The sequence below is a fragment of the Podarcis erhardii genome (assembly GCF_964252035.2).
Source record: "Podarcis erhardii genome assembly, chromosome: 7".
Lineage (NCBI taxonomy): Eukaryota > Metazoa > Chordata > Lepidosauria > Squamata > Lacertidae > Podarcis > Podarcis erhardii.
The window spans coordinates 41,075,778-41,138,570 of record NC_138511.1 but is presented as its reverse complement, the minus strand read 5'-3'; the positions used below and the strand labels follow the sequence as shown (position 1 = coordinate 41,138,570).

Sequence of the window (62,793 nt, the reverse complement as noted above, 5' to 3'; positions counted from 1 at the left end):
TTTTATAGCATGTCTTCTTTCCCTCTGTGTACCATGGAAATAAAAGAGCCAATCGCTTCAGGTGAGGGCTCCTGCACTTCTTACAGAAATTTCAGGTCGTTCCTTGAAGCTTCTGCTTTTGAAAAGTCAGTCTCTAAGGGCTGCATCCAAGTTAGTTACACTCAAACAAATACATTTAACCCAATGGACTTAACACAATCACTTTCAGTGGGTCTCCTCTGTGTATGACTTAGTCAGATGCAACCTTAGGAATTTATTGGAGCTAGAAAGAAAGAAAAAAAAATGCAAATAATATTTTACCCAGTTGTGCAGTTAGAGGTGTTAAGCATGGCTCTTCTTTCCAGTGTTCTGTTCAGGGTTTTCACAGGCCTCATGATGCTTGAAAAGTATCCTTTAAAAAACAATCCTCTAAAGTTTAAACAATACACTTTACAAATAATTTCCTCCTTTTCTTCCTAATGTCTCAACAAATGAAACTGATTTGTAAAAATGTTACATGGGGAAAAAATGAGAGAGAGAGACATTGCACACACTTTTGTAAATCAAGAAAATATTTAATTAAAAAATAAACAAATAATTGTTTTTTTTTTAAAAAAAATTGGGTTGGATGCAGACCAAGTGATCTGAACTTAGTTCCTGTTGAACTTGATGGGACTTAAGGCATGACTGATTTGACTCATTGTTTTCAACTTTACTGACAATGCAGACCTAGGCGTGTTTGCTTAGAAGCAAGCTCCGCTGTGTTTACTGAGACCTACTCCCAGATATATGTGTATAGGATTGCAGTATTAAGTGCAATATACACACCAAGCTGAGAGGGTGCTGTAACAATGACTTCAAATGGAAGGAGAGAGGCAGGGGGACGGGGACGAAGACCAATTTTTGGCATCATACAGGGTGCCGCTGAAATGTGAACGCCCAAAGTCTGCCGCTGCTTATGTTCTTTATAATATTTGAGAACACACACCCGAGGTAGGTAAGAAGTTTATGGAACCATGCATAGCATGGAGATAGTGGATGGCGGAAAGTTTTTCTTCCTCTCCTAACACTAGAACTCATGGACATCCAATGAAACTGAATGTTGGAAAATTCAGGATAGACCAAATGAAATACTCCTTTATGCGGTATGTAGTTAAACTATGGAACTTGCTCCCACATGTGAAAGAAATGGCCACCAATTTGGAAGGCTTTAAAAAAGGCTACTATCCATGATGGGTATGTTCTACCTCCATGACCAAAGGCAGTGGACTTCTGACTACCAGTTGCTAAGAATCACTCATTAAGACCATACTTTTACTCATTCTTTGTAGTTCTATCTGAGAAAACAGATTTGCACCTTGGAATATGGTGCCACGATGCTTCAACCTTGCTAATGCTGAATCTATTCCTGTGCTAAGTTACAAATCAAACTGGTTTGCTTCTTGTCATGTTATATTTGCTTCCAGGTTTCCAGGCTAAGCTCTCTGCTATTTGTATTATTGTTGAATGAATGTTGGGCAGCTCTGTTATACCCTTCCCTGTCTAGAGCAGCAGAGCAGCAGAAGTAAGTTAGAAAGCTCTAGCCACTCATTTGTGCCCTGGATGACTGAATCACTGGTTCTTGTCACTTGAAGGTCTGCACTGGCAGCCTAGTACTGCTTCACTGTAAACTCCCAACACTTGTTTTGGAACGTTTTCAGTACAAGAACCTAGGCCACTACAAAATCATTGCCACCCGTTAAACCTTACTCAGAGTAAACCTACTGAAATGAATGAACCCAATTTAGTCAATTATTAACTTCAGTGGGTCTGCTCTGAGTAGGTAAAGGACTCCTGGACAGTTAAGTCCAGTCGGCTTTGAGGTACAGCATTTATCTCCGCTTTCAGGCTGAAGGAGCCGGCATGTGTCTGCAGACAGTTTTTCCGGGTCATGTGGCCAGCATGACTGAACCACTTCTGGCACAACGGGACACCGTGATGGAAGCCAGAGTGCACAGAAATGCCATTTACCTTCCCACCGCAGTGGTACCTATTTATCTACTTGCACTGGTGTGCTTCCAAACTGCTAGGTTGGCAGGAGCTGGGGCAAAGCAAAAGGAACTCACCCTGTCACGCACATTCGAACTGCCGACCTTACAATCAGCAAGCCCGAGAGGCTCAGTGGTTTAGACCACAGTGCAACCAGTGCAGCCCAAGTCTCCATGCTGCAGACAAATTATCCTAAATATACAATGCAAAAAATAAGCCTAACTTCCCACTTCCAAATATCTACACAACAGCTGTTGCTTTTTTGTTGGAAGGGTTGGGACGCAACTTAGCTTGCACCAGGGGCTGATGCGTCTGCACTAGAAGGAGTAGCTAGAGAGAGGAACCTCCATGTTTCCTAGACCAGGCTTCCTCAACCTCGGCCCTTCAGATGTTTTTGGCCTACAACTCCCATGATCCCTAGCTAGCAGGACCAGTGGTCAGGGATGATGGGAATTGTAGTCTCAAAACATCTGGAGGGCCGAGGTTGAGGAAGCCTGTTCTAGACTGTCCTCTCTGACTTGTTCTTACCTTCCTTCAGGTGCTTGCCTCATTTCCTGTATCCTGCTTCTCACCTGGGGAGAGGAGAAACAGTTTGTTTCTCTCCTGCTGAGATGCAACAGCAAGCATGGCTCAAGGCACATCTACCTACTTTGGATAAAATGAGGGCTCTTTCCTATCAAGCATGCATTTCCTATAATAAGTGTAGCTTTCTTGCTTTCCTAAATTCAGAGCCTCAGTGTGTTTATATTCAGGGTAAAGTTTGCTCCTCCAGCAGAGATTCAGTGTCAAGTGCTAATGCCACCATCTAGCTGGCTACTGCTAGAAGCAGGATGTTGAGCCATTGGTCTCATTCCAAAGAGCTCCACATAAAATTGACAGAGAAGAAAGGTAACATCTAGTCCAGTCTGCTGCTCAGGGCAGGAACTATAATGCATCAGCAGAACCTTGAAGTGTGCACTAAATGCCCTGCTTGGTGGAGGATACTTTACCCTGGATGTATACACAGTGATGCTTTGAAGATGGAAAATATGGAAGTGTGCTCCTCCAGTAGGGAATCCACATTAAGTTCAACTTCTGATGAGCATTTTAACTCCAAATGCCAACATTTCCCCCTCCATCTGTGAAACAGTCCAAATCCAGCCAAAATTATATTCTTTCTGTTTTTTTATCTACAAAACGTGTTCAAATTGATTAAATAACTTGAAGTGATACATGTAAAAACGAATATAATTATGACAGATACTCCCCCCCCCCCTGTTTTAAAGAAGTAGTTTCAAAAGGGATTTAATCTGCACAAAGTTCATACTAATTGAGCATTTTGGGCAATTATTCCCGTCTTTCTCCAAGATTCAGGATTTTATAATGCCAGAGATTCACTCCTCTTCAGCAACTTCAATGGCAATTCATTTTAAAGGAATATATAACAGCCCTGTGGAAAATAATAAGGGAAAGGTAGCCTTTTTTAAAGGGGCATCCACTGGGAAGATCTCCAACACAAACTTCATTTCATAAATGGGACCTGTGTGTGAACACAGAGGTAGGGATAGATGATTCACTTTTGCATGTCTTCATTCATAAATTTGTCCAATCCCATCTGATCCCATTTGCGACTCTTTCGTTTAAAATGCACAGTAATTTTGCAAAAATGCACCTATAATGCATTCTGGTATGCTTTGAGGTGGGAAATATATCCCAAAAGTCTGGATAAGTGCAAAAGCCAAAGGACAACTGTATTCCAATTCACTTATTTGTCTGGGATGTGCAAACTGTTCCACTTTAAAATGCAAGCTGAACAAAATCCTCAAGCATCCTATTCTTAAACTGGAGTGTTCTCACCATGTACTTACATAGTGGATACTGATTTTTTTAAAACTTTTCATAATTTTCTGTAAGATTAACAGTGCTAACCCCTTGCCAGCCTACTCAGAAATAAGCCCACTGAGTTTAGCAGGTCTCATCACCAGGTATGTGGGTACAAGATTTCAGTCCTCTAATCTTCCAATTTCACCCATCGTGTTTGCTCCTTCTCTGACCCTAAACCTTACTTCACAGACTGTTATATCCTGGAGTATTATTACGATTAACAATAATTATTGATATACTGGAGATACTTCCCAAAAGTTGCAATTTGAAATTACTTGCAGATGATTTAAAAAATGGTACAATTAAAAACAACAACCATCAGCTGCCATTGGCCTACAAAAACAAGAAGAAAGCTTTCTTTTCATAGTTGTTCTAAACTGTTTTTAATATTGTGCTTTAATGCTGTTACCTGTCCAGGGACCTTAGGGTAAAGAGCAGGTTATAATTATTAATTGCTACTACTATTACTACATAATTTTTCTATCCAAGACCCACCCTATTCCTGTGAATGTAATTTGTTTTAACTGTTTTTAATGTTGTTATAACCCATCCTGGGACTTGCTGGTGGTGGGTAATAAATTCAGTGTTGATGCTGCTGACAGTAATAATATTCCAGCAGTAGAATCTCTGGATCTAGTGGTCAACACTTCCCCAATCTTCTCCCCCCTCCTATTTCTTTCAATGGGATCCTTACTGGGGAACTTCTCAATGGATTATGGATGTTATCATTTTGCCTTTCAATTTTAGCTCTCTCTGAGCTGAAATTAACTAGCATGAAATCCTAGTTAAAGACTTCCTCTCCCTTCCCCCTGAACACACCTCCCTCTTCTCCTCTCTGGACCCACCACAGTTCCCAGCCTCTCTGGAGATCTACCTTTCACGAAGCTGTTTCTTCTCAGACCTGATTATTCTGAGCCCAAGGGGAATTTCTCTCGGCTCAGCTTACACCGAAATTATCAATAACTTCGGCAGAGGCAATTAATGGCACAAATGCCTCGCTGTGTGGATCAGGCTTGGCATGTAGCTGGCCATTTCTGCAGGTTGGGATTGTGTGTGGATTTTTCTTTTTTTAGTAAAGCAACATTCATCAAGCGGAAAGAGAAGGAAAGGAAAATACCCCATCTCAAGCCCTAACTGAAATAGTAATAGCAAGAAGTCCGGGGGGAGCGGGGAGGAGGAAATGTCAATGCATACTGGAGAAATTTTTCAAGAAGCAATATGTTTGTTCACCTTCCCCTCCTTCCTAAATAATACCTCTCAATCAGATTCCAGAGAAACTTGACATTGAAGCAACCATCCCTTCTAGGAAGTGTACATGTTTGCAGAGTGGTGGAGTTCAAATCCCCCAATGAAAACTGCAGGTTTATTCTCCTGATTATCATCTAGATCTGTTGGTCCCAGAAACTTGCTTCCTCTCTTCCCTCCCTGAAAGAACACTCTGCTCCAAAGGCCAGTTAACTGGGAGGGGAATGCGAAGCGAGGCAAATGCTGGCCTCTGCCACTAGCTTCCCAGGATGAACATCAAGGCAAAGGGCAGTCCAGCTTGCTCCCTTCTGTTGGCTAGAGAAAGAGCAGGTGCTCCAGCACTTTCGTTCTTCTCTCCTCCCCATCCCTTTTTCCTCATGTATCCTTGTGAGCTGGCAGGCAGGGACTGTCTTATCTTTTAATGTATGTAGGCCACTTAGAAAAAGGGTCATGATTATGATGAAGAAGCATTTAGGTTTGGCCTTTACTTATGTCAGACAATAAAGTGTCAAGCCTGATCTCCTGTACAAGGAAGGAGGAACGATGACACATCTTGAATTGCCTGCCAAGGGGCTTGGTCTGCAGGCTCCAGGTGAGATTTTGCATGGTTACAGATGGCTCAGTGTTGAGTGAACCAGCCAAACCAGAAGATGCCTTGGATGGCAACTATTCCACAGGCCATTGAGCTCAGACTAAACAGGCAGGTCCCCTTTTCATGCAATGCACCTTTGGACAGGGAAGTGAAGATAAGGCCCCATGGTTTCTATAGTGAATGAGTGCACATTCACCCTACCAGGCCTCTGCCCCTGCAAAGACAGAGCCTTCCCCCTGCTTTTTGATCTGGGCTTCCATGTGTATTGAACAGACTCTGCAACAGGTAGACCGCAAGTAGGCAACAGCCCTCTCCGCTCTTGAGCCTGTCCCCAGTAACTGGCTTCCAGTGGTAGGCTGCCCCTGAACATGGAACATTTAAAGCCCTAAACGGCCTCAGCCCTGTATACTTGAAGGAGCATCCCCATCATTGAGCCTGGACACTGAGGTCCAGTTCTGAGGGCCTTCTGGTGGTTCCCTCACTGCAAGAAGTGAAGTTGTAGGGAGCTAGGCAGAGGGCCTTCTTAGTAGTGGCACCCACCCTGTGGAATGCCCTCCCATCAGATATCAAATAGATAAACAATTATATGATTTTCTGAATGCAGCCATGTTTGGGGAAGCTTTCAATGCTTGAAGTTTTGTTGTAGTCTTTTATATTCTGTTGAAAGCTGCCCAGAGTATCTGGGGCAACCCAGTCAGATGGGCAGGGTACAAAAAATAGATCATCATGATCATCATGATCATGATCATCATCATCATCATGGGCTCTCAGCTGTTGCTGTGCAGCCACCAATGGTGTTTTATACACCATTGCATTGAATCCAAGGGCACCCATGAAGCTGTCATGAAGACCAATGTTGACGACAAAGGAATGGGCCACCCAGCCAGCTTCCAAAAACTTTACAGACTCCAATGCAGTCTTGTCCCACCAGGTCTATTCTTATCGCAGCAAGAATCCACATCTCTGCTGGGAATCAGACACCGAGTGTGTCTGGTTATGGTCCGTTTAAGCCACACATGACAGCAGTCACCCTGTTCTTTTGCAAAGACCACGGCAGGGGTAATAGGGGAGGGGGAATATTTATTTCGCACAAGGATTTGCCAACTGGATTCCCTCCACCCCAAGCTGTCTGACAGTCATGAACATTTTTACTGGCTTGTGAATGCATTTCAGGGGGCCTGGTAGCTGCCATTACATACCACATCACGAAGCACTGGATGTTCTCTAGCGTTCATGAGGGAGCCTCCATTCATTTCCCTGGAGGAGGGCAGCTTTTCATAGACTCCTCCTGCACACTTGGTTTTAGTCCCCATCATACCAAAGTGAAGATGGAAGGCATCGTAAATGAAAGAGTTCCTCTTGGGGCACACTAAATTCTACTCAGAGGAGATCCAGGTCACACTATATAGCACTTTTTCGGTCCTGGCCCATTCCACCTTCATAGGCGTGGCTTCCCCCAAAGAATCCTGGGAATTGTGGCTTGTTCTGGGAGCTATAGTGCCCTGAGTGTTAACAGCTCTCAGCACTCTTAACAAACTAGTCTCCAGGATTCTTGAGGAGAAGCTGTTTAAAGAGAACTTTAAATGGATAGCGTGGATGCAACCCCATTGAATGCAATTTAGTTGTATATAAACCTTTACGCTTGCAATTAATTTTGGGGCCAATGCATTAAGAGTGTTGGGCTAGGACTGGGGAGACCCCAGGTATAGACCCACAACTCAGTCATGAAGCACATTGGGAGACCTAGGGGCAGTCACTTTCACTCAGTGTAACCCGCCTCACAGGGATGTTATAAGGATTAAAAAAATGAAGAGAATATCATATGCCACCTGGAATTCCTTGGAGAAAAATCAGGGGGTAAATGTAATTCATAAAGAATAAAACCCAAACATTTTATTTATTTATTTTATTAATTAGACATGTATCGCCATCGTAAGATCTCATGGCGGTTCGCAAGATAAACATTCAAGGTAAAAGGTAAATATAGCTTGGGGCAGGGCCTGGATGAGGCCCTGATGTGTTGATTCAGAATACCACAGCTCTACAAGGTATACACCACAGCCTGCATCAGTCCTTGTTAAAATTCAGAGGGGGGAATCAAGTAGAAATGTTTATGTCAGCAGTGAGACACACTAATCAAGAGGTGCAGATATTTAATTCTTACTGAATTCAAAATCTGGCACAATTTTAGTACTGTATCACATTTTTGGACCCCCCTTTCCGATGTTTCCTTGGAACATTACTCAGACCATAACTCCCTGTTCCCTGCTCTCCCCCCGCCATGCCTACATACCAAACCTCTCAATTAGTATGACTTTTTATGATCAGTTTTATTTGGTTACTTAAATAACATCTAACTTACCTTTCCACCCCAAAGAGTACTGACGGTGGTTACCAGTAAAACAGACCATAAACTATAAAAACCGTAAACATAAAACCAAACAAACTGGGGAATGTAGGGAAAGATAGATGCTTAAAAACCATGCGGAGAGGCAGGGCCTAAGATTTTAATGGATGTTTGATGCGCCAATTGCGCTGCCTGCTGGCCACTCATGGAATTTATGACTGCTAAGAAGTGAGTGACTTTGGAAAACTCTGTAACTTACCAGCTGATCCTATGCAAGTTTATTCGAAAGTGAGCAAACATGCATAGAGTTCTAGTCATAAAGTGTTAAAAAAAGATTTATTTTTTTAAAGGTAAGGACCTGCGTACCTTTATGATGCTGACACTTTTGTAAATGCATTTACAAGGACGTTCCTCAAAATGGGGGCATCTTGGTGAATTTTAGCCAGGCAGACATTTGCTCCTAAATCATACTATGACAATTCATTTAGGTTTCTTTTTTAAAAAAAGTATTTCTGGAGTTTTCCCTCTATTTCCTGGTACTTCATATTTTGAGTCCCCTTGCTGTTTGGAATGGAAATTAATCTTGAAATGCCAAAAATAGCCCCAAGGTATTGGTATATACTCCTTTCTGTGAAAAGCTCTCCAAATCTAATGGTCAGCAAGCAAAGCCACACCTGGAAGAAGCAGGATATAATAATGCTTCCCTGGGGATTTGCAAGGAACCAGGAGTTTATGTACAATAGGAATTGCTGCGCCTGTTTACACGCAGCAGCAAAGAATGACTCCCATATATCAACAACTTGAGTGATTGTTTCCTTTTGGAGATGAAAACTTTGCTTTCTGTAAATGAAACAGTCCAAAGTCATAGAAATCATCTACGAAGGCAACCAGCTCTTAATATAGCAACTGTTAAAATTCTTACCAAAACAAGAGGAAGGTATTTTTCTTTTCTCTTTTGCAAGACTGTGGCACTCCAGTTATTGGTGAGCTCTCATCTGCCCCAGTCAACAAGGGCAATGGTCAAAACTGCACCCACCCTCTGGAATACCTTTCTACATGCTGTTTATAAGGCAGGGACAGTGACAAGCTTTAAGCACCACATGATAACTAACTGGTACAAATTAGTGTGGGAAACAGTTCTCTTAGAAAGACTGACAAACAGATTAAGGACGTGCCGGGGACAAAATAAGAAAAACAATTTTACTTCTGTCTGGTTTGATTTCATAATGTATGCTATGCCAGTGTCCCAGAAAATGAACAACCCCCTCCTCCTGCCATCTGGTTAACTTAGCTGCAATCTCTTTTTAACAATATCTCAACTCCTCTCACATATTATAGCCTTCTTACCTGCAATGCAGTAAGAAACGCAGTTGTCAATGCTGATATCATTTCACAATAGGGAAAAACCACTACCACAACTTTCTGGGAAAACTCAGATACTGGAAAGGCTACTATATCATAGCTACATGGATGTTTTTATTTTATGTTTTGTGTTCTACCAAAACTTTGTATCTCAATGTCCTAAGTCAATATTTTGGATAATGCGTTATCCATGTGCTCTCGTATACAGTGGTACCTCAGTTTACAAACACCCCGGGTTACAAATACTTCGGGTTACAGACTCTGCTAACCTGGAAGTAGTACCTTGGGGTAAGAACTTTACCTCAGGATGAGAACAGAAATTGAGCGCCAGTGGTGTGGTGGCAACGGGAGGCCCCATTAGCTCAAGTGGTACCTCAGGTTAAGAACGGTTTGAGGTTAAGAACGGACATCTGGAATGAATTAAGTTCGTAACCAGAGGTACCACTGTATGCAAGTTATTTCACCATTTTGTTTATTCTATTTATAGGGAAATAAAATTAAAAAGAAAGCAAAAACACACGCCTGCTCTCCACCAGGGACTCCAATTTTACTCAACCCACAGGCTATTAATTGGTCTAATCATTTGCTTAAACAATGTTTCAATTTTATTTTCTATTTTTCTGGCTGATTAGCTATATTTTTATTCCCCACAGAGGTTTCCATAGATTAAACCCCCAGTGCATAGAACAGGAAAGGGATCATCTGACTTGAAAATCACCATGTTTTTTGGAAACCTTGGTCCCCAACCCAAAGAATTACTTAAAGTGGGTGGAGGTGGTATGTGTTTACCACGCTGAAGAAAAATGTTGGTTCCCATCTTCTAAACATCTCCCACTGCATCAGAAATTGCATTTGAAATTTTGCAGAATTTCCAAAGGAGCTTGCAATGTGATATCTGCAGGGTGGCATGGAAAGATGGTGTTACTATTTAAGAAGTGCAGGTTAGAAGCCGCTTTCGATGCATGGAGCTCACACAGGACAGTTCTTTGGATTATTCCAGGGAGGGGTGGCTCTTCAGAGATTGTTCAACTACAACTCCCACCATCCCTGCCCATTAGCTATACAGGTTGGGGCTGATGGGAATTGGAGTCCCAACAACATCTGGAGGGTCACATGTTCCCTATCCTAGGAGTAGGTGGCTCACTCTGAATACAACTTAGTTTAATTACAACTTAAGAGTTAGCTACACTCGTTATTTTGAATGGGCCTCCTCTGTATAGGATGAGAACCCCGGATGCAAGCCATAAGCTCCAGTAGTATAATATGACGAACAGCAGTGGCTCAGAGACACAGCAACTGCTTTACACTCAGAAGGACCCAGGTTTGAGTCTAGGCACCTCTAAGCGGGACTGGAAAAGGAACTTCCTGAAATCCCAGAGAGCTGCTGCCAGTCAGTGTTGATAACATTGAGGTAGATGGACCAATGGTCTGAGTCTGTATAAGGCAGCTTCCTACATTCCTAGTGCTCAAGCTCTTGGGAAAAAAAGAAGGGAAGGGAAGTGAAGAGGCATTTTCCCATTGTGTTGGTTTCTTTCAAACTGTTGCAGGGCATCAATATAATTGCTTTTAGCTTTTGTTTTCCTAAAGCAAAACGGGGGGGGGGGGGGTGTTGCAAAAAAGAGAAGGCAGAACAGGCTGTGGGATTTTGCCCAGAAAGCAACTCTACAACCTTGAAAAGGTTTTCTTTAATGCTTTCTGAAAGGTCTGCCTCTCTTGGGGCATCATAATGGGCTTAAAATATACTTAAGAGTACATCCTGGAGCTATGAAAAATATTTCCAACTCTTGTATTTTCTTTTTCAAAGAAAGAGAACATCGCAATGCTTATTTTGACTTTTTGCCTAAGATTGGCTGCAAAAGAGCTTCTGTTTAGAAAAAAAGGTTCAGCCACAATCCCACCAGTTTTTCAGGAAACAAAGAAACATACAATTAGAGAGGGAGGGGAAATCCAAGAGATTAGTTTTATTCTGTAAAAGGCATTTGTGCACATGCGTTCTAAATGTACTCTTCACATCAACTCTTCCCCACAGAGCATCCTTTCTTAACCTCGTGCTTGCCAGGTTTGACTATGTTTCCCATCAGCCCCAGCTAGCATGGCTGATGGTCAGGGATGATGGGACTTGTAGTCCAGCAACACAAGGTCCCCTATTCCTCATTTTGAAAGCAGCATTCTCTACTGCCTGGAAGAGACAGAAGAATGCCTCTATTCAGAAGGGGCATTCCCCTCTTTCATAAGGGAATGGGGAACCTGCAGCCCTCCAAATATTGTGGGACTCTCACTTCCATCAGCCCCAGCCAGCATGGCCTAATAGTCAGGGATGATGGGAGCTCTAATGCAGTAGCAAGCCACCCCTAGTTGTATTCAAATATCAAGTATTATAATTCATATCTGAATGCAGCGAAATAGTAAATGGATATAAAGGGAGCAACAGCAGAGAGCTGGGCAGGTGTGCATAATTTTGATTCATCAAGCAATACCATGGCCAAATAGGATTTGCACAAAGTGGTTTAAATGGTTTCTCCTTAAACTGATTTATACCAGCAGAAGTACAAGGTGTCAAGAGAAGTGATATGCTAGAAGGGACTTTTCCATCTCGACTGTGGTGATGGGGTGTATCACATCTTTGCATGCTCCACCATCTTTAAAAACTGAGAGAAAACACCTCCCTGTCAGCAAAAAGCTAGCAAACAGGGAATGGGCTGGGTAAGAACTATTCTTGATGTGCTAGTTCTCTACTTAAGGGAACATGCAGAGATGGCAGACTCATAGGTTCTGCCATGTAGACCAAGCCCTGACATTGCCCCTTGCTGAGGATTCTGGGTAATGTAACTTTGAGTAGCTTGGGGGGAATCCATGGCCCTCCAGATTTGCTAGACTACAGCTCCTATCATCCTTGAGTGCTGGCTATGCTAACTGGGACTGATGGGAGTTGGAGTCCAACATCTGGAGTAGCTAAAAAAATCTGTTCTAAAGCCTCGGCATTCATTAAAATACCAGTTATTTTAGGGTCCCTCTCCAAAGAAGTAGCTTCCCAGATTGATAAGATCACCCAACCCTGAAAACCTTTCAAACACGCTGTACTCCATTGTTCCACCCAGATCTGCATCTTCTTGTCCATTCAGCTTCACCTGGGCCTGCTTCTTGTTTTGCTCAGCTGGCTCCTGGCAAGTTCTACTCTCAGTGGACTACCATGGAGGCTTAAGCCCTGTAGAGCCACAACAGCAGCATCAGCTGTGGCTTTATCACTGTAATTGAGAAACGCCCGGTGTTGTGCTCCTTGCCATGTGAGTCTTGCAGGGGTTGCGTGGCACTGTCTCAGGGCATCCTTTAAATCGCCCACTCTGGTCCCTTGAGGAATGCTGCTCACATACACAGCGACAGGTGAATCAGGGAGGGGAGAGCTGTCTGGTGATGCCCCACCTTCTGGACTTGCTTGGGACAGGCTGGCTTGATCCTGGAAACTGCTACTTTCAGGTCTGCTCTTCTTGGCAACTCTCACTGGCTTGTCAGCAGCTGGAACATCTTGCTGTTCTTCCTTGAGGGAAACATCCTTGCCTTCTTGTTTCTCTCTGTGGCGAAGGTTCTTGAGGACCGGGATCTTCCCCAGCATTTCGTGACTGATCTAAAGCAATGGAGAAGAGTTAGTTCCCCTGCTCCTTAAATCGAACCCAAACTTCAAAACGCAAGACCAGGCAATCACACAGTTCTGCCAGTAGCATCAGATGACGTAAGAGATACACAAGGCACACCTAGCATCTGTGAAGACTAAGCTGCTGCAGAGAAATACTACCCATTTCACCAATGTTGGCTATTTACCGTACATTACAGCACATTGTCCTGACAGACTTGCCAGGCATGATCCAGTGCTGTGCTGGATCCTTCCTCCACAACTTTCCCATTGGCTCCACCATTCTAGGTGGCTAGAGCTGTGATGGGGGGCAGGAGGAGAGCACTGTTCATGTTAATAACACTTATAACCTGTTTTTCCTTTGGTACGCTCAGAGACCTTTCATTCTGGCTCTGATCTAGTCTGCACAATAGCACTTACAACTCCATTACTTGAAAAAAATTATAGAGTTTCTCTTCACCCTTCACTTTAGTTATGATTTAGATTGTAAGCTCTTTCAGAGAGAAGAACCCATCTCCCCGCCCTCTTTTGCTTGAGAAACTCTGATTAAAATAGCAAGAGATAAATGTGCAGTTTAAAATGTAAACAGTACAAAAACACCATTCATACCTGGCCTTTTCTCCAAAGAAACTCAAGGTGGTGGATACGCAACACCCTTAAAAAAATCCTCACAACAATCCTATGAGGTAGGGTTAAGTTGAGAAGCAGCAACTGCCCCAAGGTCACCCAGTGAATTTCATGGTTGAGTGGGAACTTGAACCCAGGGCATTTAACTTCTAGCCCGACACACCACCTTCCCCAACCTGTGGCCCTCCAGATGTTGTTGAACTACAGCTCCCATCATTCCCTCACTGTTGATCTGCTGCCTGGGAGCTGATGGGTGGTTTGAGTCCAGCAACTTTGGGGGAGTATCACGTTGGCTTCCCCTGCTCTAACCACTATACAACACTGGCTTTTGACTAATAAAAGCAGCGCTCCCAGGCAAATTATTAGCGGCATGAAAAAAAAGGAGCTTCCAGCCAATTGCTGGACAATGTCACTGCTTGAATAGCATCTCTGCCGATTCCAGAGAAAGCATTTTCAGCTGTGCAAACTGCCCTTTGGAGAGTATTTGGTGACGTCATATGCAAAGCACACCAAACTGGCTTGGAACAGTGTTTTTTATTTGCTCTGTTTCTCCTGGAGCCCCGATTTAGAACCTCCTGTTGGTTTTCGTCAAATTTCCTCACGGAATGCACAAACACGCTGCTAAATGGTCCAAAGAGAGTTTTTCTCCCTCCAGACCCACTTTCACATCACTGATCACTCCTGGACCCAATGCAAATAAATGCCTCTTGAGTCAAATCCAACTCCTCTCTCTATGTATTTGGAGTCTTTATTTAGCTAAGTCATAACAGCAAAAGAGGAGGGTGGGATCCTTGTTCAAGACATGGGAATCATTTGCCTCCCTGCTCTCTCTTGAAGACAACTCCTAACTTCAGGCAGGGTTGGGGGGGGAGTGTCCTCTGCCTGTACCTTCAACCATTCCCAGCATTAGCAGAAGCAATGATGAAAAACCAAGCAAAATATATACAAAGAGAGCAGAATAATTCTAATTTTTATAAGAAGAGTCTGTTGGATCAAGCCAATAGCCCATCTAGTCCAGCATCCTGTTCTCACAGTGGCCAACCACATGCCTGTGGGAAACCAGCAAGCAGGACCCGAGCGCAAGAGCACTCTCCCCTTCTGTGGTTTCCAGCATCTGGTGTTCGGAGGCACTGCTGCCTCTGACTGTGGAAGCAGAGTATTGACATCATGGATAGTAGCCAACGCTAGCCTGATCCTCCATGAATTTGTCCAGTCCTCTTTTAAAGCCAGCCAGGTTGGTGGCCACCACTGCTTCCTGTGGGAACAAGTTCAAAAGTTCAGCTATACGCTGCATTATTATTATTATTATTATTAATAATAATAATAATAATAATAATAATTTATTTGTACCCCGCTCATCTGGCTGGGTTTCCCCAGCCACTCTGGGCGGCTTCCAACAAACTTTAAAAATGAGAAGTCCTTTTATCTGTCCTGAATCTTCCAGTGACCGGCTTCATTTGATGTCCACGAGTTCTAGTGTTAGGAGTTCTCCCTGTTGCTTTGATGGCTCCCATATCTAGTGTCAGGATGCAACCTCCATAAATAACTTCCTCAGCCATCTCTGGCTCCCCCACTTCTAATCGCAAGCAAGATCTGCCTAGCTCTGGCAAAGGCCGCCCTCCCTCCCACCACCCAGGAACTCTTTCATCTCTTGTGTTGCTTTTCACACTCCAGCAGACAGGATTGGTCTGCAGGGAAGACTGTATATCAAAAACTCTGTTATCTAGGGGAGAGAGAGAGAGATTAAAGCCTGTGATCTACCTTGGGACAAAGGTTGTGCTTCCTTTCGTCCTGCCATCTGTTCGCAAAGGCAGATTTGGGTTGTAATCTTCCTCTTCAGCTTAGCAATTGCTGCATTTCTGGCCAACTAATTTTGGAGTTGTTGTGGCGGGGGGGGGGGGGGGGACCACCACAACAGCCGCCATGGGAGAGCAAAGACATAAGGAGAACGAATAGATATTCCCCACCCACCCCACAAAAATCCCCACTGCAAACAAAAGGAGAAATACAGGTGTATAAAATTTTACGTTTTGTGGCTAATGGGGCTAAGAGAGAAGTTTTCATCCCTCTCTCAATAAAGCTTCTGGGTGCAGTTGATGGAAACCTCAGGAGCGGAGGCTGCTCTTGCACTTGGATTGGACGATTCGGCCGAATGTTGGAAGATTCAAGGGAAATAATTTTAAACACATCTTCATGCAGTGCATAGTTAAACTATGGAACTCACTCCCACAGGAAGCAGTGATGGCCACCAATCTGGATGACCTTCAAAGAGGACTGGACAAATTTGTTCAGCAGAAGGCTTTCAACGGCTGCTAGTCGCAATGGCTATGTTTTGTGTCCACTGTCAGAGGCCGTGTACTGGGGTACAAAACTGGGGAGACAGCTCTTGTGCTTGAATCCTGCTTGTGGGTTTCTCACAGGCATTTGGTTGACTACCGTGAGAACAGGATGCTGGGCTAGACCTTTGGTCTGATTGCTTTCTGACGTGCTACTTTTGCTGCAACCATTTTTGGTTCTGCAACAAACCACTTGCAGGGCTATGCAGTGGTAAAGGCAGGCTGAAATACTTTTAAACAAACAAGGAAATAAAAAGAAATCTGCAGGCTCCCCTCCCCATCCCTCAGTGCTTTTGTTATGAAGCAATGAACACAACAGTGGAGGCTGGTTCATTAGGCTGAATGGGGCTCTGACCCACCAGCTTCAAGACTGCCTTCTTACTTACCACCAATCAGGGGGCAGTAGTGCCCGTCATTGGCTCCACCTACTGTTGGTTTCCCTGCCTTCCGCCCCACCAGAGCCAATGGGCACCACAGCAACACACCTGAGCCAGTCAGCCTGAAGATTCAAATTGAGATGTTTCTTGTCCCCACCCCACTCCGCCTCTAATATTCCTGAGCTGCTCTCTATTCCTAGACATCCTGGCAGTATTTAACAATGAAAACAAACAGATTCAGACAAGAATGTACAATGTTTAAAAAACTCTGGAATGGCAAACAGGGTGGGGGGGGGGAGATGGAGGATTAGCTGCAACACTTTTTCGGTTATGAGATGGTATGATAATGATTCTTCCCATACTTCAAATTATAAACAACTAGTATAAATAAATAGCAATAACTTAACATTTTAACAGAATTACTCAGGCAACTTCCCCACCTACATTAACGAATTTATAAGTATTATATTTATATCAGGGTAATAATTATTGTGGTGCAATTTTTTGTTTATTCGTATGATTGTATGAATCAATAAACTGCTCACTGTCTCTGGTTGAATTATTTGTTGTTCTGTTATTGGTCTTCTAATATCGTGCTTCTTCCTCCTATTTATTTTTCTTCTCCAATTTTGTGTGAATGCAAACATCAAATCAATTTTAAAAAACCACACAACGATATACTTTATAAAACAACAACAAACCCATATGTCTGTCCACATACTAGCTTTATTCTTGGTGGGTGGTAAAAATAACAGCCCACCTTAAATATGGAAAGTCACACTCCCCCCTGCCCACCCCCCACATAGGGCTATCTTTGCTTCCTCTAGTCCAGCTTTCTGCTACCAAATTGAATTAAATAATAGACCGTACCCAGTGTTTTTCCTTTTCAGAGCAGAACCACTGAAATCAGAAGACGTGACTAATTTAGGCCCATTCATTTGAATGGGTCTAATCTGCATAGGGGGACGCAGGTGGCGCTGTGGGTAAAAGCCTCAGCGCCTAGGGCTTGCCGATCGAAAGGTCGGCGGTTCGAATCCCTGCAGCGGGGTGCGCTCCCGTTGCTCGGTCCCAGCGCCTGCCAACCTAGCAGTTCGAAAGCACCCCCTGGTGCAAGTAGATAAATAGGGACCGCTTACTGGCGGGAAGGTAAACGGCGTTTCTGTGTGCTGCGCTGGCTCGCCAGATGCAGCTTTGTCACGCTGGCCACGTGACCCGGAAGTGTCTGCGGACAGCGCTGGCCCCCGGCCTCTTAAGTGAGATGGGCGCACAACCCTAGAGTCTGTCAAGACTGGCCCGTACGGGCAGGGGTACCTTTACCTTTACCTTTAATCTGCATAGGATGACCATTGCATCTAATCCACTAGTCCTACTCCTCAGACTGAGATGCTAATAGTTAGTTGTTGTCACCAACAACCTATTCATTTATAGCACATCTAATGCAAATTCTGCAAGACACTTGAAATGCCTCTCTAGCACCCCAGCAAACTGCTGATTGCAGAACAGGCCATGTACCTTGTGCCAGAGGATCCCTTGTGGCTTGGGGTGGTTACACCCTGTCTTGATTATTCTTGTGGGGGTAAGGATGTAATCCACAGTTAGGTCATGGTCGCCCAGCAGATCTTCTGGCATGTCAACCACCTTTATTAAGCAGGAGGAAAAATATCATCAGTCCATAGTTGGCTTTCAAAGCCCTTTAGCACCATAAAGAAGGCAAGGAGAGCCTGCTGGATCAGGCCAATGGCCCATCTAGTTCAGCATCCTGCTCTCACAGTGGCCAACCAGATGCCTACAGGAAACTCTCAAACAGGACTAGCACAAGAGCACTTTCCCTTCCTGCCATTTTCCAGCAACTGGTATTCAGAAGCCTCTGACTGTGGAGGCAAAGCATACTCATCACAGCTCTAGCAGCCATTAATCACTTATCCACCATGAATTTTGTCTAATCCTCTTTCAAAGCCATTCTAGTTGGTGATCATCATTGCCTCCTGCAGGAGTGAGTTCTATCCAGAGAATAGAAGAAATACTGCAGTCAGAGCAAATAGCTCAGCTGAAATTTAAATCCATTGCCTGCCTCATCGCAGAGGCTCATGATCTCCTCTAGTTTTTGCTTAGTTGATCTTGCGTCCAAATATTTTTCCTTTACAAAGAGATTATTGAATTTGGGAAATCAGCAGGCTTCTGGGGAGGGCAATATTTGGTGCTTCGCTTGTCTCGTTTCCCCTGACCACGATCTGAAGGGGCAGAGTTTAATTCTGCAAAGTGCTTACTTTGCATATCACACAGAAATCGCCAAATTTGTTTCCTAGCTCAGATCTTGCCCAGTGCCCAGGAAGCCTCACCCTGCCAGGTAGCGAGTCATCCCAGTTCCATGCAGCTGTTGTTACCTGGCAGTCATGAACGGCTGTGACAACTACTGTGTCCTCTCTTACAGCTCCCATGGAGACCATCATTGCATACTCCAGGTCTGCAAAGCCTTCCCCTTTCCCAATTCGGAAGCCTGTAGTGAGAAAGTGAGAGACCACAAGGAGAAACAACCACACGGATGCATTGTTTATATACCTGTATATAAGCAGGAATTGCCTGCTGGATTAGGCCAATAGAGACTTACCAGATGCCTCTATTGGGAAGCCTACCAGAAGGACCTGAGATCTCTCACATCCTGTGGTTTCCAGCAACTGGTGTTCAGAAGCCTATGCCCAAGGAGGCAGAACATAGCCATTTTGGCTAGTAGCTATTGGTAGCCTTCTCCTCTGAATTTATCCAATCCTCTTTTAAATCTGTCCAAGTTGGTGGCCATCACTGTCTCCTGTGGCAGCGAGTTCCATAGTTACCGGACTAACTAAATCTGTTAGGTTGGCTCATCATAGGAGCTTTTGTTTATTATTTCATTCACCCTTCAGCTAAATCTACAAGGATTCTTCTGAAGAAAAGCCAACACACTTGCTTTGTTTCTAGATGATGCAGCCAGTGTTAGAAGAGGGATTCCGTGGCAGACCTTGGGCTCTCAAATTTCAGCGGTGTCCCATGCGATGCTAAAATTCAGCACTGCCCGACTCTCCTGCACCGTTCTACAGCATTGTTATGGCACCCCCTGCAGCACAAAACCCAGTGTGGCCGCCTCTAAAACCACCTCTGCAGGATTTATCTTTGCTAGAGTCAGAGAGAGAAGTACCTTTTCTAAGAGGAAGTCTGCCACCTATAGTCCTGGAAAATCATTACACACTCTCTCCTCTAGTCATAAACTTAGCTGTACAAATGTGGTGACTGATGCCACCCGGATTGGTAGGGCAGAGCAATAGTAGGTGGAGCCAGAACCAATGAAAGGCAGGCCCAGAGCCAATGAGAGGTGGACTCAACTAATTCCAGTTTTGTCCCCATCCTCCTCTCTTCTGAGTTCTACAAGGACTACACTGAGACTGAGGAGGAGGAAGCCACTCCCTGGACTGGGGGCTGACTGAGGGGAGACTGAGGTTGGTTGGGCAGTATCCCATTTGCTCTTATTGACTGCAGCTTGCCTAACCAAAACAGCATGACTAACCCTCGAGAGGAAAGTCTCAGCAAGCTGGAGATAGCTAGGTTTGGAAAAGTGCAAGAAAACAGCTAGTGTGTGTTGGGGGAGACCCTGAGAGGGCAAAATTTCGCCATTGGAGCTCAATGAGAACCAAGCATATTCAGTGGGCATGGACTATTGCAGGGGGAATGGAAAATTGGGAGGAAGGGTGAGGGAACTGGAATTGAATAGCCTGAACAGAACCACTGCACAATGTGGGCCCAACCTGGAAAACTAATTGCCTTTTTTATTTATAATGAGGTCTGTATAGTTCAACAAACTCTCACAGGAGCCAGCTAGGATGGCTATGAAAGAGGACTGAACAAATTCATGCAGGATACATGATCAATGGCTGCTAGCCATGATGGTTACGCTCTGCCCTCCATAGCGAGAGGCCGCAACGCTTCCAAACACCAGTTCCTGGAAAATGCAGAGTGCTCTTGTGCTCTGGCCCTGCTTGCAGGCTTTCCAACTGAGGCACCTGATTGGCCATTGTGAGAACCAGGACGATGGATTAGATGGGCCACTGACCTGATCCAGGGAGCTCTTCTAGCGTCCTTACATTATAGTAAAAATTCAGCTGCTGACTTTCATTCAGAATTAAAACTTTGACACTACACAAAAGTAGGCTTGCATCTAGCCAAGATACTGATGCTCCACTAGCTCCCAAATATGACCACCTCATATTTCACTCCTCCTTTTGTGATTGGTAGACATTCCTTGTTGCAAGCCACGACTCAAAGACAGTGCAGGCTGGTCTTGTTAGGGTGAATGGGGCACTGTTCTAACAGCCTTGGCCTGCCCTCAGCCAGTCCCTACCTGCCTGCCTTCTTACAACCTTTCTGGGAGTGCTGCAGCCTGTCAGCTTCCCTGTTTGTTAAGTCTCAGTATTGCCCTCGTAGAACCCAGCAGGCAGGAGGAGGATGGGACAAAACTAGAATTAGTGGGCTCTTCCTGCTATTGGCTCTGGCACCACCTACTGTCAACCTCCCCGCCTTCAGTTCTACAGCTCCCAATGGGCACCAGTCACAACTGCTCCAAGACCATGATCTTACACTGTGGTCTTTTCAGACCCGTGACCCACCTTTGCATGCAAAACATGTTCAATCCCGGGCATCACCAGGAAGGTCTTGGAATCTCCTTTGTCTGTAACCCTGCAGAGCTGCTGCCAGTCCGTGTAGACAAGACTGAGTTAGATGGACCAACGGCCTGTCTTGATATGAATCTGCTTCCTATGTTGCTATCAAAACTTGGGGGTATACTGCCTTGGTATATGGGGCTCTGATCTCAAGTATAATGACTAATATGAACATATGAAGAGCCTTGCTGGATCATATCAAAGGTGTGGCCCACCTTGTCCATCTTCCCAACTGGACACTTCCAGGAAGCTCATAAGCAGGGCAGGAAGGTAACAGCCCTCCCTCACTATTTTCCCACCAGCCAACTGATACTCAGTGGAGCGTATACTGCCACTAAACATGGAGCTTCTATTCCATTTAGATAATCTGCCCGGGCTTAGCTATCTGGAATTTGTTTCAGCAGCTTCCCACTGGCTGAAGTTCCCAGCCACATGGTTTTCTGCCAAGTACCTTTCTCAGAAACAGCCACAGATCCTACCACAACCAGGTCCACGTGGACCTTTGCGTCTAGTCCAACAGGTACGCTGTAATCCCGAACACCCTGAAAAAGAAAAGAAAGAGAGGAGGAAGAGAAGAGTGGTTGCTCACCGTCAGCCTGAATTGCTCCCTTCTCCCTCCCCCTTGCAAACCTCCCCCCGCCAACCACCAAACAACAGTCTATTGAGAGAGAACACAAGCCTTCTCTATCCAGCACAGCCGGTCCTGCTCTCTTCTTGGAAGCCAGCCAAGTTGTTCTTCTGGGATTCTCAAGCAATTGGGAACGTCAGCTTGGAGGAAATCCCATCCTAAACCCAATTTCAGAAATGCCAGGTTTTCCGTTCTGCTGCTGACCTGAACGTGCTCATTCTCGAACAAAGGAGCTTCAAAGGAGGTCTCCAGCACAAGGCTGCCGAAGGACAACTTAATCAGGCAGTTCAGTTCTGTCACCTGCAGCTTCCATTGCGATCATGGATTCCTGTTTCACTGGAGTTGTGTTACTATCAGTTTCTGCCACGGTGGACGGTCATCTTGCTTACATTTAAACTTAAAGTGGAATTGTTCACATCTGCATTGTATGTTTAAAGCACTATCCTGCCATTTTAACAGTCACGGGGAACCTTGGGAACTATCGTTTGTGCTGGCCTCACAGAGTGGTGACCTCACAGAGCTATAGTTCCCACACCCTCAACAAGCCACAGTTCCCAGGATTCTCCAAGACTGTTAAAATGTATAGTGTGAATGTGACCATAATCAGAGACTGCATTTTTTACATTTAATTCCATTTGACAGCACTGCCTATATGAATATACAGCAATATACTACTTACTAAGTAATGCGGGTGGCGCTGTGGGTTAAAGCACAGAGCCTAGGACTTGCAGATCAGAAGGTCGGCGGTTCGAATCCCCATGACGGGGTGACCTGTTGCTCAGTCCCTGCTCCTGCCAACCTAGCAGTTCGAGAGCCTGTCAAAGTGCAAGTAGATAAATAGGTACCGCTCCGGCGGGAAGGTAAACAGCGTTTCCGTGTGCTGCTCTGGTTCGCCAGAAGCGGCTTAGTCATGCTGGCCACATGACCCGGAAGCTGTACACTGGCTCCCTCGGCCAATAAAGCGAGATGAGCACCACAACCCCAGAGTCGTCACAACTGGACCTAATGGTCAGGGGTCCCTTTACCTTTAACTAAGTAACGCTTTAGTTATTAATAATATTTTGACTATATTTATATCCCACCTTTTACTCCAAGGAGCACAAGGTGGTGTACGTGGTTCTGTCCCTCCCTATCTTATCCTCACAACAACTCTGTGAGGTAGCTAAGGCTGAGAGACAGTGACTGCCTCAAGGCCACCCAGTGAGCTTCATGGCCAGTTGGGGAACTGAATCCTGGTCTCCCAGGTCCTAGTCCCATGTGGTTAAACACACTTCATGCACCTGACAAAGTGGATTTTAGCCCACGAAAGCTTATGCCATGGGATAAATCTGTGGCTCTTTAAAAGGCATTGCAACAAGATCCTGTGTTTGTTTGTTTTTCTGCAACAGATTAACACAGGCACTCCTCTGGAAAATATATCCCATAACGCCTGCGTGCTTTTGGCATTCCAACGCTGGAGGGCGCCAAAACCCCACTTTGCGACCTACAAGACAGCAACAAGCCATTCCTTATAGGGGATGCTGTTGATTTGGCCTGGAATGGTAGAAATGCTTTGCAGTCTGGACATACCAATACAAAAAAATCAAGAAAGCGAGGAAATAGAAACATCTAGCAAACTTAATCACTTTTCAGCAGCCTTTAAGCTAGTCCCACTGATGCTCATCAGTCTTTTTGAAGCACAGTATAAATCAATTAACCAAAAAACCCCTGTTCTTGCTTCCTCCTCCCTGCCATTCTTACTTGAGAGGTGGCACATTTTCTTAGCATCTCTTTGGTTGCTCCAGGCGGAGGGATGATCCTGTTGAACAGCCCCGTCCGCAGGCGTGGGGTTGGCACCAAGAGAGCTTTCCTGGCCTGGGAGAAGAGGAGACAGGAGGGTGTTCACACAAAAATAAGCCTACGAAATTGCCCCTCAGAGCAAAGGTCTGGTTACCTGCAGCGCAGCCAGCCGGATTCCCTCCAGAGGTTTGTCAGGATCCACCTTGACCTCCCTGGCTTTATCAAAGACATCCCATGCTTGGACGGAGCTGCTCATCTCGAAAGATCTCTGCGCCAGGGAGAAAGTGGGGAAAGCAGCATACTCACTTCCAGAGCTAAAAAGCGGGCATTCTTCTGGGGGGCATCAGGGTTGACTTTAACAGTCCTGGCACTTTGGAACTCCTGCAAATCAGGAAGCCTTGCGGAAGCACGTTTTGGTAAGATATCTCTCGTAAGAAACGACATGTGGAAGAGGCTTAGCTCTTAGGATCATGAGAAGCTGCTTTCTACCAAGTCAGTCGATCTAGATCCGTATTGTCGACAGCAGCCTTTCGCAACCTTGGGTCCCCAGATGTTGTCGGACTACAACTCCCATCTTCCCTAGCTAGCTGGACCAGTGGTCAGGGATGATGGGAGTTGTAGTGCAACACCTGTGGACTCAAGGTTGAAAAAGACTGGTCTACAGTGGTTCTCCGGGGTTTCAGCCCTGCATGCTGGGGACTGAACCTGAGACTTCCTGCATGCAAAGTAGATGTTCTGATCACTGAGCTATAGCCCTTAGAACAGGGCGGTCCAACTTCTCATCCCAAGTGGACCGCGAAATTACTTTGACACAGAACCCGCGGGCTGCACACTGCCTTGTCACACAGTAGGGTGGGGGGAGCAAGGCCAAAATTTGATGACCCCACAATCTTCACGCTGCCTTCCCAAAGCTGAATAAGAAAGGCTCTAGGCCAGGGGTAGGCAACCTAAGGTCCGGGAGCCGGATGCGGCCCAGTTGCCTTCTCAATCCGGCCTGCGGATGGTCTGGGAATCAGCTTGTTTTTACATGAGTAGAATGTGTCCTTTTACTTAAAATGCATCTCTGGGTTATTTGTGGGGCATAGGAATTCGTTCATACTTTTTTCCAAAATATAGTCCAGCCCACCAAAAGGTCTGAGGGACGGTGGACCAGCCCACGGCTGAAAAAGGTTGCTGACCCCTGGTCTAGGCTTTGGGAAGGAGATGCATGGCTCTGGCAGGGTCCTGGAGACTTTCCACCTTCTTCCCAAAGCTGGAAAAAGCACTAAATAGGCTTTGGTGGGGAGGAGGAAGGACTCTAGGACTCTGTCAGAGCCCTCATGCCTCCCAAAGCCTACTGCCTCACTTACCTGGCTTTGCGAAGGCATCACAAGGGCTGTGGGAGGGGCATCAAATGTTGCAGAGGGCCGCCCCAAAAGGCCTCAGAAGCCAAATGAAATTTGCAGGTGATACCGGATGCCATGTTACTCAATAAACTCACTGTCGGTATTTCGTCAAAACCTGTCCCAAGCATTGACAGCCTTCCTCTGTAGGAATAAGCAGAAATGTGTTCCAATAGATGTTGTGTGTTTTAATTTTCACCTGGAGGCCATGCTATCATACCTTGAAATTGGGAATCCGGTGATGGACAGGTCTTGGGAAATCAGCCAAGTTATTTGCTTCCATGTAGTCCCAAATTTTATGGCGGATGTCCCACTTGGAAATTCCTTGCAATAAAGAAGAGAACGTAAGAGTCAGGATGGATTCACACTGGCATTTTCCACATAAGCCTGGACAAAATCCAAATGCTAGACATATTCAGAGCAGACCCTTGAGAAGTCCACTGATTTCAACAGGTCTACTCTAGGTATGAGGGACGCGGGTGGCGCTTTGGGTTAAACCACAGAGCCTAGGACTTGCCGATCAGAAGGTTGGCGGTTTGAATCCCCGTGACGAGGTGAGCTCCCGTTGCTCGGTCCCTGCTCCTGCCAACCTAGCAGTTCAAAAGCACAAAGTGCAAGTAGATAAATAGGTACTACTCCAGCGGGAAGGTAAATGGCATTTCCGTGCACTGCTCTGGTTCACCAGAAGCGTCTTAGTCATGCTGGCCACATGACCTGGAAGCTGTACGCCGGCTCCCTCGGCCAATAAAGTGAGATGAGCGCCGCAACCCCAGAGTCAGTCATGACTGGACCTAATGGGTCCCTTTACCTTTACTCTAGGTATACCTTATAGTGCAAGCACAACCATTTCTACTTAGAAGCAAGTCCTCTTGAATTCCCTGGGGCTCAGTTCCGAGAAAGTGGGGTTTGGACTGCAGCCTTAATCAAGTATTTATTTATTCTTTATATATTTAATAAATTAGAAGTATTATTTTTTTTTTAAAGTTTCCAATGCCCCTTCTGAATCTAGATCAGTCTAGATGGTGTGGAATGGGCTCAGTGGGAAGAGCATCTGCTTTACATGCAGAAGGCCCCAGGTTCAATCTCCAGGTAGGGTTGGGAATGTTCCCTGGAGAGCTGCTGCCAGTCAGTGTAGACAGTACAGAGCTAGATGGGCCAATGGTCTGATAAGGCAGTTTGATATGTTCCTATGCAGATTGCACAGAAACCTGCACACAGCTTCCTCCCTTCCCTCAGCACCTCTGTGGTTGATTTATTTGCAATTGAAAAGGCACACAAGTGCCCCAACCCCCAGTTTAGCAGGAGTAGACCACCTGCACCTAGAGCAGAGGTAAGAGCAAGCCTTCTTCCTGGCTTAGTTTCCCAAGAAGGAGGCAAACAAAGCAGCAGCTAGTTAGCTAGTGAGCCAGGTGTTTACAGAATAAGGCAGCATGTTGGACAGTCAGATATGGGGGTGGAGGGACTGAATGCACCCCTGAACCTCAGGGCCTAGTTTCCTGGCTCACCTCCCTTCATAGTAGAATTCAGGGCTGGCACCCAAGGTGGATGGCAAAGTGGTGCCCCACCCCCCGCCAGGGAAGAAGGAGTGAATGAAGAGCTATTATCAAGAACGGGGTGGGGGGGGGAGAGAGAAAGATCGACACTGGGATTTGCCACCCCTGTGGATCCTGCCGCCTGAGACAGTTGCCTCCCTTGCATAGCTGTCAACTTTTCCCTTTTCTTGCGAGGAATCCTATTCGGAATAAGGGAATTTCCCTTAAAAAAAGGGAAACGTTGACAGCTATGCTCCCTTGGCCTCATAGGTGGGCCGGTCCTGGCAGAACCCACTCCTGGAGCTCCACTCCTGTCCCAGGCACCCCACTTGCCACATAGGAACAAGGGATCAGAATGCTCCTTAACCGGCACCACTCGGGTTCTGTTTCGGGGCTGCCTCAGCAGCTGATGCCCAAATCGGCCACCTTTCGCACATCGGAGGTGCCAGGGATTGGCATTCTGCGTGCAAAGCATGCGCTTTGCCAGGAAGGTCCTTGCCCCAGCCTCCCCTTCATTACCGGGGCTGCCCGTTTGCTGCGCCACCTCCATGCCTGCCCCGGAGCTGGCCGAGTCCGCCCAGCCAGTTACACCGTCGCTCCTCCTGCAGCTGCCGTTCGCTCCACGTGCTGACACGGACTACGGCAGCCCAGGAGGGACAGCACTGAGCGCGGAAGAAGGAACTGGAGTCCGCAGCTCCTCCGGCGACCGCTGCAGGCTTACCCGCGCGCAGTTCGGCAAGCGCAAAGGGTGCGTTGCAAGCGGCAGAGTCTGGATGTTTCATTCACTACCGCCGGGAGAAAATGAAAGAAACGTTAAAAGGTCCAGCAATGGCATCTAAGTACTGCAGTCAATAAAGGATGAGAAATTTGCAGTTAAATAGATTTTAGTCGATTAAAAAGTGCATAGAGGTGAACACAATGCTCCTGAAGCACTAATGTTCTTTCCAACAGACCAAATACGGTTACCCCTATAAGAATTTTCAATAAACTGGGTTGTTGTTGTTGTTGTTGTTGTTGTTGTTTAGTCGTTTAGTCGTGTCCGACTCTTCGTGACCCCATGGACCAGAGCACGCCAGGCACTCCTGTCTTCCACTGCCTCCCGCAGCTCGGTCAGACTCATGCTGGTAGCTTCAAGAACACTGTCCAACCATCTCGTCCTCTATCGTCCCCTTCTCCTTGTGCCCTCCATCTTTCCCAACATCAGGGTCTTTTCCAGGGAGTCTTCTCTTCTCATGAGGTGGCCAAAGTATTGGAGCCTCAGCTTCAGGATCTGTCCTTCCAGTGAGCACTCAGGGCTGATTTCCTTAAGAATGGATGCGTTTGATCTTCTTGCAGTCCATGGGACTCTCAAGAGTCTCCTCCAGCACCATAATTCAAAAGCATCAATTCTTCGGCGATCAGCCTTCTTTATGGTCCAGCTCTCACTTCCATACATCACTACTGGGAAAAATAAACTGGGTACTTTAGGGTAATTATTTGTTTACTTTGAATTTATAGCTTGATCTCGTTCGCGCACGTTTACTTGGAAATACATTTGTCAAGGATGAATGATGCTCGCTTCCAGCCTTTAAAGTTCAGATGTTGCTCTCTATGATTTCTTTCTTTCTTTCTTTCTTTCTTTCTTTCTTTCTTTCTTTCTTTCTTTCCAAAAGTATGTGCAATGCCGCTTTTTTCAAGTTACATTTTCTAGGAACAGAGAGCGAGTGAAAGGTGAAAGGAAAGATGCATAGCGCAATCATATATATGCTTACTCAGAAGTAGGTCCAGGGGTGCTAACTTGAATAAAATATTGGGGGCGCGCACACACCATTTGAACGGGAATGCTCATCGATTGGGGTGGGAGGCTGGCCTCCTCAAATATTTTTTTCGGAGGGGGCGAAGTGACCTCGGCCCCTAGGAGTTGGTTCTTATGAGTAAGTCCTACACCGTCCAATGGGTGTTATTGTACGGGCAGATACGTTCTACAATGTGTGCGCTGCTGTTATTGACCCACAAGGTGTCGCTGTCTCCATTCCACAGGCAGGAGGTTTCTCCAGGGCAACGTTCAATTCACTCTTTTAACCTATGGAGGGCAGCAAACTCCAGCTCGTGAGCTTGGCGCGAATGCCTTTAGATGATGCTCCAAAGCAACAGGCGTTATAACTGTTGTCTTTTCCGACAAACATATCCCCGAAGACTGCAGCAATGGGAAAGTTTAAAAGGGGATGAAGGAAGCGATCTATGTAAAGGTAAATGGCACTCTACCCGTCCCATGCAACATCCGTTGAATTTATTTAAATTTATTTAAATTAGATAAATAATAGTAAGCCCGAAGAAGTGTTCTGTGTATCTGGGAAGCTTGCTTCGAGGATTTTAAAGACGCATCGGAGCAGTAAAGCTTATCCCTCCCGTTGCAATCACTCCTGTTTTACGATAAGGCGATTATCTTAATTTCCGAATGAGTAAATCTGAGATACAAAACATTGTTTGGATAGTTTATTTAAAGGTGCGTGGGATTTATTTATTTCCCTTTCCCTCTTTTTGTTTGCTTGCTTGTGGGAACCTATGAATAATTTTCTTTTTTCTTTTTTTCTTTGGTAACTCACTTAAATAGTCTTGGAACTTCAGAAACAGGGTAGAAGAACGGAAAACAGGCCAATCATTCCAAAAATAGATGGGAAATCTCCCCGTCTCTTTTCATTTCAATTTCTTATAAAATACTGGCTAGCGAGTCTGTTTTTCAGAAATAAGAAGGTTGAGATTTCCCGTTACTGTGTATCCAGTTTGTCTGCATTGCCTGTCAAATCCGTGACATGCTTTTCACATATTCAGTTACATTCCTAGGAAAATTGGGAAACTGGATTTAATTGTAACAGCGTGATGGATTAAACAGAACAAAATTTGGAAGAGGGCATTTCAAGAATATTTGAAACCTCATCATGTCTTAATTTCAAATTTCCTTAGCAATTTTATTTCTTTTCTTCTTACCAGGCGTATTTTGCGTGTTCTTATTTGAAGGGCTTCCATGAAATCTCAGGACCATGAAATCTCACGACAACAAACAAATACTGATATATGGTACTATTCCCCCCACCTCAAGTCATTTATCCATACTTTCACAAAACAGCTGGCTACAAGACTACTGTGTTCCAAAAAAAGAGAGTATTTATATCTCCCTCCCTCTAAAAAAAGAATACAGATTCAGAACTTCTAGAAATACTTCAAAGGATATGGATTTCTTCTTGTATTTTTTTTTGTTTAATATAGAGTACCATGGTCGGTATTTTGAGCCTCTCTCCTTTTCAAATAAATAAATTCCCAAATGGGCCTCCTAACAGTAAAATCCTCCTCTGCCTCAGATCTTTCTAGTTTGCAAAGGATCCTGTACTAGCTATCAATACCTTGGAATCTTTCTCCCAAGATCCTAGAGGCTTGCCATCATTATTATTTTAGAAGCACAGAAAATCAATGGATTGAAATCAGTCACATCAAGTCAAATAGAAGCTTGGGGCGGCAAAAGGAGCCGTCGACACTTACAGGTCTTTTATCAGTTTGGAAATGTTCTGCCTCACTTTCTAGCCTCACACTTACCTAGGAATAAAGCCCCCCTCCACCGTAGTGGGATTAAAAAAATACCCGCCTAGGAATTGCACCGTAAAACATTCCGGTGAGCACTTCACCCGTCCCCGGAGTCATATCATTCATTTTAAAAATCGCAGCAGAAACTTTGTGGAAAAAGCACATTTAAACCGGGGTGGGGAGGAAGGAAGCAAGCCTGAATGAGTTTGGATATGGTTTAAGCATCGAAATTGACTGTCATATTTTTAATAATAATAAGAATAATAATAATGGAATTGGAAGTGAAGGAATAAAATATAATTGTTATCCTCTCCTCTCCACCCCGTTTGCAGTTGTTTTGCACAGCGGAGCATCCCGACCCGGGAAATTGGGGGGGGGGGGAATCACACTTAGGTTGCCGGCTCGCGTCCCTAATTAACCAAATCTAATTGCCTCTAATGGAATAATTAGAGGGTCGAATTGGGGGGCGTCGTCAGTCTAACAAAATCCCTTTCAAGCCATCTTTTTAAAGAAACTGAATATCTAAACTGAAGCACATTAGCTGTGAAGTCGTTAGGCACTCTCGACGCGCGAGAAATCTCAACTGAAATCTACACAATTTCATTCGAAGCAAGAGCCTCGGTGGTAAAAAGAAAAAGAAAAAAAAAAGAGCGGGGGAAGCACTTTCCTTGGAACTTAATCTCAGGTATTTAGGACCGAGGTGTTAAATGAGGTTAGGACGGAGGTGTCAAGTAATTCTATTTTTAAAAGACAACTTTGCTTTTTCCTTTGCAGTGCAAATCGATTTGGCGCATCGGGTGCAGGGGAGCGAACAAATCCCCTGCGCCCTTTAAAATTTAAGAAAAGAGCCTAGACTGGCGCTCAGGCATTGTTATCGTTGGTGTCGGACGAGGAGAGATTTCATTTTTTAAAAAAAGTCGAACGACCCTGAAAAGGAAAATTCGCTTCATATAGGAGATTTGCCAGTGCGGGGAAATATTTTAGAACAGTAGCCTTTTCGGAGATGGTGGCTCCAATCTTTAAAATAGATGGAATTAAATTAAGAACGCGGAGGCCTTTGCGCAACGGCTTCTGATTCGGCTTTAAACCGAATCAGACCTCGGATCCCACCGATCCCACCTCTCCCACCCGGCACCCACCCTACTCCTCGCGCTCCAGAATCGCCCCTGTTCCACCCGCGAAGGCGGACGCCAGAAGCCACCCCGAACTTCGCCGCGCTTCCCGGAGCCCCGCCGCGTCCTTACGGCGCTCTCCTCCGACTCTCCCATTGGCCCTCCCGAGCCCGAGCCGGGCCGCCATTGGCGGAGAGCGCAGGGCGGAGGCGTGGCCAGCGAGGAGTAAAAACGGGCCTTCCGCAAGGGAAGTTTTGGAAACTTTTCTCCAGCCCTCGATGGGGAGTTCGCCTGGCGCGGGGCTTCCCGGAGGCTCCCCTCGCGCTGTGCTCCAGAGTGGCGCGCGCGTCGCCGGCACAGGAACCGTTTATTTGGATTCCGACGGCTTGTTTTTGTTTACACGCGCTCCGCTTTCACCCGGGACAAACGGAGCCGGCGGGTCGCGAGCCTTCGCGGGCAGAGACAGCGGAGCAAGCGAGAGCCCTGAGCGATAGCTTCCCTCCATCCCTTTCTTCTTGCAAGATTATTGCTGTCATTCCCCTCCCTCCTTTGCGAAAATCTGCCTCTCCCTCCGTCCGCTTGGCCTGTCGTCGCGCTTTTTTGTTTTTGCTTTTTTGCTTTTGCTTCTCAGAAAGAAAGAAAAAAAAAAACTTGTTACGCCGGTGCATTGATTGCGCCGCTCCTCCTTCCCAGAGCATCGTCGTCGCTTTTCAACCATGCGGGAGGAGATCCCAGCGACAGATCGCCGCGCAAGAGCTTGAGAGTTTCGACCATTTTGCAAAGCAGCTTCGGAGAATGTTTCGGCTCTGAGGAGGAGGAGGAGGAGGCCTCGCTCAGCGGAGGAGATTGGAGGGGGCGGGCGGGGGGGGGCAGCGATTTGGCCTCCCGAGAACAACGCGACTAGGCCATAGGGGGACACATTTCCCCCTTCCTTCTTCGCCCTCCCTCTACTAGATCTGACTTTGTTGTCGTTTTTGGAGGGAGGGGATTTTTTTTGAAAAAACCGACGCCATGCAGGCCCGCTACTCCGTCTCGGACCCCAACGCCTTGGGAGTGGTCCCTTATCTGAGCGAGCAGAACTATTACCGGACGGCTGGGACTTACGGCAGCATGGCGGGCTCCATGGGGGTCTACCCGGGTCACCCCGACCAGTACGCGGCCGGTATGGGGCGCTCGTACGGGCCTTACCACCCTCACCAGCCCACGGCGCCCAAAGACTTGGTGAAGCCGCCCTACAGCTACATCGCCCTGATCACCATGGCGATCCAGAACGCGCCGGATAAGAAGATCACCTTGAACGGCATCTACCAGTTCATCATGGACCGCTTCCCTTTCTACCGGGAAAACAAGCAGGGCTGGCAAAACTCCATTCGGCACAACCTCTCGCTCAACGAGTGCTTCGTGAAGGTGCCTCGCGACGACAAGAAGCCGGGCAAAGGGAGCTACTGGACCCTCGATCCGGATTCTTACAATATGTTCGAGAACGGCAGCTTCCTCCGACGCCGCCGGCGCTTCAAGAAGAAAGACGTCTCCAAGGAGAAGGACGACACGCTCCGGGAAAGGCACCTCAAAGAGCCCCTGAAGGCCGCCGACGTCTCCAAGGACACGCCGCAGTCCAACAACGCTGGCGGCAACGCCTCCTTGTCCGCCTCTGCCCCGCCGCCGCCTTCTTCCTCGGCCGCCCCGTCTGAGAAGAAGATCGTCATCAAAAGCGAGGCTTCCTCGCCGGACCTGCCCATCATCACCAAGGTAGAGACCCTCAGCCCGGAGAGCGGCAGCGCCCTGCAGGACAGCCCGCGGAGCGTGGCTTCCACGCCGTCGGTGTCCACCGAGAGCTCGCTGCCGGGTGATCCCCACCACCCGGGCGCCGGCACCAATGGGCTGTCGGGGTTCAGCGTGGAGAACATCATGACTCTACGGACTTCGCCGCCGGGCGAGCTCAGCCCCGTCAGCAGGACGGCCGGGATGGTGTCCTCCTTGCCCCTCGGGTACGCCCAGGCGCAAGCCCCGTCCATCTACAGCCAGGCCTGTAGCCAGGGGGGCTTGGGGGAGGCCGGGGGCAGCTACCAATGCAGCATGCGCGCCATGAGCCTCTACACGGGCGAGAGGAACGCTCACCTGTGTGTGCCCACCACCTTGGAGGAAGCCGCCGCCTCCATCTCGGAGCAGCAGCAAAGCAACGGCGCCTCTTCGCCCCTCACCTCCATGAATCTGGCCTCGGGCGGGGGGCAGCAGCAGGAGGGGACCCTCACCCCCAGCCACCACCACCACCACCACCATCATCACCACCACGCTCTCCCTCACCACCAAGCCGGCGGCCAAGCCACGGCCGCCGCCGCCTCCTGGTACCTGAACCACACGTCGGAGATCAACCACCACCTGCCCAGCCACGCCTTCGGGGCGCAACAGCAGAACTTCTCCAACGTGCGGGAAATGTTCAACACTCACCGGCTGGGGCTAGAGACCTCGACAGCGCTGAGCGAGCAACAGGTGAGCACCAACTCCACCTGTCAGATCCCCTATAGAGCTGCGCCCTCCATATACCGCCACACCACCACCCCTTATTCCTATGACTGCACTAAGTATTGATTGAGCGACTCCTGGGAAACACAAACAAACAAACAAACAAACAAACAAGGGAGGGGGTTTAAGCCAACCCTTCAGATTGCATAGAAGGAAATTAGCGCTGTGCTTTGTTTTTAAACGACCTCTTATTCAAACGAAAGACTGGGGCGAAAAAGTGACCCGCCCCACAAAATAGAACTTTACGAACCCTAAAATCCCTGTTTGGGGTGTGCGCGCGTGGGTGCGTACGTGCGGGGGGGGGGCTGTTTTTCAGTGCCTTCTTTCAATTCAAGTTAATTATACTTGCGGGAGTTGAGGAGGCATCTTTTTAACGAAAGTTAAATATATTAGTAAAGGACAGTGGCAAAACTTATTTTGTGAAAAGAAAAAAAGGACGGTGATCTCGGACAATGTTAACTTATAGAGAATCACCATATCCACAACTACCATTTATAGGATTTTTTTGAAAGGGAAAGAAATAATTATAGATACAGCTATATAAAAGTATACGTTTTGGTGTTGGGGGTTTTGGGGAGGGATTTTGTTTTTTTGGAGGGGAGTTTCTGTTTATTGCGTTGTAAATATGTGTGGAAATCAGGCTTAAGTGGAGAGCCATTATTAATATAATATTTAAAGTTGAGTTCACTGGATTATTCCTTTAAAAATTTCCCATGTTGCCCATCTTTTTCCAACTGTCAAATTAATGATCAGTACGCGTCCTCCTGTTTTCTTCGGGTTTTGTAAACAAATACGCATCAAAGGTCCCTTTTCCCTTTTAAAAGTGAATTACAAAAAAATGAATAATTTATTGTTGTTTCCCCTTGATGAACTGTTGTGGATGGGAAATATTGGAAAACACACACATTTTTTTAAAGAGTAAAGTATCTGATACTTTCAGTAGAAAAACAGAGAGATAGAAAACAACAAGTGTGTGATTTTTTTAAAAAAATGTAAAATTGATTTCCCACTCTGAACTGATCCTTTAAAAACCGACAAAATGCATTTAGGGAAAAAACACATTCTCTTTGAATTCTCTGTCACGTTTGTTTTGTCTTATGTGGTCTTAATTGTTGTACTCATTCTTGGAAAAAAATAAATAAATCCGTGCTGTTTATTTCTCCTCAAAAAGTCTGCCGCATGTTTGTGTGAATTTCTGCAGTTTTCCTGCTTACAGCCCTCCTCCCCTTCCACTCTCCACCCTTCGAAAATATGATAAGAAAAACGAAGTGCAGGCCTGCAAGGCAGCTGAGGAGATGGGGGGAAAAATCGAGACCAGGGAGGTCTCTGAGAGGCGCGTCATTTGTGAATGGTCTTGACACGGGATCAGGACAAGAACGGCCCCAGGCAATGTAGGGTTAGCCTGCGAACTGCAAGGAAGTTCAAAACCCGGTTTAAAGCTGCAATTCTGAATATGTTTCATGGAAAGTATCCCCAACGGATGCCTTGACTCTCGCGGTCCAGAGTTGCGCTAGGGTCACTTGTGAATAATTGCGAAGCGGTCGGAACGAAAATCGCTGTCGCTCTTAGGAGCAATCCTAACGCTCTTTACCTGGGAGTAAGCCCCAATGAATTTTATGGGACTTCCTTTTGAGTAGTTAAGATCGCGCCGTTGGAGAGCTTTAATAGCTCCTAATAAGCTAATAAGCTTTGTAGCTCCTAATAAGAGGAATAATAACAATACTATAATAACAACAACAACAACAACAACAACAACAACAACAACAACAACAACAACAACAACAACAACAAAAATCCCCTAGCAATCACTGGGGTGGGGGGAGGGGGAGTTCCCGCCACAGATGTAGTAAATCGGAGTGAAACCCATTCCCCAAAGAGAGGAATGAAAACATTCACTTACCCTGATTTTTAAATCCACCGGCTTCCAGGCAAAATAATATAGATTAATTTTTTTTTAAAGCAGGCAATATAACGCTTATTTTTTAAATGAAGCAGTTTAATTATGCTTTCCTACACCCTTTTTCATTCTCTTTGTCCCCCCTCCCCACTTTATTTTCGGGTAGATTATTTTTTATTCATTCCCCCCCCCCGCCTTTATTCCTGCTTGGGCTGGAAGACAAAAATAGAAGAGGCTAGTTTCCTAAGTTGGTTCCGAAATCTTGATGTCTATATGTAATAATAATAATAATAATAATAATAATAATAATAATAATAATAGCTTTTAAATCCCGGTGTTTAGATAAACGAACATTGTCATTGCTTGTGTTTTAAATGTGTCACACACAGGAGAATGCCCAAGGGAGGTCACCTGGGTTTTGTTCTCCACATCCCGCCTCCCCCCAAAAAGCTGCGCTACAACACTTTTCGAATTAACATCCCGATTCGAATTAATAGATTCGAAATAGTGTCCCGACTGCGATACGATTTATCAGCTGGCAAGCAGCTCTACGGATTTAATACCTGGGTCTGATTTCCAAGGAAAGGCTGTTCGAATAGGATCCCCTAGACCGCTTACTGGGAAGCAAGTCTCACTAAACTAAATGGGATCTGTTTCCCAAAAAATGGGATCAAGGACTGCAGTCGTGCAAGCGAATCCCTCTGCAGCTCCGTAGCTTCCGCCTCGAAGGGAGAATCCCACGAAGTTCCATAGGACTTTCCTACCGCGTCCAAGGAATTGCGTCCTTAACCAAAATCTCTGTCAGCTCAATAGGAACATCTTAAAGGAGGTTAGATCGGTAAGCTTCGCCCTGGAATCCCCATTCCCTTATACCGCCTTGAGCACCACTGCTGTTTAATAATAATAATAATAATAATAATAATAATAATAATAATAATAATGGGCGTAGCCAGGATTTTAGTTGGGGGGAGGGAAGCAAGCCTTTTGTCGGGCGGGGCAGGCCTATTTTTAGGGGGGGGGGCAGAACCTCAGCTATGTATTTTTATTGATTTTCATTGATTGGGGACGCAGCTGCCCCTCCGTGCCCCTCCTTGGCTACGCCCATGATGATAATACACACGTACGTAATGTGTTTCTGAGCATGGATAAAGCGCTACTCTTTTCCGCTAGCCTGCAAGCATTTTGCAACAATGGCGAAGTGTCTGTGTTTGTGAAGGATAGGCTGGTAGTGAAGAAAGCCAACATACATTTGAGTCGCGGTGGGTCTCCGCTTAGAAGGTAAATTGTTATTTCTTAACCTGCAGGAGTAAGAATCAAGTACAGCCGCTAGCTCCGGCCACATTTCAAATCAGTGGGAGTGGGGGGTGGGGTTGGGTTGCTAGATACTGGGTTTAAAAAGATGTTTAGGGTGGGGTGCTAGATACTGGAATCTCTTGTTTTCTCTTCTCTTTCCTTTTTTTAAAATAAAAAAATATGTTTTTTAAAAAAACTGTTTCCCCTAGTTATTAGTAACCCCCTTTCCACGCAAAATCCAATATTTGGATGGATTTTAATTGATTTCAAGACTTCCGTGGAAGAGAATAAAGGTGGACAGTTTGGGGCAGGTGGGGAAGAGCTATAGCAAAGAAATACATCTAAAGAATAAAAGTACTGTATGGGAGGGAGGGGCGGGGTGTACCCCAGGTTTAGGAATGTGTGGCCCTCTAGATGTTGTTGAACTCCAACTCCCATCAGCCCCAGCCAGCGGACTAAAAAGGGAAGATGGGAACTGTAGTAAAAAGCAAGCAAACAAACAAAAAACATCTTCTGAAGGGCCAGTTTCTCCATCTCTAGTTATAAAGCCTCTTTTGGTGGGATATGGCAACCTCTCTGCTTCTACCTGTAATAATGGGGACAATCTACTGGTCTACCTTGCAGGGCTGCGTTGAGGACGGCTGAAAGAAATGCATGGCAGAACTAGGCGTAGGGGAAGCCATTAGCTGATTTTTGATGGGCAGCCCAGTGCCTGCAGATTGCGAGAATTCTTGCGAAGAATCTTGTCTCAGCCAAGCTAGGCGTCTGTTATACTCTTAACCAAGAGTGTATGTTTAGGATCACAAGAGTATGGATTAGTTGTGCCTTTTTAGAGTTTCAAGCATAAAAGGAGCTTCATAGGTCCCTCTGGTGAGGTGTTGAGGAGCCTTTAGTGACTCAGTTATTTATGGACTGCAACTCCTATCATCCCTGACCATTGGCCACACTAGCTAGGGCTGCTGGGAGCTGGAGTTGAACACTCCTGATCTAGTGCATGGTTTTCACAGTGGCTGCCCAGATGCCTCTGGAAAGCCCACAAGCAGGACCTGAAAGGAACAGACCTCCCCTGTGGTTTGCAACTTGTATTATACAGAGGGATACTTCCTTTATATGTGACGGCTCCATTTAGCTATCATGAAGGAAAGCTATTGGCAGACTCTCCTCTTCCATGAAGTTGGCCAATGCTGCTTTTAAAGCTGCCACCACATCTTGTGGTAGTGAATTCCATAGCACAGTCTGTAAAAGAGCATTTTCTTTTATGCATCCCGCATCGACATAATTAGATGACCCCAGATTTGTGCATTATAAGAGATAAAAACTGTGCTCTGTTTACTTCTGCCATGTTTATAACCATGTTCCATGTCCTCGTTTAGTTGTCATTCCTCTCAAACCCCAAACCATTTTGCCTTTCCTTCTAGGCAGTGGCGTAGCATGGGGGGTGCAGGGGGGGCCGGCCGCACTGGGCGCAACATCTGGGGGTTAGGGAAATCCACGGGTTAGGGGGCGCAAATCCATGGGTTAGGGGGTGCAAATTACTTGCCTTGCCCCGGGTGCTGATAACCCACGCTACGCCACTGCTTCTAGGGAAAGCCCGAAACCCATTTGGTTGCTTTCTTCTGTGCTTTCCCCAGTTCTATGACACATCCTGTTCAAGCAAAGAGAGTACTGAATAGTCACTCTTATTTTGAAAATACAACACACAGTAGTGGATCCTGGAGTTTCTTTTAAACAACAAATCCAGACCCCTCAAGATTAAATGTAGACTGTCCCTGATATATGGGGAGCATTTAAGGGAAAGTGCTATATAATTGCCAAGTTCTTAAAATCCCTGTATCTAGTCTATTCATTTGCCTATCTATCCACGATTTACTACCTGCCTAAGCGTGTATACCCAGACGTACTTTTACTGAAAGAGAATTTCTCTCAAGTAAATGGCCACAGAATAATGGGTCTCACAATTTTATCGAGACGGTAAACTTAAATTGGTTCAGAGAGGAGCTCAGTTTGTTAGGGAGGAAGGAATTTATAATAATCAAAGATGTACATTTAGGACACACTTGTTAATATTTTCAGGGTATTTATTTTGGCCCAGGTATTGTAATTAGAGAATTGTTAAAAAATCAAGCATGGCCTTTTCTTTTAATAAACATGAATATTTCAGGTTATTAAATTGTTGTCTTATTTTCAAAATATTTTAGAGACTTTTTGTCTATATGCCCATTTGTTTAAATTGAAGAACTTGGAACCAGTCAATTAAAATTCCCTGCTTTATTATAGGATCCAAAATGTTTACTATCTAATACAGCAATCTAGTTGTAGCTCCTATTTTGGGGATAATTAGCACATTTATTTCTCATGGAGCCCTTTAGGATCATAGCAAAAGGAGGAGAGAATACTCTATTAGCTACCTACTGATATTCCTGATACCAGGACTTTGGGTGCAAGTCACATCCCAAAATTATAAAGAATTGTAATAATTGCAATAGGCTGCTCACAGCTTTCTCTCTTGAGGGTCCCCCTCTCAGTCTCCTCTTCAGGAACTCCTGAAAAAGCAGAACTTTTTAAATTTAAAAATACTGTTATACAACCATCCCTGCCTCAAATAACTGCTACAATTAAAGAATGAATAGTTCTTGGATTGCAAAGTCCCACTGATTGCAGCAGCAATGGGAATCAACTTCTTGCTTTCATCCTACCCTCTTCTATGTGTTTACTTCTGCCCTGCTCAATTTCATGTTTTAAACATTGGGTTATGGAGGTTCTGGGTTTAAAGCCAACATTAGCCTAAGAATTTTGCTCTTGTTGTTCAGCTGGAAACTTTGGCTGATTTCCCATGCTTGATGTGGGCCAGTGGCAATGGTGGTGGAGGAAGGAGGCCCACCCTTCAATTTAAATTTAAAAAGTGAGATGATTAGTTACAATTATTATTAACCACTGAGCAGACCTAGCTTCAGTCAGGGATGGGGAAACCTGTGGCACTCCAGATGTTGATGGACTACAACTCCCATCAGCCCCAGATAGCATACTCAATGGGTAGGGATGAGGGAACTGCAGTCAAGAAACAGGAAGCCACAGATTCCCCATCCTTGGTGTGTGGTAGGACAGTTCCAGCCCATCCCCCCCATCCTTGTCTGTTATGCTGCTTGCGGCCCCCGCTCTGCAGGAGGTGAAATAAAGCCATGGTACCTCTAAGCATGTGCAGACTGCTTCCCTCGAGTATTAGATAGCTGTCATTCAGAGGAAATTCTCTGAGACAACTCCATGAATTTAAGGCAAGCTCCACAATCCATCACTCCCAAAAGTCTTGTACCTTGAAGACTGAAATTTAAAATAAGTGTGTTTGTGTACACAAACCCTCTTTGTCAGATGCATGAAGTGAACTCTTAGTTGGTGGATATATAAAGGATAGAATTGTCAGGTGGGAGTTGAATGCCAATGAGATGTGAAAATTACAGTGCGAGTCAATAAGAAAGGAAATAAACAGCCCTGGAATATTGCTTGAAGTCAGACAATTCTTTCTAGAGGAACTGTTGAATCCATTAGGGCTGATTTTCCCCTGCCAAAGGAAGGACCTGATAAGGGTTGATTTTACAATAGAGCATCCAAGGGGTGACCTGGTGATCCCTGGACTTGACTGGAATTTTTTTCCCTACTCCTAGCAAAGGAGGATTTTATAGCTTTCTCACAAATTTTTCAATCCTTGGTGATTCACATTTGCATGTGTGAACAGACTCTGTTCAGAAAGGTGATATTGGAGGTGACATGAACGTTTGATCTGTTATATGTGATCGGTGACGCTGGCTCAATTATATGCAATTTGATGCTGCTAATGGCTGCCTTTTTGTGCTGACGACTGTAATATATTTTACCACCTTATATACCTTTTCAAATTACCTTTCTTTCCCCTTATACATACTGTTATCCTCTTCCCAACACCATTTTTGTTTCTTTGAAAAATGCAGAACTGTTATTGCTGAAATCTTATTTGAGGCAGTGGCACTGGATGTGTTCCTGCACCAGGTTTCTAAAAGTATAAAAAGTTCAGGATATTTTTTTTTTTGGGGGGGGGGGACACACTCCCAGTGGACATTCAAATTCATTTCTAATGAAAGAAGGCCTACTTTTGTTTTACTGTTACTGATACCTAGATTTAAGTTTTAACTAGAATCAATTCAACTAAAAATGCAATGGTTTGGTGTTTCGGTTCAGTCTTAATTACTCTGTTGCTTGGAGGTAAATCCCAGTGATTTCAATGCAATATGCTTCCCATGATGGATGCTTAAGATTACAGCCTCCTTTTATCCCTGCCTACAAGAGATTTCATCCATATAAGCCTAAACTGCTGAAGTCTTTTTCCTTCCTTCTTTTTTTAAAACAGTCCTCCAGTTCTTCTCTCCCTGCCTCCGAGTGACAAAAGCTTTCACCATTTACTTCCAGTTATTATTATTTTTTTCTCCTTGAAGGAGACAACTAAATTTAGATTTCAGTGACAGGAAAGCCAAATAATAATTTTAAATGTAAACCCCAAGTTTTAAAAGGGAACAAGTTTTAAAATCTAAAACCAAGTTTTAAAAGGAAACACGGCCCCCACGCCTGAGGAAATGTTGGATATGTTCCGTGTCAACCTTAATTTCTGCTTAAAAGTGAGTCACTAGCTGTAGTATTATTGGACCAAGCTGATTGCTGTAGCTGCATTTGGGTTGTATTTTTGTTCAGAAAATCCTGGGAAACTTGGGGGTGAGCAGACAAAGATAATAAAACCACCCAAACTGCTCTATCAACAGTATGCATATATCGTAGCTAGTTCAGTAGTTATTAATGATGGTATTCATTATTGTTGTTTAAATTTGTATACAGTACCGCCTTTCATCCTAAGATCACAGGGCGACTCACAACATAAAAATACAACATAAGAACACAAATACATAAAACAAAAACAAACCAATAACCTCCCTTCCTACAATTTTTTTTTAAATTAAAGAAGAGGCACAGTTGCTACTATGATAGCTAAATGAAACCTCCGCTTTCAGAAGAAACATACATTTGAATATCAGATTCTGTGCACAATCAGTGGGATGTTGAACTGGCTGCTGGTGGAAACAAATTGCATTAACTCCTTAGCCTTCAACGGATGGGTTGGGAGTCCAGACCCACTGCCAGGTTGCGGCCTGATGTAAGATGGGTCGCAACAGCAATATAACCACCATAGAAATATATAGGAAAGAATTAACCAACAGTGTGAAAAAGCTGAAGACTTCTGCTTTAGCTAGATGGGACCTGGGGTTAGATCCAGCGGAATTCACTCCACTCTACCTACCCCATAGTCATCCTCTAGATCAGTGTTTCCCAACCTTGTGCCTCCAGCTGTTTTTGGACTACAATTCCCATCATCCCTTGCCACTGGTCTTGCTAGTCAGGGATGATGGGAGTTGTAGTTCAAAAACAGCTGGAGGCACAAGGTTGGGAAACACTGCTCTAGATAAATAGCTGGAATTGTGAGTGTGCAGGAAGTAGCCCGTCACCAGGGGGTAGGGGGAGTACAATAATAGGACGGATTCTTGTACAAAGCCTACTATGGCTGTGTCCATTTCACAGATGGTCAAGCTCCTGCTTTCAGTTAGGCTCTGACTGCTAACAAAGGAAAGTTTACAACATCTGGAGCTTTTTTTGTTTAGACAAAAGGCAAGTAAGGAGACCTGCTAGTGATGAATAAATTTATGCATGGTTTGGATTAAGAGATCTTCCCCTACTCTCTCCCCCCAATATAATACTAGAACGTGGGGCCATGCAGTAAATCTGAATATTCAGGACAGGCAAAACGTGGTGTTTCTTCATACAGAACATAGTTAAGACTGTGGCATTTGCTATAGCAAGATGCAGGGCTGGATGGTTTTAAAAAGAGGTTAGACAGATTCGTGGAGGAGAAGGCTGTACCTGATGGTTATGTTCTGTCTCCAGTGTCAGAGGCAGTATATACCACTGGGAATTGCAAGTGGGGAAAGTGCTCTTGCACTCGCCCAGGTCCTCCTCTAGAGCTTCCAATAAGCATCAGGTTGGCCACTGTGAGAGCAGGATGCTGGGATGGATGCACCTTTGAGCTGATCCAACAGGGCTCTTCTGATTCTCCTATGATGCTACCTGACATCTCTGCAGACCAAGCAGTTTTTTCAAAACCTGACCAGGGTCTGCCTACTTAAGATGACAGGATGTGGGTCCTGCCCTCCTTACACTGGCGGAATGGCTGTAGGGAGACGAAGCCTTCCTTGAAGAACAATGGCTTGTTTGTTACTCCGGGGTCTGTAAGACTCTGCCTCTCTGCCTCCTGCATGGACTTTGAGTTTATTTTGGCCTCGCAGAGCCTGTGCAAGGGAATATCAAGAAATCCAAATGCCAAACTCACTTAGAACTTTAGACACGAGGAGCAGGGGGCGTAAGAAGTGTCTATCCCCCCCCCCGCCACCCCATCCCAATTTAATCTGGCAAAGTATGTCCTGACAAACAATGGGAGCTTTTTTGTATCATGTGTCTCTTTCCAGTGCTGTCAGCCAAAGCAACAAACAACAGCGCTTCCTCCCTGTTACATGACAGAAGAGGGTTTTAACTGATTCTTTTAGAAATTCACCTGCTGTGAATTAAAGGAAGGGATACAGCCAATGGGGGTTCCTTGATTGCTCACTTTAGGAAACATACGGGTCACCTGTTACAGGGCATTGCTGGGCTCTTTTTGCAAGCCAGTTTAAGAGCATAAGAAGCTGTCTTAGAGTCAGATACTTGGACTCTAGCCTGATCAGTACTGGCTACACAGACTGGTAGCAGCTCTCCAGGGTTTCCAACAGTGAATCTCTCTCAGTCGTATATTGAGATGCTGGGAATTGAACCAGGGAACTTTTGAACTCTGGTCAAACCCTGCACCTCAGCATAATTGCCTGGCTGAAAAACTGAGCCTATGGCGGACTGGAGCTCAGAGACAGAAAACTTGCTTGTCGTGCAGAATGTCCCAGCTTCAGTTCCCAGCATCTCTGGTTAAAAAGGATCAGATTATAATTATTTAAAAATATCCTGGGAGTACAAAATACAGAATGAAGCATATGATCATATGTGGTGGACATGTTGTTATGCACAAAAGTACTGGAAGATAATAATTAGAAGAATAACAAAAACATGGAAATGTGAAGTTCCCTTAGATCCAGTGCTGACATTGCTGAACAAAAAACACCCATCATAAGAAGGCAACAAAATAAACATACATCCTGTCTGTTAACTAACTTCTTAAAATCATCTTCAGTAGCTGCCTAAATAACAAGACTCTGGACACTTGTCTAATTTCAGCTGGTACCCTATTCCAGAGGGCTGTAGCTGTAGCACTAAAAGCCCAGTTTCTAGTACAAACCAAGTGCACCTCCGGGACATGCAGTGCTGTCAGACCCATCTGTGGAGTGCAGTCTTTTAGGTAACCAGATCCCAAGTTCTTTAAGGCTTTGAATGCTAAAAGCAGTTCAGGCCAGGCTGATCTTTCCTTGCTGGTGTTCTTCCTGAATAGCAATCAGTGGTCCTTTGGCTGATAAATGTGAGTACAGTGTTCTCTCTTCCTTGCTTTTGCGAGTGACATTTGGAGCAGAATCTTCTTTCTGGCAAGGAAGCTCCTTGGATGGGTATAGACTGAATGCACATTTAATCAATAGATAAATGGACTAAAAATCATAAGATTTAACATTGCTTTCACCAGGTTGTTGCTCCAGTTAGGGTAGTTGGTGCTATTCTTATTCAGTACTTTATTCAGCAATCGATTAACACAATTACTGTTGTTATTACTACTGATAATAAACATGACTATTTACACACCACTGTAGCCAGAAAAAAAATGCCTTTTGACAGTTTTCCTTCACAACCACCATGTGAGAAGCTTCACTAGTGCTTACATTTTTACAAACTGTAGAAAACCGAGGCCTTGCCTCAGTTTATGAGATTTGCACCCAGGTCCTGCAAATCCAGTGCTTGTTACCACAGCTGCAACAATTATTTAATGGCAACTTCTTCGGTTGTTACAACCGCAGAAACATTTATAGAGTAGTTCAGAATATTTCAAAGCAAGGCTGAGCAGAAAGGATTTTCTGGTCAATCCCAATAATTTGCAATAGATCACCAAGCGTTTCCGTTTCTTAATTGTCTAGGGATAGCAGCACTGAGAGGATGTTTCCTACCTAAATAAGGTTGCTGAAATGAAGAAAGCAGTAATTTTGTGTGTGAAAGGCCATGCACTCAACTCAGTCCTGATAAACAAATTCTTGGGGTTCAGAATGTGCTCAGAAGGACCCTCCCTTAAAAAAAATAAATCTAAATATATGTCTTTTGCACACGGTTCCTGTGTGCAGATATTGGATTTTTAGTAACAAACCAGCCCCAAAGCATATAAGATAAACTTGATGTCTGCCCACCCCCTGCTCTAAAGTTCTTCACATACATGTAAAGGTAAAGGTAAAGGGACCCCTGACCATTAGGTCCAGTCGTGGCCGACTCTGGGGTTGCGGCGCTCATCATGCTTTACTGGCTGAGGGAGCCGGCGTACAGCTTCTGGGTCATGTGGCCAGCATGACTAAGCCGCTTCTGGCGAACCAGAGCAGTGCATGGAAATGCTGTTTACCTTCCCACCGGAGCGGTCCCTATTTATCTACTTGCACTTTTTGGTGTGCTTTCAAACTGTTAGGTTGGCAGGAGCAATGGGAGCTCACCCTGTCACGGGGATTTGAACTGCCGACCTTCTGATCAGCAAGTCCTATGTTACTATTCACCCCCATATTGAAGATGTGGGAGAGGACTGAGGCTCTGAGAAGGTGGTTTGCCTAGTAAGTTTGTGGCTAAGGCAGCCTTTAAACCAGGGATTTTATAGCTCAGGTTTCTGAGCCACTGAGCTATATCAGCTCTCTCACAGAAGCAGTGTGGTGTAGCAGTTAAGGATGCCCATTGAGGGAGGTTCAGCTGAGCTCCTCACTTAGCCATGAAAGCCACTGGGCAACATTGGACCAGTTACTTCCTCTTCTCTCTCCCTCCCTCTTTTTCTTTCACCTACCTCACAGGGTTGATGTGAGGAGAAAAATGTCAGCTGCCTCGAGTTCCTTGAAGGGAAAGGTGCCAAATACATATGTGCTAATTTCATGTTAATTTTATGATGATTATTAAAAGCCGCATTAAAAAGATGATGGGCAAGATAATTTCTAGAGCATTTTTTGGGAGGCTCAAAATGCCATACTATTTTATTCTGCTCATACACTCCAGGTTCTTACTATTGTTATCTATTTGTTTCATTTTTATACCCTCCACTTTCTCTCATGGGAGTTCAGAGTGATGAAATGACATCAAAACACAATCTATACATCATCTTTGAAAATACATTATTCAACACTAAATGCAAGTCCCATCGTATCTTGGTTCTTGAACACCTTGTGACTCAAAAATTTTGGCTCCCGAACGCCGCAAACCCAGAAATAAGTGTTCCGGTTTGCGAACTTTATTGGGCAGCCAAATGTCCGACGTGGCTTCCGTAGCTTCTGATTGAGTGCAGGAAGCTCCTGCAGCCAACCCGAAGCAGCACCTTGGTTTCCAAAAGTTTTCAGAAGTCAAACAGACTTCCGGAATGGATTCTGTTTGAGAACCAAGGTACGACTGTAAAGTCAAGACTGCAATATACTGGGGGTGAGGTGGGTGGGGCTAGTAGTCCTCCAGATTTTGCTGGATTCCAATTGCTATCAGGCCCCGGCAGTATCAGAAGTGCCAACTTAAGAGCGGTAGTCTCGTAATCTGGGGAACCGGGTTCGCGTCTCCGCTCCTACACATGCAGCTGCTGGGCAACCTTGGGTTAGTCACACTTCTCTGAAGTCTCTCAGCCCCACTCACCTCACAGAGTGTTTTTGTGGGGGAGGAAGGGAAAGGAGAATGTTAGCCGCTTTGAGACTCCTTCGGGTAGTGATAAAGCGGGATATCAAATCCAAAATCCTCCTCCTCCTCCTCTTCTTCTTTGCCCCACCCCACACAATCCATCACATGATGCAGTCCAGTCACACCATTTGAATGGCAATGCCCAGCAACTTTGGGGGGCATGGCCCCCTCAAATATTTTAGGGACTGAAAAGAGTACAGTGAAGGCATCTGCATGATGTCAATAGGCGGAGAGTTCCAAAGTGTGGGTGGTGCCAAACTAGTACTAATATTAATTTAGTTAGATTAAACTGGCCCCCTCTAGCATGCAAGGGGGCCAGTTTAAATAAATCGTATGATTTGACATTTGAATAACTGGCATTAATAATTGTATTAATTGGACACAATTGGTACAGTATTGTCATTAATGAGGCTGCTATTGGGACAATATTGGGAAATCTATCAAAAAATATATTAAACAGCAATAATAATTCAATTAAACAGCAATAATAATTCAATTAATTCAGTTAATGAGAAGCACAGTGTTTCTCGAACTCTTGCTAGCTGGAAATAAAAGGTATTGGAGCAATGAAATTCATTATACACTTCTTTGTAATTAAGACTACCAATCTGTGCACCCTCACTATAGAATTATCCTCCTCTCTGGGAGAAACTGAATGGAAAGTGGTAAGGCTGTATTCCTGGCAGAGGACAGCAGGCTGGTCTAGGGGAAGTTTCTTTGGGCTCTCCAGGGATGGCAACTTGAATGAAATATTGGGGGGCCCAGGTAAGCCCCGCCCCACATAACATGGTACAAACACAATTTGAATGGCAATGCCCATCAACTTAGGGGGTGACCGATTTTCTCAAATATTTTATGGGGAGGGGGGGTGAAGACCCCTCAGCGACTTGGCTGCTATGGGGCTCTCCAAAACATTTCTATTCATTAAGTGAAGTGGAAGGGCAGTAGTTCAGTGGTAGCGCATCTGCTTTGCATTGCATTAGTTTTGGGGTTCAATCTCCCGCTGCTTGAATCCAAATAGTGCGGCTCTCTGTATAGGTAAGTGAGCTAGATAGACCAGTGCTTTGACTCAGTAAAACTTTAATGTCCAACTCCATCCAACTCACAATCCCTCCCCTCCCAGGTATCAGCCAGAGGGCAGGGGCAAAACTAGGCTTTATTTCACCCGGGTCAAAGATTCAGCTTGGCATCCCTCCACTCACATCTGCGGGCATACCCACACAGACTGGGAGCCTCCATGACAAGCATTGGGACCCCCCCGGAGGCCCGCAGCAAAAAACCCGGCTAGCCCCCACCCCCGTAGCTATTTCCCATATGTCGTCTACCCATGGGTGTAGCCAAGGGGGGACAACCGCCCCCTAGATCCACAAATATTATTGTAAAGCATTGAAAGTACTCAATTATCCCACATCAGCAGAAGCCCTCCCATTTATGGGCTATTACCTCTGATTTCCCAAGAAAAGCTCACAACTTTGGCTGGCTACGCCCCTGCGTCTACCTGATCCTTTCTTAACTGGCTATACCAGGGATTTAACCGCGGAACTTTTGCGTGCAAAGCAAGTGACTGACCGTCGAGCGACGACCTTTTCCTATTTCTCTGGCCGCTGATCATTTCCAAGGAATGAAGCCGGCTTCAGTGGAAGCTTTGGAAACTCTCTGTACTCTTAAGTGCGGTGGCTGCTACTGATGCTCAGAGGGAAAGCTCTTTGCATATGCTCAGAAACCATTTATCCACGCCTTTCTTCTTCTTATTTTTTAATGTAAGTTCCCTCTCTCTGCAGCCACGAGACGTTCTAGTCAATTTCATTCATTTTCGGCAATGGAGAAGAGACATTAAATTAGCCAATCACAAGCTCGGGGGCCTTTGATTGGTGGCCTGAGTGTCTCTAGTGTGTTACCGTATTTCTCCTCATTCTAGGGAACTGCCGCATTCCCCCCCCCCCTTTTTAAGTGTCCCATCCACCCCACCCTTACAAACTTGGCCAGCGTCATTTCTCTCTGGAGTCGCGTGCAAACCTGCTCCTAAATACGACTACCCTGCGCTCTAAAGGAGTATTATATATCATGGTCCTTTTTGAATCCTCCCACCACCCTTTTGTCGCGGAGAGAGTGCCGATATTCCAGCCGTCTTTCCCACGAAAGGGTTAGGCAGAGAAAAAAAAAGGAGAGATGGGACTTCACTTCGGTTTCCCCGCGATCTGAGCTCCGGAGCCAGAACCACCCGGAAGTTTGATCCGCATTCACTTTTATGATCCGAATTGATGTTCAGTGGGGAGCGGGCGGGGATACTTCGAACGACTGGCTCCTGAGTCAAGATTCTATTTTCATCAACCTCGCCCCGCGCCCTGGCTACCCAGTGCCCTTACACAGCAGATGCTCTCCGGTCCTCAATCATGGAAACCCCACCGAAATCATGAAGTGGACTTAATTGCTTAATATGTTCAGGAGTAAGGATCTGGTGGCTTCAGGAAGACTGAAGAGGAGGCAGCCGCACCCATTCGATCCACTCTTTCCCTCCTGGCTTTTAATTTTGGCATTCTTTCCTCAAAAAGTAATCCCATTTATTTTAACAGAATTTATTTCCGGGTAAGTGTGCTTGGCACTGCGGGTGGAATGTTTTTCTTCTCCCTTTTTCTTCCATGAATTTGGATTTTAAAACCACGTGTTTCCCCTCTGCAATGGGCATATTACATTATGGATGTATGTTTACCTGTGTTCTTAATAGGTATTATTTATTTCATACCCATCTAGTAGGCATTCTGTTTTTATTTATCCTTCAAATATTTAATAAAGCACAAGGGGTTTTGATGTGCACTCAGCTTTTGATGTTCACAGATTTGGCCCTGCTTTCAAAGCAGCCCTCGCAAGCTTAAAACTATTTCAGTAATGATGCAAGTAAATGGAATAGCAAATATAAGAGCTTTGCATCATACCTAAACCATAATGAATACTCAAATATTAAATGTGCTGCTGCTCTCTCTCTCTCTGTAAACACATACGTACAAGTTGCAATCCTATGCACAGATCTTTGGCAGTAAATCCCATTGATAGCACATCAGCTGGGGAGTAAAACCCATTGAAATTAATGGGCTTTCTTCTAAGTAAATGTGCATAGGACTGGGCTGATAAACATATCATTAAGTGCCTGCACACACAGTCTCAAGTGTGTGTGTGTGTTTGTGTGTATCTCATGAACACACATTTTCTGTTTCTCAAATGTATTCTCAAATATAAATACATTTATATACTTTGTCAAAAAACTACAGGGTGATTTACAAATAGAATACAAATGTCAATACATTACGTAACATAAAACATAACATAACATAACACAGCGAAACATAACATAACATAACGTAACGTAACATAACATAACATCTAGACAAGATAAAAATCAAAACAGTTATGTAGATACAATTATAATAATGTGGAATGTATAATAAAGTGCAGATTCTTGTAACAGCAGCAGTAGCATAAAAAATAAAAGAGGGAAAAATCAGCAGCAGAGTATCTAAAATGCAAAAACTGTGAACTGATACAGAATCTCCTCCCTATCCAAAGCTAACTCTTAATCCTGGACTCCAAAGAAAATGACAGGCCCTCCCAGCTCTCAGCTGTGACCTTTTCTTTCCTCTACCTTTGCCCTTCCCTTTTTGGTTTGCCCCCATAAATATTTCTGCAAATGCTGGAGTTCTTCCAAGCTTTCTGATACTTCCTTTCTATGGATGGTGCCATTTGGGCATATAAAGTTCTGCACTTTGATATTTTTTACACACACACATTGAATTTACTTACTGCATTTATATCACACCTTTTTTACAAGGAGCTCAAGGTGGCATACATGGTCCTCCCCCTTCTCAACCAGTCCCCAAAACAACTCTGTGCAGCAGGTTAGGCTGAGAGGCACAGTGATGGATCAACGTTATGTCACCCTGTGAGCTCCTTGGCTGAGTGTGGATTTGAACCCTGGTCTGACCTAGGCCAACACTCCATCTACATCATAGCTAGCAGTCATTGATAGAGCTCTCTTCTCCAAATTTATCCACTTCCAATTGAAAGCCATCTAAGGTAGTGACCATCCACACATTGTGGAGCAACCAGTTCCAGAATTTCGTAGGACCAGTAGATTAATAGTCTACAAGGAACCCTCCAACTCATTAGAAGTCCAACTTCGTTGGAGCAGGCAAGTGGCCCATCTAGTCCAGCATCCTGTTCTTACAGAGGCCAAGCAAATGTTTATGGGATGCCCACAAACAGGATCTGAGCGCAAGAGCATTCTCTAGCAACTGGTATTCAGAAGCACACTGCCTCCCACACTGGAAGTAGACATCCATGATTCTATAACCCTGATTTCTAGCACTGAGAAGGAAAAACAAAATCTTACCACATTCATTTTCTCCACACTATTCACCTCAGCTATAGCTTCCCACCCTCACCCCACCCCACGCAGAACAGGCTGAAAAATACCCCCCACATCCACCCTGATATAAAATGCAGTACACTTCTGGGAGATTCATTTTCAGTAATAAATCCCTAGCATAGTACTTGCCTTTTCATAGTTGCCACATGCTGCTCTTCTATATGGAGGTTCCATTTTGATATCATGGCTAAGCCACTGATACATCCCCCCCCACCACCTAGATTTGCTTAACCCCACTTGTAGTGATTTATGTATAAGAACATATGAACATGTCTTGATTCAAGGCAAAGAGTGAAGACCTCTGCCCAACACTGAAGTGCTGCCCCTCATCTCTGAAAATATCTTCAGCCAGTCTCCTCTCACACAGCTCAGACTGTGTGATTTAGCTGTGTGATTTTGCATGTGCACTCTCAATCAAGCCGATTTCCAAAGTGATAGGAACTAGTAACTTGATTTTTTTTGGAAAATGAAAACAGATGGTTCACAGGGTGTTAAATTTTGCCCTTATCTGAGTTGCAGGAAAGGAGGGTGGAGCTTGTGGGACAGAAAAGGGGAGGGCATAAGGAAGCAAAGTTTGTGTGCGTGTGTGTGCGTGTGGGGGATCCTCTATTTTGCCATACTTACTCTGCCCCCACACATACCTTTTTTTCTGAATTGCAACCACCTTCGATGCAACCCATGACGCCAGTAAATAAAAATAGAGATAAATATCAAGCCCACTAAACGTTTACACAAAACCCAAGCATCCCAAATGCCTAATGTAAGCACCAAGCAGCTGTGTGCACTTCTAAAGTTGTTATAAATCCCTTTCTTTGTTATAAACAGGAAAGTACATAATATAAAGCAACAGGCCTGAGCACACGGAGACTCAGGCTCCCCTGGGACTTTGCCAAGTATTCCCCTGTTCATGACGTTTTGGGGATTGCCATTTCAGTGTGACCTCAAAACAGAGGTCATAAAATCATAACCATAATATAATAACCTAAGCCAAACCCAGTGGGGTCTTGGGGGTAGGGAAATACAAAATTGATTGGTGATGGTGGTGGGAGATCAGGTCCTCAAATTGGGGGCTAGTCACCTCCGGAGTATGGCTTCCTAACACGTCCTTTTCTTTATAGAACCTGAAGCACATTAGCACATTGGAAAGTTGTGTTCCTGAGCTTGTACATGTTCTGATTGGTTATATTGTTCTTTTCCAGAGCACCCATGTAAATTGGCCTGTTTTCCTTCTTCAAAGCAAATAAAGGATATTGAAAAGATACTCTTGAGACGATGTGTTTTTTTTAACAAGTTGTGCTAAAAGATTTATAATTGTGCATTCAAACAGAAATCCATGTTTATGGAATTGCTCCAGCACTGATGTTCTTTGCCCACAAACAAAATGGTACTGGTTCTTTCTAGGTTTGCTTTTGTGGTGGTGGGGTGTGGCAGGGGCTTGGACGTGGCAAGGGTTCCACCCCAAATGGCCCCAACTCCTCCTAATCACTTTGGTTTGAACTTGCTTGCCCACTGTCCAGTGGTGGTTGGTACTGGACATTGGGACTGATAGGGCAGAGGATGGGGAGAGCCAATGAGAGGAGAAGCTAATTCTTTCTAGTCCCCCCACCATCTTCTTCTCTCTGCTGAGTTCTGCATGGGCAATGCAGAGACTGAGGAAGAAGCTGACAGCCAGTGCTGGTTGCTTGAAGGCAGACAGGTGACACCTGGTGGAAGTTGGTGGAGCGGTGTCCCATTGACTGTAATAGTCCATTCTCCACTGCCTCTGTCTCTGGGTCCAATGCACATCACTATCTCAGAGGGAGAGAGCAAGGCTGCTGAAGACTGCTATTCCATGCTCCTGTCACTACTCACACACCAGGAAAGGATAGGTTAGCAACAGCAAACAGTAGGCAGCTCTGGGAATTGGCAGTGCCCTCCCCAATCTGTTGGAGTGGGGGTTTCATCAGCAGGCTGTCAATGCTTACCCAAGCCAGCCCTGCCACATGCATAAAATCCTGTTCTTCTCATGATCTTTGAGCCACCTCCCCATGCTGCTTCATGTGAGGGTTCAAATGCATTGCAGGCTCACATCTCAAGACAAATCAGGAGAGACTATCTGAAGAAGTGTGCATGCACACGAAAGCTCATACCAATAACAAACTTAGTTGGTCTCTAAGGTGCTATTGGAAGGATTTTTTTTTTAAAAAAATGGTTTCTCTATTGTCAGTTTGTGGTGGTTGGTCACCATGGACAACAGGGAGTGTTGCACAACCAACACACAGAACTGTGGCCTTCCAGATGTTGTTGGACTTCAACTCCCATCAGCCTGAGACAGCAAGGCGAATGGAGGATGGGAGCCATAGGAGCCAACTCCTAGGGGCCATGGGGGCTTTGACCCCCCACAATAAAATATTTGAGAGGGCAGGCCCCCACAAAGTTGATGCACATTCCCATTCAAATGGTGTGTGTGCATTGCGTCATGTGATCCATTAAGGGGGGGCTTACCTCCCCCCCACAATATTTTATGATGGGAGCCATGGAGGATAGGAGTCCAGCAACATCTGGAGGGCTGCAGGTTCCCCATCTGTGAGCTACCAGAATGAACATTTTGTTTAAAACAAGTTTATTTTCATGCTTTTATTTCCTACATTTGCAATGTTTACAGCTGACACAATCCAGATGCCAGCCTGTTTTCACACTAGGAAGTAAAAGAAGAAGAATAAACCCTAGAAAAAAGGGAGAAGTGTTGTGGTGCCTTTCTCTCTTGTGTTCTTTTCAACACGTGTGAATGCTGCCAGTGCAAGGTTGAACGTGGGAGAGAAATTGCACACTCACAAGCACCCGTACACCATACAGGTTTTACATTGGTACTGACAGGCTGATTTAAGGAAAAGCAGACACAAGAGGCAGCCTGGTTTTTCTTTTATTTTTCTTTTTTACAGGGCTTCAATTGGCTTAGTTTTAAATCAGCTCCGGATGTCAATGTAACCTATTGGCTGAGATGCAACACACACATGAGATTGTTCTGCTGAGTTCTCTCCAGGGGTGGATGGACCTGCCAAGAGGCAGCTGGTCTGGGGGGGGGGGGGAATCATGAAAGGACAGCAAATGGTCAAGTTCTTTACTTTCTCCAGTCCCCATGCTGGGTTTCTGCCACAGGCACAAAAACGTTCAGTGCCATCACATGTCATCTCTTGTATTAACTGCAGTTGCACATAGGATAAGCTGTGGGAGAGGGGCTTAGGCATCAGTGATGGCTGGTGTCTGTTGCAACTGGTGGGGCAGAAGGCAAAGAGACCAGCAGAAGGTGGAGCCAGAGCCAATCACAGGTGGAGCCAACTAATTTTAGTTTTGCCATCATCACTGCTGATCTCCATAAGGGACAACACTGAGACTAAGTAGGAAGCTGACAGCCTAGACTGGTTGTAAAGAAGCAGGAAGTGAGGTTGTAGCTAAGAGCAGACAAAGATTGGTGGGGCAGTGCCCCATGTGCCCTAATGAACCAGCCTCCATTGTCAAGCATCTTTCTTGGGGTCACTTATAGCAGGGGAAAGAATATGGCATGATAGAGGCTTTGGTCCTTTGTGTACATACTCATTCTCTTCTTCCCAAATAAATTTTGGGAAGTTTTTCCAAGCACTCTCAGACCTGGGAGAATTAATTGGTATACAATCTGATTGATATACAGGGCAAGCATAAATGAGCCCCGAGGCTGCAATACAATGCACAGTTATTTGGGAGTAAGCCCCTCTGAATTCAGTGGAAACCCCCCCCCAATAAATATGCGTAGGGCTGGGTTTTAGAGGGAGGGAGGCACATGAAACAACATTTAAAGAATTATTCATGGTGTGTGGAAAGAGGGCCATAGAATCGTTTTTCTCCCTTTCTTATTTCACAAGATTTATATACTGCTTGATTGTAGTAAAACCTCAAAGCAGTTTACAAAAAGAGTAACTCCAGAACTGGGGTTGTTCAGTGGCACTGACTACAGGACAAAAGAAAGTCCATCTTCACAAACCAGGCAGAATTAAGCTATGGAATTCATTCAGAAGATGTGCTGCTGCTGGCTACCAGCATAGATTCTTCAAAGGGACATCTCATTAGACCAATTATTGGATTGGAACAAATCCATATTCCAATGACTCATAATAAATTGGCACGGGGGGAGGGGGTTGCCTTTACACCCTGCTTGTGAGTTTCTTCTCAAAAACGCATCTGGCAACCCACTGCTGAAACAGAAAGCTGTTCTGGCCTGATCCAGATGGGCTGGGGTGGGCAACCTGTGGTTCTCCAGATACTGATGGATGCCAGTTCCTACAATCTTTGACCATGCTGGCTGAAAATGAAAGGCACTGGGAGTCCAGTGAGATAAGAAGATAGTAAGAGCCCTGCTGAATCAGTTGCCAGGCCCATCCAGTCCAGCAAGCTGCTCCAACAGCGATAGCAGATGTCTCTGGAAAGCCCAGATGTGGTAGACAAGCACAATGGGTTTCTTCTGCTCCTGATCTGCAGAACCTGATGCTTAGAGGTACACGAGATGCAACATGCAGCCACCATGACTAGTAGCCCTTGATTGCTTCTCCCATGCATTTGTCTCTCTTTTAAAGCGCCCTGGAGCTTCCCACCACTATTCCACAACTATTTCTTTCCTAAAATCTCCCAACATCTGGAGGACCACAGCACATATAGCCCTGTCCTTGCAGTAGGGTAGGGATGGGGAATCTGTGGCCCTCCAGATGCTGCTGATTACAGTTCCCATTATCTCTAACTGTTGGCCATGCTGGCTGGGGCTGATGGGAGTTGGAGTTCCAACAACATTTGAAGGGCCACAGATAGGAGTTTAGTATAGGGATAGAGAAAGCGACCTTCTACTGAGTCAGTCCATTGGTCCACCGAGTCCAGTATTGTCTACATTGAGCTCCCTGAAGATGCTGGGGCCTGAACCTGGGACCTTCTGCATGCAGACCAGATGCTCTCCCACTGAAATATAGCAAGAAGGTACAGGAAGCTACCTTATACAGAGTCAAATTGTTGGTCCATCTAACCCAGTGTTGTCTACACTGACTGGCAGCGGTTCTCCAGCAATTCTGGCAGGGGATATCCCAGCCCTACCTGGGGATGCCGCAGATTGAACCAGGGACCTTCTGCATGCAGAGCACATGCTCTGCCACTGAGCCACGGCCCTTCCCCATCCCCGGAATGGAAAGAGAGCCAGAAAGCCAGGCTAACGAGCTCCCCGCTGGCTCCCCGTCTTTTCCCTTCTAAGCTGCAGCAGCGAATAAGATCTCTTGCTTTTGTGTGTGCTTCCAGGGGTTGGGGTGGGTGGGAGGAAGGAGCGGGGTGGGGTGGGGGTGGGTGGACGTGAGATTTCAAACATCAGATCAGTGCGTTTATATATTGGGTGCCCGGAAATTTTTCCAAATAAACACAGCTTGATTCGTCTTGGGTGGGCAGACTTATCAACAGACTAATGCTATAAACAAATGAAGGGAGCGCGGGGGAGACCCATTGGCTGGTACGGCCGAGCCACGTGGAACGGCTGCAGTCGCCGCGCAGAGTTCTAATTAATGTGGGTGGGCCGAGGGCGCACAAACGGCTGTTTATCGGAGACAATTTATTTTCCAGCGCTAAGTCAACATATAATCGCAAACTTACAACAATTATTTCACATTTCCTCCCGCCCCCCCCTCTTCTTCTTCTCCTTCTCCTTTCTCTCTCTCCCCCATCCACCCCCCTTGGGGGAAAAAAAAGCGCTATGAAGCAGCGACAGGAGGGGAAGAGCCCAAAGCGAGGCGAGCAGGGACGGGCGCCACCACGATCCTCGCAGCGCAGGCAGATCTGGGGGAGTCCTAGAGGGAGCCCCACTTTCCCTTAGCCCTGGCAAGCCCGACTCACTTCGGATCTGCCATGAGCCAGCTGTACAGAGGCTCCCTCCCCGCTGCCCTGGGCAGCTCCCCCATGGTATACCTGTACGGGACAGAGCGGGGAGGGCTCCCCGGGGCTCTGGGCTTCGCCTCGGCGGGGGTGCTATCGCGGCAGGAGCCTCCGCAGAAGCCTCCATACAGCTACATCGCGCTGATCGCCATGGCGATCAAGGAAGCGCCGGAGCAGAAGGTGACGCTCAACGGGATCTACCAGTTCATCATGGAGAGATTCCCGTTCTACCACGACAACAAGCAGGGCTGGCAGAACTCCATCCGGCACAACCTCTCGCTCAACGACTGCTTCGTCAAGGTCCCCCGGGAGAAGGGGCGGCCGGGCAAAGGGAGCTACTGGACGCTGGACCCCCGGTGCCTCGACATGTTCGAGCACGGGAACTACCGGCGGAGGAAGAGGAAGCCCAAAGCAGCGGGGAGCGCCGTCGGTGGAGAGGATGCCGAGGGGATGGAGAGGGACGGAGAAGCCTCTTCTGGTGGTGGTGCAGAGGCGCCTGAGGAGCAAGGCAAGAGGCCTCGGGAGAGCCGCCGCCATTACCATCATCACCACCACCATCTCCTCACCACTAGCTCCGCCGTCGAGGAAGACCTGGCGCCAACTTTGGGCAAGGATGAAGACTCCAGAGTCAGGCTGGACCTCGCGAAGGGAGGAGAGAAAGGAGGAGGGAACGGCCCTGGATCAGGCCCAAGCGGACTCCGCCATCACCTCCAGGTGACCCCGTCCGGATGCGCGACTATTAGAAGCCACTCGGCGCGCCCCGAGTCTTCCCTGAAGGATCACGCGCTCCTCGAGGGAGAGGGCGCCTTGGGGCATGCTGGGGCGAGGCTCCCCCAGGAATCGGCACCTTCAGGGGCACCCGCAGCCAACCCGGCGGACCCCGACGCCCCGAGGAGTTCCGCTAAGCCTCAGAGCTTCAGCATAGACAGCATCCTCTCCAAGAAAGCCCTCCACAGGCCGGCCAAAGGCATCTCCAAACTGGACGGCCTCGCCGGCGATTGCCTCCTCGCCGGCGCCGAGACGCGCACGGCTTTCAACGCTTCGCTGGTGCTAGATTCCCAGATTCAAGGGAGATTTTACCAGCTGGGAATCCCTTTCCTGTCTTACGTGCCTCTCCGCTTCCCTGAGACGGTGTTTCACTTCCAGTAAACCCGCCCTCGACGGCCGCTCGCTTCTGAGTCGGTTCCGAAGACGCTGCGAAACCAAGGAGACGTCGGACAGGTGGGTGGCTCAGTATGCCTGCCGAGGGAGACTGGGATGGGATTCTCACATGCAGTGTCTAACCCGGGTCAGCCCTCTCAAGTCTTCCTCCTCTCTCCAAAAAACAGCGGAAATCGTCTGTCTTGATCTCTGGAATGTAAACGCCTGTTATGGTACTCCTTTCCTTCGAAGTCAGCTCAGCTGATTGCTTTCACTTCGAGTCATTTTCACTTTCGAGCTCTAAGACGATCTTCGGGAAGCGCCGCGGCTTGCTTAACTGCTTTGCGGATCGCGCCTCCAAAGGGACTTGGGGAGTCCCCCACCCACCCACTTGCTTGCTTGATAATGTATGAACCCTCGAGCATCGCAATAACTTGCTAGGTGGTACGACCCGGTGCCCACTTTCCTGGGGAAACTTTCCTTTCGATTAAAGCGTGCCTAGGATTGCGTTGCGAGGCTGAGACCTTAAGCAAACTGGGCTCAGCAGTCCATCTCACGAAAACGCTGCGTGGGATTTACTTCTGAGTAAACAAAACATGCAAAGCACGTTCTGGGCAGCGGGATTTCAGTTTTCTCTTCATCTCTTTCCCTCCCCGGTAGTCGTTTTTGCATGTCTGATTTGATAGCCTCTGGCCTCCGAAAAATGGCACCTAATCGTTTCGTTCAAAGTGACCGTCGACGTTTTCTAAAATGGGAAAGAACGTGCCGTAGAATTCTGAATGAATACGAATACAGCTGTTTTCTAAATAATAATAATAACAATAATAATCCATGCTGAATTGACTTTCCCCCCTACACACACGCACACAGGCGCGCAGCTCTAGGTGGGGGTCATTTCAGACGGTTTGCTTTTCAATTGCGTGTCTCTGTTTAGACAGAAAACATCGCACATGGTGCTTTTGGGGGGCGGGGGGGGGGTGAGCTGTCTGCATCTCAAACTGGACCTCGTTAGAGTCACTAACAAAACAACTGACCACTCTAAAGAACCCCCACCTGAAGCCCTGCTTAAAGGAAAGCTAGGAAAACCCTCCAGAAACATGAATAAACACTTTCTCCTAGCTTTTAATAATAATATTATTTTTTTTAAAAAAATCTGAAGTTACATCATAGACAATCTTTTATTCTTGCTATAAATAAACAAGGCTCTCTTTTGTATATTAGTCATAAAATATCTTTATTTTTTTTGCATAAAAGCCTATTTTTTGAATTTTCATTATGAAACAAAAACCTATATTCAATAAAATATTTTGTCAAAACAAGGCTTAATTATTCATTTTGTCGTTTTTGACCATTACTGCCTATGCAGGCTCCTATGCAGGGTGGGATGTGTGTGTATTTGATTACGACAACGTGCTCAGGAGGCCAAGAACCTATGCATGTCAGCTGACAAGTAAATGTATCACATTGTTTTCAGTAGGATTATTCCCAAATAAATGTGCAGAGGCTTTGGGGAGGACCATAGCTCAGTGGCAGAGCATCTGCTTTGCATGCAGAAGGTGCCAGGTTCAATCCCTGGCATCTCCAAGTAGGGCTGAGAGTGTCTCCTGCCTGAAACTTTGAGAGATTCTGCCAGCCAGCGTAGACAATACTGAGCTAGACTGCCCAATGCTACCCAAATGGGGAATCCTGCCCACCACAAACAACAGGTTTTATGCACCCCCAAATTAAGTTTAGCTGCCCCCAAGGGGGAAAGCCAAAGTTGTTGACCTTTTTTTTTGGGGGGGGACTCAAAGTTGTTTTTTGGGGGGAATTGCTCACCTCTAACAGAGCGACAGAGGAGGGGGTGGGTGGGGACTTCTACTCCATTGCTTCTCACTGCCGCCGATCGAGAGGGACTGGTATACAGTAGGAATACATTTGGTGCCCCCCAGAATTTGGTGTCCGGGTGCACCGCACCCCTTGCACCCCCGGGTAAAGACGGCTCTGAGGAGAACGCATCTTTATTCATTACGAGGTAAAAGTAAATTCAAGAAATTATAGTAAAAGACAATAGCACAATCTTATGCATGTTTACTCAAGAGTAAGCCACATGAAGTTCAATGGGCTTAGTCACAGCAAGTAAATGTGTACAAGGTTAGAAGCTTCATATTAAAAAGAGATTCAAGAGTTGGCCTGGAAGCCTGGCTTTGAATTATGCTTCACAGGCAGAAGCTTTTGGGCTCAGTCCCTGACACCTCTAGGCAAGACTGTCTGAAACGCTTGAAAGCTGCTGCCTGTCATTGTTGACAATGCTGAAGTCGATGGGCCAATTGGTCTGACTCAGTGTCAGGTGGCTTCCTGTGTTCCTCTCTCATGCCCTTCTGGAGCCTATAAATGGCAGCCTTGCTGGAGAAGAACCTTTCTGAAGGAAAACCAAAGTTAGATGAACCTGCAGCCCTTGCATGGCTATAAGCTCCATCGTCCCTGACCATTAGCCATACCAGCTGGGGCTGATGACAGTTATTGAACCCCAACAATCATTTGGGAGGGCCACAGGTCCCCCATCCACTTCACAGTGTAACTGATGCACCCCACCTCTGGTTTTCTAAAGAAAAGAGTTCTGTTAGGGCAATCACACATCTCCCCAACAAACCAACCTTAAAATAGAATAATTGCTGGGGAAATGCAATTATCCTTCTTTTCTCCACAAAATAGCTATTGGAAGTTGGAGTCATGCCCACAATGTGCTTGGATGTAGAATAATAGGCTATATTAATGAAATCATTTGTGATTGATAATTATATATTGATGTTTATTAATGGCATTAACAAATGTTTATACAGTGGTACCTCTGGTTATGAACCTAATTCATTCTGGAGGTCTGTTCTTAACCTGAAACTATTCTTAACCTGAGGTAGCACTTTAGCTAATGGGGCTTCCCGCTGCTGCTGTGCCGCCGGTGCACGATTTCTGTTCTCATCCTGAGGTAAAGTTCTTAACCTGAGATACTAATTCTGGGTTAGCGGAGTCTGTAACCCGAGGTGTTTGTAACCCGAAGTACCACTGTAGTTATATTAATATTTACTGTTGATGTTTGTAATCTGCCAGCAGTATATACACATGGGGTTTTATTGGTCTCTCTCTCTCTGTGTATCTTGGATGGCTTTAAAAACAACTGGAGAAATTCGCAGATGAAGATGATGACAATATCAGTCATCTGACCACTGTCCCCAGCCATTTGAAGGAAAAAAAAATCTCCTACACCTTTTGAGGATGCTGTCCAGACGAGGGTGACCAATATGGCGGCAGGCGGCAAGCCCTCGGAGGAGTGGTTGAAGGAGAAGGGCAGGTTTAGAGTAAAGAAGAGGCACTAGACTAGCCATCATCAAACAGCTGAAGTGCTTCCACATAGATGGTGAAACAAATTTCTATTGCTTCTGAAAGTAGGTCCTGAACCAACAGGCAAAAATATAAAAATAATAATGTCTAAAGGTTACATGAAATATCCTACTCCTCAGAGGATGGTGGATTCTCTTGAGGTTTCTTAACAGAGGCTGGCTGGCTACCTATCAGGTTCTTTGCAGGAGTGAAGAAGTCATAAGAACTACCTTGTTGGTGTTTCTTCTTACACACCATGTTAGTCAAAACCCACAAGTTTCTTGCTGTTGTCAAATGGTCCTCACCAACTCAGGGAATGACTAACAACACTCCTGGAGATGATCTCAGTGTTGCAGCTGGAATATACAGCAAAATATACTAGTTTATGGAAGGAACCTTAGTATTCCAGAGGCAAGATGGAATGGGGTGCCCATTTTGTCCTCAGGCCTGTTTCACTCTTCAAGGAGGAAAGAAAGTCCTTATTACAAAGTTCAGGCTTGCACCCCTCCCCTCCTGACACACCACTGCAACATCCTGGTTCTTCATAACCACACCACTTCACCCTACAGCTGCCAAGTTCCTGTAAATTCCTACCCAAATGGGAAATGCTTGGTTTTGTGTGCAGGGTCAGAGCCGCACACACAAAAATAAATCTCTCCCACCCCACTTCGATATCCCTGGCTAAACAAAACACACACATACACACTCAGCTTTGCCCACAACTTGGCTTCCAGCCTTTTTTTCTGTTGGTTTTTGAGAACTCCTGATCCACCACAGTTCCATGGCTCACAGCCCAGACCCTAAACTTTAGGACTGTCCTAATGCATCTCCTCAAAATGTTGGAGAAACCCAACATCATGGATTTATTAACCTCTCCTTGATCCAACGTTGGCGACTTTTGGCTCAGAGGGCAGAGACTGTCAGCCAAACACACACACAGCTCTTCCAAGTAAGGAGTCTTCCTTCCTTCCGCAAATTTTCCTGGCTAGAGTGTTGCTGCAGGGACTGACAGAGCTTATCTGCACATGCAGGGAAAGCACATGGTCCCTGTTGGACCCGTACCACTTCAGAATCCAGGACTACCTGTTTGAATAATGCCCCACCTTAAAACAACAACAACCCTCCTTGCATGTGGAAAACTTGCTTGCTATAAAAGTGGGTTCTAGCCTAACACTCTCTCTTATACACTACAGTACTAACTGCAAGGTTTTCATTCACCTTCAAATGTGTTTTTTTTTAATAATTTGAACTTGG

General features: G+C 45.7%; 3 protein-coding genes and 1 long non-coding RNA gene across 7 annotated transcripts; 2 read left to right on the top strand and 2 right to left on the bottom strand.

Annotated features, from left to right (window-relative positions):
• Window positions 1-11,357: 11,357 nt before the first annotated feature.
• On the bottom strand, window positions 11,358-27,011 carry MTHFSD (methenyltetrahydrofolate synthetase domain containing). Of its 4 annotated transcripts, none has more exons than XM_081870272.1 (8): window positions 26,913-27,011; window positions 25,082-25,185; window positions 23,634-23,747; window positions 23,441-23,554; window positions 21,524-21,614; window positions 18,769-18,881; window positions 17,897-18,022; window positions 11,358-13,038 (listed from the first exon to the last, which is right to left on the bottom strand). In XM_081870272.1, exons 1-8 carry the CDS (start codon window positions 26,941-26,943, stop codon window positions 12,541-12,543), a joined length of 1,191 nt encoding a protein of 396 aa, XP_081726398.1. In that variant the 5' UTR covers window positions 26,944-27,011; the 3' UTR covers window positions 11,358-12,540. The 4 variants fall into 4 exon arrangements, with proteins under 4 accessions (XP_081726398.1, XP_081726397.1, XP_081726399.1 ...); XM_081870271.1 differs by having other exon boundaries at window positions 26,820-26,976; XM_081870273.1 differs by lacking the exon at window positions 23,441-23,554 and having other exon boundaries at window positions 26,820-26,977.
• A 1,527-nt stretch (window positions 27,012-28,538) lies between these two features.
• Window positions 28,539-58,834, top strand: FOXL1 (forkhead box L1). The gene is made up of 2 exons (XM_081870283.1): window positions 28,539-28,621; window positions 56,860-58,834. Exon 2 carries the CDS (start codon window positions 57,016-57,018, stop codon window positions 58,189-58,191), a length of 1,176 nt encoding a protein of 391 aa, XP_081726409.1. The 5' UTR covers window positions 28,539-28,621; window positions 56,860-57,015; the 3' UTR covers window positions 58,192-58,834.
• Window positions 31,303-36,719, top strand: FOXC2 (forkhead box C2). The gene is made up of 2 exons (XM_081870249.1): window positions 31,303-33,553; window positions 36,654-36,719. Exons 1-2 carry the CDS (start codon window positions 32,075-32,077, stop codon window positions 36,702-36,704), a joined length of 1,530 nt encoding a protein of 509 aa, XP_081726375.1. The 5' UTR covers window positions 31,303-32,074; the 3' UTR covers window positions 36,705-36,719.
• On the bottom strand, window positions 38,347-42,060 carry LOC309346650. Its single transcript, XR_014158719.1, has 3 exons — window positions 41,818-42,060; window positions 39,272-39,319; window positions 38,347-38,421 (listed from the first exon to the last, which is right to left on the bottom strand). It is a non-coding gene; the product is annotated as an uncharacterized lncRNA (long non-coding RNA).
• Window positions 58,835-62,793: the final 3,959 nt, after the last annotated feature.

What these genes read in the sequence shown, in the direction of transcription:
- MTHFSD (XM_081870271.1), bottom strand. Translation starts at nt 26,943, where the DNA reads ATGGAGGTGGCGCAGCAAACGGGCAGCCCCGGTAATGAAGGGGAGGCT. An exon ending in GAAAATGTGCCACCTCTCAA is followed by an intron (nt 21,615 to 23,440) that starts GTAAGAATGGCA and finishes TTTCTTTTTCAG; the next exon opens with GGTGTTCGGGATTACAGCGT. An exon ending in AAGGGATCCTCTGGCACAAG is followed by an intron (nt 13,039 to 17,896) that starts GTACATGGCCTG and finishes CCATTGCTTTAG; the next exon opens with ATCAGTCACGAAATGCTGGG.
- FOXC2 (XM_081870249.1), top strand. Translation starts at nt 32,075, where the DNA reads ATGCAGGCCCGCTACTCCGTCTCGGACCCCAACGCCTTGGGAGTGGTC. An exon ending in CAGCGCTGAGCGAGCAACAG is followed by an intron (nt 33,554 to 36,653) that starts GTGAGCACCAAC and finishes CTTTTCCGCTAG; the next exon opens with CCTGCAAGCATTTTGCAACA.
- FOXL1 (XM_081870283.1), top strand. Translation starts at nt 57,016, where the DNA reads ATGAGCCAGCTGTACAGAGGCTCCCTCCCCGCTGCCCTGGGCAGCTCC.